The sequence below is a fragment of the Phacochoerus africanus genome, chromosome 3, assembly GCF_016906955.1.
Source record: "Phacochoerus africanus isolate WHEZ1 chromosome 3, ROS_Pafr_v1, whole genome shotgun sequence".
In the NCBI taxonomy this organism is placed as follows: Eukaryota; Metazoa; Chordata; class Mammalia; order Artiodactyla; family Suidae; genus Phacochoerus; species Phacochoerus africanus.
Window position 1 is genome coordinate 36857052 of NC_062546.1, and position 70701 is coordinate 36927752.

The following is a 70701-nucleotide window of genomic DNA, read 5'->3' on the forward strand; positions in this document are numbered from 1 at the left end:
AGGTTCAGGGTTACATAAGTGTAGTTAACAGATCACATTTCTGCCTCCTCCGCCTTCTGCAATGTTGGATGGCTGGGATTCCTGACTAGGGATCTGCTTCCCAGGCATTCAGCAGGAAAGCTACATGAGAAAGGGGCTGGGGCCTTACTCATCTCCACATCCTGGGATGACACCATCAGGACTGGTTGGGAGGGACAGCAGGCCCTGGTGACCAATCAGAAGATCCTGGCATTGGAAATGGTTGGAGAGGTCCCTGGCCCTGCCTTCTCATCTGTGTCTTATCTGGCTGGCGCCTGGCTTTTACAACCATCTGGGGTGTTCCCTTCTGGAGCTGCAGATTAAGGATCTTGTTACTGCAGCAGCCCAGGTTGCTGCTGTGGTGCTGGTTCAATCCCTGGCCCCGGAACTTCCACAATGCCTTGGACGTGAACATTAAAAAAAAAAAAAAAAAAAAAAAGAGCTCAGCACTTGGATGCCAACACTTTGTCATTTGTCCCAGTGGCTAAGGAGTAAACTCTCCTTTCCTTCCTCCTGCCTCTTTGTGCCCCCTGCTTCATGCCTCGCCTCAGGGAGTAGGTTTATGACCTGCGCTATTTATAGTCCTTTACAGATTGAGAAGCATAGGGACAGACAGGCTCACAGTTGCTGCTTACAGCCACTCTGTAAGGCAGGTAAGAAGTTATTAGTTGCATTTTTCAGTTGAAGAAACCAAGGTTTCCCAAATGTCAAGGTTCCGTGTCTAGGAAGTGGCAGGTCCAGGAGGCCCACCCAGGTCCACGTCCCATGAGACTCCCTCCTATTACTACCCTCCCCCCCACCTTCCTGAAGGTAGGGGGTGGTTAAACCGGCCACTCCTTCCCTCTTGTCTCTGGTCAGGCTTCCTCGTTGCCTAGATGACTTGAGACCGTTTTGTGTGCCGCTCATGTGCTGCTCTAAATAAAACCTCTGTCGGCTGTAGCTTTGGGCCCTTCTTTTGCTCAAATACTTTCTTTAACCAAGAGAAAGCAAGGCCTCCAGTTTGGCCTCTGGAGAGCAAGGGAATGGAGTTAGAATGAGTAGCATGGTTTTGGTTTTGTTGTATTTATTTTATGGTTGCCTTCTGTTTATGGCAAGATGTTGCCCCTCTGAGCACCCAGTCTAAACTCATGCTCCTCCTCCGTAGCTCAGGCATTCTTTGTTTCTTCATGGTACTCTCAAGCTGTAATTTTCTTTCTCTCTTTTTTTTAAATTGAAATATAGTTGATTTACAATGTTGTGCTAGTTTCATGTGTACAGCAAAGTGATTTATATATTTTATTTATATATTATATATATATTCTTTTTCAGATTCTTTTTCAAAACTTTATAGATTATTACAAAATATTGAACATAGCTCCCTGTGCTATATAGTAGACCCTTGTTGGTTACCTGTGTTTATCTTAACCCCAAACTTCTAATTACCCCCTCTTTCCCCTTTGGTAACCGTAAGTTTGTTTTCTGTGTCTTTGAATCTGTTCCCGTTTTATAAGTTCCTGTGTATCATTTTTGGGGGATCCCACATATAAACGACATCATATAATGTAACTTTGCGTAACTTCACTTAGCATGATAATCTCCAGGTCCATCCATGGTGCTGCAAATGGCATTATTTCATTTTTTATTTTTTTAATTATTTTTTTATATATAAATTTTTTATTTTCCCACTGTACAGCAAGGGGGTCAGGTTGTCCTTACATGTATACAATTACATTTTTACAATTACATTTTTTTCCCCCACCCTTTCTTCTGTTTATTTTTTGTTTTTATTTATTTTTTATTTTTTGTCTTTTTGCCTTTTCTAGGGCCACACCCACGGCATATGGAGGTTCCCAGACTAGGGCTCGAATCGGAGCTGTAGCTGCTGGCCTACACCACAGCCACAGGAATACCAGATTCGAGCCACGTCTGCGACCTACACCACAGCTCATGGCAATGCCAGATCCTTAACCCACTGATGGAGGCCAGGGATCGAACCTGCATCCTCATGGATGCTACTCAGTTTCCACTGAGCCGCAATGGAAACTTCTTATTTCTTTCTTTTTTATGGCTGTGTAATAGCCCATTGTGTATATACCACATCTTTATCCATTCATCTGTCAGTGGACATTTATGTTGCTTCCATGTCTTGGCTATTGTAAATAGTGCTGCTGTGAACATTGGGGTGCCTGTGTCTTTTTGAATTAGGCCTGGATATATGCCTAGGAGTGGGATTGCTAGATCATATGGTGGTTCTATTTTTAGTAGTTTTTTTTTTTTTGGCCACCCCTGTGGCATGTGGAAGTTCCTGGGCTAGGTTTTGAAACTGCACCACAGCAGCCACCCAAGCCGCTGTGGTGACAACACGGGATCCTTAACCCAATGTGCCACAAGAGAACTCCCTTTTAAAAAATTATTATTTATTTAGTTTTATAGTCTTGGTTTTTAAAGGAACTTCCTTACTGATCTCTACAGTGCTGCACCAATTTACATTCTGCCAGCAGTGTAGGAGGGTTCCCTTTTCTCCACACCCTCTTTGGCATTTGTTATTTGTTGATTTTTTGATGCTGGCTACTCCGACCAGTGTGAGGTGATATCTCATTGTAGTTTTCTTTCTTGTTTTTTTTTTTTTTTTTTTTTCTTCCAGCCTCGCCCATGGCTTGTGGAAATTCCTGGGCCAGGGATCGAACCTGTGCTGCAGTGGCATTCTATGCCACAGGTGCCACACTCTTAGCTCCTTAACCCACTCACTATATGGGAACTTCTGTCATTGTAGTTTTCTTACTATTTTTTTTTTCAGTACTTTTTTTTGCCCTTCCTGTAAATTCCATGTCTGTCTTGTCCCGTCAATGTCTTACATAAATTGGCACAAAACAGACATTCAATAACCCTAACCCTAACCCTCAATAAACACCTGCTGGGTGAAGGGATAAATTAGCCTCTAATTCCCAACCCTGTGCTTTTCTCACCACCCTGTCCTTCTCTGTCCTGCCTCTCAAGTCCCATTTTACAAGTCTTGACTCACTGACCATTCTAGTTCTCCATGTACCTTTCAGATTGCTGAGCTCACGGGTGAATCCACAGCCTCTTGGCAAAGGGCTGACCAGAACTAACCATAATGTCTCAGGGGGCCATTCTGAGCCCTAGCTTGTTTTCTGCTGTTCTCAGGCAGGGCAGTTTCCCCTTCAGTCTGTCCCTTCCTTTATCTCTCTTAAAACTGCTCTGTGTGACTTTCACTTTCTTGATCTTGCATTTAAGATGCACGCAGTTTCACAGCTTGTGATCACCTGTACCTTGTGTCATGTTCTGTGATTATCACCACGTCTGGGATTTGAAAAAAAAAAAACCTCCACACCTTGTGTGTACATGCTGATGATGGTAATGGAGACGGGAGCGGTCACAGGCGGAGCAGTTTAATAAGCGGTATGTATGTGCTGAATGCTCCCCCTTTGTCCAACGTGTCGATGTGTCCCCTGAACTGGGGAGGTGATAAACCCATCTGGAATAGTTAATTGATGGAAAGTGGTGGAATACAACTAAGAATGAAAATGGATGGTAAACACCATGGCTCCAGAGGAGTTCAGTGGAGGGTGGACTGAACCCTCCACGTGCTGATCGGAGCTGGCTCCGAGGAGGAAGGAAGTACTATTTACTTTCCAGCATTGGCACACGGTTTCCCCCTTGTTAATTTTTCTGACAACACTGGTATCGGGATGATCCCCAAGGTACTGATGAGGAAAGAAGCAGAGGGAAAGGACGTGACTACCTAATATTGCAGGGCTGGGATCTGAACCCACATCCGCCTGACTCTGAACTCCTGCTTTTTGTACTGCACCGCCCTGTTTCCCGAAGGGTAGGTCAGACTGAAGCTGGAGATTGGGTAGGGTTGGGCCTCAGGTCCAAGCACTTAGAAAATTAAAACTTGGCTGAACAAAGGGATGAAGGGAAGTTTTCTCAGGCAAAAGCATCAGGGCAAACAACAGCTCAGAGGTGGCGTGAGGCTAGTGCTGAATGGATGGCCTGAATGGATGTTTCTAATCACAACTGATCTTTTTTGTTGTTTAGACTTTGCTTGTCTTTTATTAAACTTCTATCAGCCCTGTTAATTTAGGGACAGTACTGACATAAAGACATATTATATAACATTTCATCATGATTGCATTTTTATTTTAAAAATTTTATTTATTTGTCTATTTTTGGCTGCACCCATGGCATGTGGAAGCTCCCTGGGCCAGGGATGGAACCTGTACCACAGCAGTGACAATGCCAGATCCTTAACCCTCTGAACCACCAGGGAACTCCAGTAACACTGCCTTTTTTTTTTAAACACTTAATATCTCATGGAACATTTTTATACAGATCTTTTAAAATATATCTCTATCTTTGGTAATGAATATCTAACATTTTCATGCACTCATCTTTCCCAGCTATCATTTTAGAAGTCCTCACAGCAGACAGCCCAAGGCCCTGATGTAGAAGGATTTTAACTGAGACTCAGCTCAGCCCCATTTAGCAACAGGCTGAGGGAATGGCCCTCATGCCTGCCTGCTCTTGACCAGCGTCTACCTGGAGCATCAGGGTTGCTCAAGGAAGGCCTGCCCTGCTGGAGCCACAGCCTCCTGCCTGTGTGCAAATAGCCTCATTCCTAATCTATCCTCTTCTCTGAGCTGGTGACCCAGATTCATCTGGTTGGCAGAGGTTGCCCAGGGCTGTGCAGACAGGTCTCCATGTTGCTGTACCAGAAAAAGTGAGGACAAAATCACAAGTTGCCTAAAAATGGGGGGAAAAGAAAAGAAGTCTCACGTAGTTGCTTCAATTCAAAGCAGATGTGTGTGTGAGACTAAAATGCCCAGTTTACTCTGAGATCTAGATAGCCCACCTGCACTTGGCTTCTGGCCCCTAACTGCAGTCTACTTCTCCAACACTAGATGGCAATCCTGTTTTTTTTTTTTTTTTCTTTTCTTTTCAGGGCCACACCTGCAGCATATGGAAGTTCCCAGGCTAGGGGCCGCATTGGAACTAAAGCTGCTGGCCTACACCACAGCCACAGCAATGCCGGATCCAAGCCGTGTCTTCGACCTACACCACAGCTCACGGCAACGCCGGATCCTTAACCCAATGAGCAAGGCCAGGGATTGAACCTGAAACCTCATGGTTCCTAGTCGGATTCGTTCCCGCTGCACCGCAACGGGAATGGCAATCCTGTTTTAAAGCAGATTTTATTCAAGCAATAACGTTGTTGAAGGTAAGTAAAGATTAACTTTTCACACCGTCATGTTGGCACAGAATCTTAAAACTCTTTGTTAATGAATATGTGGGAAAGTAGGACATTTCGGCAGCCACTGGTGGGAGTGGGAGTTGACATCACGTTGTGGAGGGGAGCTGGGCAGTGATACTGAAGCCGTGCACATCCTGTGACCCAGCAGACACAGCCAGGTCTGATCCTTTGATGAGGACGATGAATGATAAACATGTATTTTATTCCTGCTGTGTGCTAGGCACTCAGCCTCATTTAATCTTCACAGCTCCAGGAAGTACTGTTATTTCCCCTCAATTTACAAATGAGGAAATCAGCCACAAAAAGGCCAGGTCACTTGCCCATGGTCACAGAGCTAGTAAATGGCAGCGCCACGATCCACACCTGCTGTGTTCCGGGAAACGGGCACATATGTGTGGGTGCTCACGGCAGCAGTCTGTAGTAGAGAAACAGTCTCACAATCCACTGGCGAGATGTGAAAGTGTGAGGGAACACTGCAGAGCCATGAGCTAGGTCAACGGTGGTCAGCTTGGATGACCTCAGATTCACACTGAGACACAGCAGTGAAAACCAAACCCAGAAAGCACAACTGGGTGTTATTCATGGTGACCAACCCCGGTCTAAGAAGTAAGGTTTTAAGAGGATCTGCTGGATAGATAACACACCAAATTGATGATGGTGTTTGTCTTGGGAGAGGGACATGGGATTAGGCTTTTAAGTTTATTGGTAATGCCTACTATCATTTTTCTGTCCCTCCCTACCTTTTGAGCAACAGGGAAAAAACCCACACCATCCTTTAACTCAGAATAGCATTTTATGATTGATCTTTGCAAATGCATTTCTAAAACCTGACAGCTGTTATTGTCAAGGCAGCAGGTGAGCCTGTGCTCAGAGAGATCCTTCTGGGCTCCTGACTCTAGTATAAGTGGTTTAAGAGTTCAGGAGGTTAGACCTCCAGCCGTAGCACAGCTCCTGTTAACCTGGAAGGGAGGGAGGAGGGAGGCAGGGAGAGTCTGTTCTGCCTTTTACTGAGTAATGGTTTGGTTTGGTTTAAGAACGCTTCTCTTTAGGGCACCAGCTCCAAAACACCTAACGTGTTTCTTTAAAGATGAAAGTTCCAGCTACTCCCAGGTTTTACTTTGTGTGGGAGGAGGGTAGGGTAGGTTATAATCAAATGTTTAACTGTTCAGGTGGAAAGACAGTGATTAAAACAAATTACCCCCTTCCAACTCTTTCTAAAGCCAGTAGGCAAATTGGTTACCTAGAAACACGACTTATGAGTAACCCGCTTCCTGTACTGACCAGGGTCAACATGTATGAAATCATAGTTCATCTGTTGACAAGTTTTGCTAGAACTCTTAAGGGGTTTACAAAAGTTCATTTTCCCAGATTAACAAGAGCTAATGGCTCTGAGCAAGAGGCCTGGTCTGAGGGGGAAAAAGGCATATTTAGAGCAGAAAAACATTGAAAATTGCTTTTTAGCGCCAGCATGGATCTTTTGCCAGCTGCTAAATGCATTCTTAAGAAAGTGTAGAACTGCAGGGGAGAAGGGGAATAGCTTTGAGTGCAGATGGCTTTGAATCTATTGGACTGTCTCAGAGCTCAGGACGGTAGGCTGTGCTCTGCACTTCTGTGAGGAAGTCTCAGAAGAGCAATTTATCCTCCTTTTAAAAATATTTTAATTATCCTCAATTAGAGACTCTCGCCTTGTTGCAAATCCTGTTTCATTTCGCTGGAGTTTAATATGCTACCTCACTTAGGGGAACAGGTGGTATCTGAAAATCGGGAACATCCATGGTAATTCTTGAAAAGCTGTGACTCACTTAGAAGCTGAGATTTGGCTCTCTTCCTGTGGAGAGGCTGTACTTCCTTAGTAGAGAAAATAACTTCTTTTCAATCCACATCTCCCGCTGGGATGGCTGAGCCTTCTTTATTGTTGAGACTGGAAGTATGGGGGCTGCAGGGAGAAACTGGTGCTGGTCAAGGAGGTCTGCCTGAAATTGAGGTTGACTGTTCCTGTTCTAACCACACCTCCCTGGTCAGACCGACCCTCTTTTGTGGAGCAGTTTATGCCACGTTACCTTGGGGACTCTTGGTAAGATTGATGGGTCTGGGAGTTCCCATTGTGGCTCAGTGGTACCGAACCTGACTAGTATCCATGAGGACGAGTGTTCAATCCCTGGCCTCATCAGTGGGTTAAGGAACTGGTGTTGCCATGAGCTGCAGTGTAGGCTGAAGGCGAGGCATCTGGAGTTGCTGTGGCTGTGGTACAGGCCGGCAGCTGTAGCTCTGATTTGACCCCCTAGCCTGTGAACTTCCATATGCTTCGGTTGTGGCCTGAAAAGAAAAAGAGAAAAAAAAAGAGCGACAGGTCCCAGCCATGCTTAGATTAACCCAAGAGAATTATGCTAACATGAGGCCTTACTGCATCCAGGCTCCTGAACTCAAGGGTGAGGCTTGGTGGAGCGGTGTGGCCACGTCTGCCGGGACAACTCCGAATTCTCTCACCTGCTTTTTGACTTTGGAAATTAGAGGCTACAGGAATATATGCTGCTTGGAAAATAGGAAAGTGCATGGGGTCCGGTCTCCCCTCTCCCACCTGATACTTACCTTCCCTGTGAGGTGACTGTGGTTGAGGGCACCCCCTTTGTGCATGCATTTCCATACAATACACCCCTGAGCTGCTGGGTCAGTGGTAAAATTTTGAATTTAAAAACAAAATCTAGGAGTTTCCGTTGTGGCTCAGTGGTTAACGAATCTGACTAGGAACCATGAGGTTGTGGGTTCGATCCCTGGCCTTGCTTAGTGGGTTAAGGATCTGGCGTTGCTTGTGAGCTGTGGTGTAGGTTGCAGACACGGCTTGGATCCCGAGTTGCTGTGGTTCTGGCCTAGTGGTGGCTACAGCTCGGATTCAACCCCTAGCCTGGGAACCTCCAGATGCCACAGGAAGTGGCCCTAGAAAAGGCAAAAAGACAAAAAACAAAAAGCAAAAACAACAACAAACAAAACAAAAAAACCAAAATCTAAACAATTTCCAGGTTTTTAAAATTTCTCATAAATACACAAATTTACCTAAAAAAAGCAAAACCAAAGGCCTTATTACTTACATCTTATATTTTATTTCTTATAATGGCTAATGAAGGGAAAAAAATGATTGTAGCACTCTACTATTTTACTACAGCAACTGTAACTTAAATGCTAACCTACTCCATACAACAGGGAGCCTTCTCTAGGACTGTAGTGGGCATTTATTTAACTTTCCCAAACTCAGTGACAACTAGTCAATTTTAGTACTTATCAAACACAGAAAAAAACGGATGTTATTATTGTTCCCCATAGCCGAAAAACTCCACAAACAATACATTTTCTCCATGTACGCAATTCCTTGACTCAAGCCAGAACATAGCTACCAAAATACCTATAATTACAATTCTCAGGTGGGAGCCTGACTACTTCTGAGGGTTATTTGGGGGAGGCCAAACGGTACTGCCATTGAGATGGTGCACGTGCTCCATCTCTCCTGAGAACAATGTTTACTTGAGGGGAAGGAATCCTTTTCAAAAATGTTAAATGGAACCTTCTTTCCCCAAATGCAGTATCAAGAACCCCAATATATAAAACAAGTTTTAGGAAACTACACTGGCTGTGGTGGTTGGCTGATGTGACCTCTCATCCCCTGCCCTGGGGTGTATGTCCCTCCCTCCTGCTGTGCCCTGGGGAAATGCCCAGCACACTGAGCCTCACTGCCCTCTGCCTCTCAGTTCAAAGACTGGGCATCCTGCCCGGGACACAGAAAGGCCATGCAGGGGGTCGGGGGTGAGAGGGGGTGATTTCCAAGAACCACCAACACTGAGCCAATCCTGCTGGTTTTTCTTTCAGCTAAATGCCAGTCAGAGGTAGCTCCCTTGGTCTTTTATGTGTGGAATTCCGGCTCCTTAAATTTAACTTTTCTGCTTTTGTTTGGTTGCAATACATTTCAAATTACTAGTTCTGCTCTTGTTAATGCAGCTCTCAGATCCTGTGGTACCTCCTTTGAGATCACAGTAGATAGTGGTATGTCTTCCCAAACTCTGAGCAAGTGCTGACTGTTCCCAAACAGCAGCCTGCCCCCTAATGTGGTTTCTGAATATCCTGGTTCTTTTCCTTCTTCATATATTCTTCTAGTCGAAGAAGCCACTTTGCCCAGTACCGGGAACAGAGCTTCGCGTCCATGAAATGTGGGTGGGCAGGGGACCCATCTTTGTAGGCCACCACGATCAAGCCACACTGAACCTAGGAAAGATCACAGGGCAATTCCGGTATCTCTGTAACAGCCTCAGAGCTGAGGTTCATTTCCTTCTCACTCTGGGGCAAACCCAGAACAAAACAATCTACGGTAATAGCTCCGAACTCGGTGTCTATGACGGGCTGATGAAAGACTGGACCAGGATACACAAGAACACAAAGATGACAGTTAGGACACTAAAGAATGGACTGTGATCATTAAAGAACTATTAACAGCAACAAGCCCAGAAAGAGGGGGAAGGTGCCTTTTGAAGTGGTAGGGTAGGAACAGAGTAGGCAGTGGGACACAAGCAGAAAAAAAAACCTAAGGAGATTAGCTAGAGACCAGCATCAAGCAAAGCTGTGAGCGAGGGGAGGCTCAAGTGTCCTGACCTGAAAGCTGTAGTTGGAGTCATGGTTTATGGCACCAACATATGCCACGACTTGCAGTGGGTTGTCAAATGTATTTCGGATGTAAGGTTTTGGTTTCTCCGATGTCTTCCAGTCAATCACACACAGTTTGCCCCTAAAGAGAAACCAAAGGAAGCCCTTGTAGATAATAGCTCAAAATAGAAAACTCTAATAGGTTAAACCTCTTCTTATATATAGTTACTACTTGTCGCCTGGTGACTGGTGCTTCTATTCCCCACTTTCCAAAAAGACAGCCCGCCTGAGCTTTGCTCAGGATTAAAGAGGCGTGATGTTCCTTTTCCTGGAGCCCGTCATTCAGGTCAGCAACAAGGTATGATGGAAGAGGCTTCCTAAAGTGCACTGACGAGAGCTATTAGGTACAGGCCCAGGTGCATGTGTTAGGAAACAAGATCCCCAGGGCAAGTTTCTAAACCTTCTAGAAACTTCTCTGGACCTCCATGGTTTAACAATTGACAAGAGACTTGAAACTACATCTATTACTATCTTAGTTGATTTTGCTTCAAAAGTCTATCAGAATGAACCATGAAAGGTCAGTACAGCGAAGTCCCCATCATAAATGGCACCTCAGAAACCAAAGCTGGAATTCAAATCCATCAATTAACAGGCATCATTTAAATGCAGAAATACAAGTAAGGAGACCAAGTCCCTGTCCTAAAAGTTTACACAGGGTGGGGCATCTTACTATTAGGGATATTGGGAAAATTAAAAAAAAATTCCTGCCACTTCTTTTAGTCAGATACCCAGTACATTCCTCCCCACTCCCCCCATCCTGATGGGATTTTATACTTGTTGCTCAGATAGCAAAAGAATTGAAAGGCCAGTGGACTGATAACTGTGACTCTCAATCCATTTGCTCTGCCTTTCTTGCCTTCAGTTTAGAGGGCAATCTTAAACAAAGTATTTTACCTACCTGTTACTGTAACTCTAGAGTTACAACTTATGCAAGGTATTTATAAAATCAGTCTAGAGTAGCACTGTCTAAAAAAAAAAAATGCAAGCTATATATATCATTTAAAATTTTGTAGCAGAGGAGTTCCCATTGTGGCTCAGCGGAAACAATCCTGACTAGTATCCGTGAGGATGTGGATTCAATCCCCTGGCCTCGCTCAGTAGGTTAAGGATCTGGAGTTGCCATGAGCTATGCTGTAGGTTGCAGACGTGGCTCAGATCCTGCACTGCTGTGGTGTATTTGGCAGCTACCGCTCCGATTTGACCCCCAGTCTGGGAACTTCCATGTGCCACAGGTGTGGTCCTTAAAAAAAAAAAAAGAACAAGGTGAAATTTAATACTTTATTTAATCAAACATGTCCAAAATATTATCATTTCAATACATAATACTAAAAAAAAACTATTACTGAGATATTTAACAATCTTTTTTGTATGAAGTTGTTGAAATCTAGTTTGTGTATTCACAACATACCTCAGTTTGGACTGGCTACATTCAAGTGCTTAATGACCACATGTGGCTAATGGCTACTCTAATGGACAGTGCAAGAATAGAGGTAATATATCATCTTTACAACTGTTTTCTAATATTGTAAAGTTTGACAATCTATGCAAATGAAGAGAGGGCTCCCACATCCCCAGGGAATCCCCATTCCCCTCCTTTGAAAAAATAAAAATACCCTAATATAAAGATTTCTGCCGTGCACGACTGTTTCTAGCAATTAATTATAACTTGCAGAGCTTAATGTGAAAAAAAGTCTTAATAGTATAAACCCAAATTAGAACTGCAGTAAGATAGTTCACAAATAGCTCTTTAACAAATAAAAAGATGCTCAGCTTAATTTATTTTGAAATGCAGACTGAAATGATGAGGTGCAATGTTAAAATGTAGGTAAACCTGCAACCTCACAATTTCCCTTTTAGGCCTGTATCTTAGGGCAATGGTTTGATATTCTGGGTGCAAGTGGCAAGTGCCTGGAAAATTCAGTAAGTATTCAAGCCCAGGCCTACTTCAGATCAGCTGAAATGTATCTAACCCTAATACATCACTCACCAAACAAACAAATGAACCTGTGCACCAGCCAAGAGAAACTCTCACGGCATAATAGGAGACCTGGTCTCTGCCGCAACCTGTAATTGTGAAAAACTAGAAATATCCTAGAGTTCCTGCTGTGGCACAGTGGGGTAAGATTCTGACTGCAGTGGTTCAGGTCAATATGGAGGTGCAGTTTGAGTCCCTGGCCATTGCAGTGGGTTAAAGGATCTGGCGTTGCCACAGCTGCAGCTGCAGCCTGGATTCAATCCTTGGTCCAGGAACTTCCACATGCCATAGGTGTGGCCTAAAAGAAAACACTGGAGTTCCCGTCCTGGCGCAGTGGAAACGAATCTGACTAGGAACCATGAGGTTGCGGGTTCGATCCCTGGCCTTATTCAGTGGGTTAAGGACCCCGCGTTGCCGTGAGCTGTGGTGTAGGTTGCAAATGTGGCTCATATCCCAAGTTGCTGTGGCTGTGGTGTAGGCTGGTGGATACAACTCCGATTAGACCCCTAGCCTGGGAACTTCCATATGCTGCAGATGTGGGGGGGGGGGGGGAAGAGAGACTATAATCAAAATAATAATCCCAACATTTATTGAGTAGGTGGTACGTATTTTACATACTGTACAGGGAATGTCTCATTTAACCTCTATATAAAGCTATGATGTAGGTACTACTACTTGTCCTATTTATATATAGATGAACAAACTGAGGTACAGAGAGGCTAAGTAAATATGCAGCCTAAGGTTAAGAAAAGCCAGAAGCCAAACTCAGGCAGCCTGTCTCCAGAGCCCAATATCTTTTAACTACAGTTCCAAGGGGTACACTCAAAGAGATTTCCCTCCATCCTGCTGTATTGTTCACATGCTTCTTTTTGTTGTTGTTGGAATAGGGGTATTTGCAGGTTATATCCACCCTTGAAATCTGGAATAAGTGGGGGAAACAGTAACATAGAAGCAATTTAAAAATCACAGGAAGCTTTAGTAAGCTCAGAGTTCCTATCCTTGTCAAACACTGCCTGGAAGCCAGGAAAAGAGTTCACTGTCGGTGTCAGCAGATCAAGGGGGATACAGGAAAGAAAATGCGGGAATCAAACTGGATCTCATGGGGGAAAAAAGCAAGGACATGCTGGAAAACAAGCCATCCCAAGGATACTGGAAAGTTATACCTTTCCTCCACCAAATGCTTTGATTTCGGAACACTGATTTTCAAGGATTTGTGGCTTTTATCTACCACATAGGTTTTGACCTTGAAGCAGGAGTTGAAGTGTTGGAAGGGAACCATCTGGCCCACCAAGAATTAGTTCACCTCCACACTTGATGTAAAATGTCTAATACTTACTGATAATCAGCCACACAGTCCAGCAGACCTATATAATTGAGGGTCTCGTGTTGAACAGCACTTTCAACAGCCCGCACTCCACCGACATCTTTCAAAACATGCTGGACACTTTGGACATAGCCAGAGTCGAGATTTTTATCTCTCTCTTTTAAGTTCCCCTGGGGTGAAAGTATGCTCTCCAAGGCTTCATGAAACTGTTTCCCTTGTAAAAACATGTCTGAAAAGAAAATGAGGGGAAAAGGAAAACAACAACAAACCCCCAAAACAAAGCTAGTACTAAAGAACAAATACTCTATTAAACTTTGAAGAATAAAATTAAAAATGACATGAATCACCTTTAAGATACCACATTTCAGCCTCTTATGAGATCTAAGAATGCACTTTGAAAAAAAAAAGGGGGACTAGAGTAGCTTAGACAATAAAATGGTTACAATGAAGTATTTCTAGTAGAATTAGGCCAAAGCTAGAATCAAAGATCTGGGGGCTATAGAACTACATCTAATGAATTCACACTGTGAATTTAAGTGTCTATTTAACTTAAGTAACTCATTAACTGGTTGTGATAAATAGTTTTAAACACTTAGAGCACTATGCTTGTTTATATTTATAGTTCCTGTCACAACCAAATCTTAATTATGAACATAGGTGGAAGCATTCTTTTACTAACAGATTTAGTGACTGACAAGGAATGAAAATCAAGGCACACATGAATTAATGTTGTGGGGCTTGGCTTGGGAGGAGAGGAAAATGTATGACATTCTTCTCCTGCACTTTCTTTTAGAGCAAGAACAGCCCAAGGCAGTGGTTCTGGCCTAAATTCTTTTTCCTCATACTTTTTTTTTCCCCCCAGTCCACAGGTTCAGCATATGGAAGTTCCCTGGCTAGTGGTCGAATTGGAGCTATAGCTGACAGCCACAGCCACAGCCACAGACACAGCTGTGCGGGGTCTGAGCCTCATCTGCGACCTATACCACCCACAGCTCAAAGCACAAGAACGGATCCTTAACCCACTGAGTGAGGCCAGGGATTGAAGCCACAACCTCATGGTTCCTAGTCAGATTAATTTCTGCTGTGCCACGACGGGAACTCTTTTTTTTGGAATACTATTTGGATTCTTTTTTTTTGTCTTTTTTTTGCTATTTCTTTGGGCCGCCCCACGGCATATGGAGGTTCCCAGGCTAGGGGTTGAATCAGAGCTGTAGCCACCGGCCTACGCCAGGGCCACAGCAACGCGGGATCCGAGCCGTTTCTTCAACCTACACCACAGCTCACGGCAACGCCGGATTGTTAACCCACTGAGCAAGGGCAGGGACTGAACCCGCAACCTCATGGTTCCTAGTCGGATTCGTTAACCACTGTGCCACGATGGGAACTCCACTATTTGGATTCTTAACCTGCTGAGCCACAATAGGAACTCCTCCCTTATACACTATTAAGAGGACATAAACATATTCAATAAATGCAAGAAACACTACATATTCACTTGATTCTTGATAAGAAGAAGGTATTTTAATGAGGCAATGGCATTGCTGTTAAATTTGCCCCAAAGCAAAATGTTGGACCAGCTGCCTGCCACTGGAGTATATATTCGTTCTACTCTATCACATGGCACAGCCAGAAAGCAAAACTCATGGAGCATAAATTGGAGACACACAGAAACAGAGTAGGAAACATATACGCTTGAAGACAGACCCACAGAAAATGAGGAAAAATTCATCTAGTGAGGTAATGTTTGTCAAGTATTTTTTACAAAGACTTTGAAAGGTTGGTCCTATGTTGGCAAAAAATGGAGGAGTTCCTGCCGTGGCTCAACAGAAACAAATCTGGCTAGCATCCCTGAGGATGCTGGTTCCATCCCTGGCCTTGCTCAGTGGGTTAAGGATCCGGCATTGCCGTGGGCTGTGGTGTAGGTCCCAGAAGCGGCTTGGATCCCAAGTTACTGTGGCTGCGGTACAGGCCAGCAGCTACAGCTCTGATTCAACCCCTAGCCTGAGAACCTCCATATGGCGTGGGTGAGGCCCTAAAAAGACAGACACAAAAAATGGAATTGCTTCCTGGAAATTACTTGGAAAGTGAAATGAAATTCAACAGAGGAACTATGTTATTCTACTCCACATTTACTTGGCTCAATTGGACTTGTTAGCCCATAAAAGATCTACAAAATAAGATTTAGGGAATTAAAACCTAGGGGAAAGAAGTGTAATATTTGTCTACCTACAGACTAGCTTTTATAAAGTAGAACACAAACATGTTAAAAACAGGAAGAAAAAAAATTGCTTTTATCAACAGCCAAGCAAAAAGACAACTCGTTTCCCACTGTAAGACTTAGGCCTGGGCTGGGTTCTCCACAAGGAAGAGGTGACAAACACGGGAATCTGGGTGTCAGGATCCCTTAGGATTGTAAAGCTAAGATCATCAAACGTGATTTGATTTGTGAAAATTTTAAAAGATAAAAGATTTATTGCTGATAACATCAAGGCAGAGTATTTCACTCAATAAAAGGAATGAAATTATTTCAAGTTCCAGTAAATAAATGTGCATTAAAAAAGTGTAAATCAACTATAATGGAAAAAATAAAAATCTTAAAAAAACCCACCTCAACAATAAAAAAAAAAAAAGTCTTCTATACTCTGACTGGTAGCATGGATATTTTAGGATTAAAAAAAAAATCAGTATAGCAAAAACACTGAAAAAATAAACCCCAGCTCCTTTCAATTACAATCAACATTTAACTGTGAATCAAAGGCAGAGAGATTCTGGGGTTCCTGTTGTGGCACGGGGGAAATGAATTGGACTAGTATCCATGGGGATGCAGGCTGGATCTCTAGCCTCGCTCAGTGGGTTAAGGATTCAGCATTGCCATGAGCTGTGGTATACGTTGGCAGCTGTAGCTCCAATGTAGCCTGGGAACTTCCATATGCTGCCAGTGCGACCCTGAAAAGCAAAAAAAACAAAAACAAAAACAAAAAAATCCCCCAGACTCTCTCATCCTCTGCAATCTTCAAAAGGTAAACTGATGCTTGGAAAATAGAATGACCCCATCCTTCAGAATGCCAGCTCTGGGCACATCTCTAAGCTCTGACCTTGGACAAGACTTGGCAAAAAGGAATTTATCAATCCAGTTATTTTTAAAACTGCCTTTTCTAATCCATTAAGCAATTTAGTGGGTTATTTCATGCTCTTTTTTTTCTTCTTTTTTGGCCACGACACTATAATCTGTATGTGATTGCCATTATTTAAAAAAAAAAAAAAAAAACCAACTAATTCTGCCCATTAAGGTTGATCTTAAATTGGTGAAGAAACATATCGGAGTAGAAATCTAGACCAACAAAGCTGACGCAATGGAGTCAAACTCTAGCTTTCTCTCTACCTGGATAGTGGGGCTCAAACACATTCCAAATAGGAATTCCACTCCTTCATCAAGGGGGCTAGCAAAGCACTTCCTTACTTTGTGCCAAGAACTAGATACCTAGGCTCCCAGGTTTCAGGAGGTTCCTCCCTTTACACTTCTTAGATTTCTACAAGCTGTGACATTTCTGGCTTAAAGAGAATCAAAAAAATTTCCCACTGGAAACAATATTATTTTAAAATTCTAGTGGTACAAATAAAAAACTCAAGATGCCACTAAAAGATCTTTTATAGGAGTTTCTTAGCTCTGTGGTTAATGAACCCAACTAGCATCCATGAGGACTCAGGTTCCATCCCTGGCTAAAGGATCTGGCATTGCCATGAGCTGTGGTGTAGGTCAGAGATCTGGCTCGGATTTGGCATTGCTGTGGCTGTGGCGTAGGCCAGCGGCTACAGATCTGATTGGACCCCTAGCCTGGGAACCTCCATGTGCCTCGGGTACAGCCGTAAAAAGCAAAAAAAAAAAACACTTTAAAAATGTTGCTTAACAAGTAGAAAATAGTTTGGTGGCAGTTACTAATTAACTATCTTATGAAGGCAGTTAGCCTCTGTATATATATTCCTTGCCCCAGGCAGCTGAGGAATTTAGAGGGGGCAGGGCCTTGACCATTTTTGCCAGATCCAAGTGCCAACTAAATGCTTAATACTTTTGCTTTAAAACACATGTGACCACAGGCTTCATGTGTTTTGCACACAATTTGTTTCTAAGATGCCTTAAAATAAGTACATTACTTTTTTTTCCATTGTTTTGGTCTTTAAAAGGATTTTTTAAAAATGTATTTTTTTCTAGGTGCATTAGTCTTTTTGGGGTGGAGTGGAGCATGCCCACAGCATGCAGAAGTCCCAGGCCAGGGATTGAACCTGCACCACAGCTTTACTGAGCCATAGAAGTGACAATGCCCGATCCTCAACCAGCTGTTAAATTAAAAGTGCTTGTGCACCAGCAGGGGTACATGTACTGCTCTCTGGGAAGCATGGGCTAAGGAATGCTCAATGTAAAACTTAGCTTTAACAAATATAATACTGATGGGGACCAGCTAATTCACCTGTACCAAGAGTTTTTTCCTTTTTTTTTAAGGGCAGCATATGCAAGTTCCCAGGCTAGGGGTTGAACTGGAGCTGTAGCTGCTGGCCACAGCCACAGGCACACAGGATCCAAGATGCATCTGTGACCTACACTGAGCTCACTGCAATGTCAGATCCTTAACCCACTGAGCAAGGCCAGGGATGGAACCCATATCGTCAGGATACTAATTGGATTCTTAACCTGCTGAGCCACAATGGGAACTCCATGTTTCATCTTATTTTTGAATGGAATCTGCCTTAAGAAAGCTATTCTCAAAAAAAAAAAAAAAAAAGCTCTTCTCTTTACTTGCCTAAGTTAGTAAGTTAGTAGGAGTTGAAGGCTAAAGTTTATTATTCTTGGTTCCTAATGAAGAACATCTGATTATCTCAATTTACCAAGACCTAAACACAGATCATATGTTCTGGCTTATTGCCAGAGTCTTTATTTTTCTTTTTGTCTTTTTGTCTTTTAGGGCCACACCCACTGCATATGGAGGTTCCCAGAGTATGGGTTGAATCGGAGGTGTAGCTGCTGGCCTATGCCAGAGCCGCAGCAACCCAGGATCTGAGCCTTGTCCTCGACCTACACCACAGCCCATGGCAATGCTGGATCCTTAACGGACTGAGCAAGGCTGGGGATGGAACCTGCATTCTCATGGATACTAGTCAGATAGGTTTCCGCTGAGCCATGAGGGGAGATCCTGCCAGTCTTTAAATTTACGAGACAGTTGTTGCTAAGTAGAGCAGGAGGCTGTTTACTAGATTCTGAACAGGATGCCTAGCAAACAACTAGAATTTCATTATAGGGTGATAGACTTTTCTATAATCAAAGAAAACAGGCAATTCTAATACTTCAGTTTGTAGCTTATAAAATAAATGAATTTACACATCATTTAGTCAGAGTACTTGATCTCTGTGCTTCAGTATTATCTGTGAAATAGGGATAACAGTATCTGTGCTTCATAGTGTTGAAAGGAGGAACAAGTGAGTTAATATATATAAAATGCTGTTAATAATAATTATCATTTGAAAGTAGTTCCTCACTAATTAAGACTAGAAAAAGAACAACTCATTCTTTTGACACTGGTCCTCTATATTCTAGAAAACATAATAACCATACAGAATCAGGATTGAGAAAATTACTTGAAGTATATTCTGCAAAGCCATCTTCTCCCAGTTGCAAAATCATGCGCTGTTTCCACCTCTCCAAACAGGAAATCTGTTCCGATGTCATGGTCTGCTGAAGGATTCGGGTCACACTTGGTATCATATTCCTTTGCAAAGGGATTTTCAAAGGAATTGTAGGATCACTTGTTGCAGTTAGTTTTACACTTTTCTCTGGATTGAAGAGAGGAAACCAGTTTTGTGGAACTCCTGCTTCCTCTTCTTGCTTTGAGGCCTTACACTTACTCACAGGTCCATAGAGTAAAGCATCTTCCTTGAACAATGATTCTGGAGTCTGAGCATGGCCTCTGAATGACAAGACAGATTTTACTAAATCAGAGTACTTTTCTTGGTCCACTTCTTCATAGGGGTTCACTTTTTTCTTCCGTCCACACAAATAAGAGGAAGTGGAGAAAACCACATGGGAGGCTGGTTCTACAGAAAACCCCTTTGAACTTTTAAGCTGCCTGCAGATGGTCTGAAATGCCTTCATCTTTAGATTTTTTTTTTCCCACTTCCCTCTAGTCTACATGTAATGTTGAGGGCCTTTAAAATGTTTCCATTCCTATCAAAGAGAAAAGTGGGGTTAGATAACAAATGTGTTAAATATTTGAACCATCAAAAGTTAAGAGCAGCAACAGTATGATATTGCACATTAAAACTGTATTCAATAAGCTTTTTTGACATGTTTAACAGGGAAGAACAAACCTGGCTCCATATTCAATCTATTCCTTTAGCTCAACTTTGAGCTCTATTGCCTGTGCTTAGTCATGTGGGCTCTGCACATATGTAAAAGAATGTTGCCTATAGCCTGAAAAATATAGGATAACCCATTCCCAAGGTTCTGACCTTTAAAGGTATAACACTTTTCCCTCATATAGACAAAAAATTGTAGAACAGAAAATAAGAATTATCTTATTGAGGAACCTGACTGGTATCCATGAGGACGCAGTTTCAATCCCTGGCCTCAATCAGTGGGTTAAAGATCTTGTGTTGCAGGTCGCAGACAAAGCTCAGATCTGGCTGGCACTGCTGTGGCTGTGGAGTAGGCCCGCAGCTGCAGCTCTGATTTGACCCCTAGCCTGGAAACTTCCATATGCTGCAGATGCGGCCTCAAAGAGACAAACAAAAATAAAACAAAAGCCCCACAATTATCTTACTGAGGTTTACAGGAACATTGTGACTGGGTCTACAAGGACAGTAGCAAGAGGAAAGGATTCCTGCACCAAGAAGTTGGCAACAACCAGCCACATTCCCCTCCTTTTATTTATTTACTTATTTTGGTCTTTTTGCCATTTCTTGGGCAGCTCCTGCGGCATATGAAGGTTCCCAGGCTTGGGGTTGAATTGGAGCTGTAGTTGCCAGCCTAACCAGAGCCATAGCAACGCAGGATCTGACCTGTGTCTGTGATCTACACCACAGCTCACGCCAACGCAGGAACCTCAACCCACTGAGCAAGGCCAGGGATTGAACCTGCAACCTCATGGTTCCTAGTCAGATTCGTTAACCACTGAGCCATGATGGGAACTCCCCCCTCCTTTTAGTATAAAGGAAGCCTGAATACTAACTGGTAAGATGATTCTTTGGGACACTCCTCCACCATCTTCTGAGTGCCTGCTCTCCAATAAAGTCGCTATTCCTTGCCCCAACAACCCTTCTGTCGATTTATTAGCCTATGCTGCAGCCAAGGTTGGTAATATTCAGACAAAACTACTTTTAAAGGACCAGCAGTTATTGAGAACTAGAAGACAGTTTGGGGCAAGATGTCTCCAATATTCAATACGGAGAAGTACTACGCCTAGGAAGGGAGGCGTGTGTAAAGAAAAAACCAGGACCGGAGTTCCCGTCGTGGCGCGGTGGTTAATGAATCCGACTAGAGAACCATGAGGTTGTGGGTTCGATCCCTGGCCTCGCTCAGTGTGTTAAGGATCCGGTGTTGTCGTGAGCTGTGGTGTAGGTCGCAGACACGGCTCGGATCCTGCGTTGCTGTGGCTGCAGCTTAGGCCAGCGGCTACAGCTCTGACTCCTAGCCTGGGAACCTTCATGTGCCGTTGGTGCGGCCCTAGAAAGGACAAAAAAAAAAGAAAAAGAAATACCAGGATCTAGAGGAGGCATGCCAGTCATAGTTAAGTTTACCACTAATTCCCAAATGTTAGATTCTTGGCTAATTAATTCTGTGTGGTTTCTCATTCAGCCCCCAACATCCTCTAAGGTGGGCACTACTGAGATCAGTCTTAAGGAACTCCTGAGCTGGTGGGCGGCGGTCCCCAGGGCCCACTAACCCATACCCCCCTAAGGCGGCCTCCCGCTCTGATAGCGGCGGAACCATAGTGGGGTAGATGTCGCCTGCGGCCCCTCGAATGGGAGTCAGGATGAGGGAAGAGGCAGCTTAAGTAGAAGCCCAGCCCATGGCAGGGGTAGGTACCTCAAGGCCACCACGCTTTGGTAACTCCCAGGGTGCGCGAACAACCCTCAGGCGGGTACTTTTCATCCGTCCCGCGCCTCCGTCCCCAACTAGGCCCCGCCCCACAAACCGCAGTCCCAGCATGCAGTGCGGAGCTCACGTCCCGCCCCTAGCCCCTGGTTCTTCTCCATTGACAATTAAGGAACCATGGGGAGAACCGCCCCGCTGGCCGAAGCGCGGGCGCCTCCGAAACGCGCCTTTTCTCTCTCACGAGATTTTGCTTACGTCAGAGGTCGTCGCCATCTTGGACTCTGGCTGAGTAATAAATTTCCCCCGCACGAGCGCACGGTCTTTCGCGAGAGGCGCCTCGCTTGGGAGGTGTTAGGGGCTCCGCGTTTCCGTCGCGGCCCTGCGGTCGGTGGTTTCCGCGTGGCCCGGAGCGAGGGTAGGCCCCGAGTAACTTCTTTGCCCGGCTCCAAGATGGACGGCAGAGGGGACGGGGGAGGCCTCTCAGGGGGAGCACGTGGGGCGCCGCTCGCCTTTCCTGGGGCTGCTGGGATGGTGGCGGAGTCCCGACGCCTCCCGCCGCCGTCGGGCAGGGAGGCTGGCGGAGGCGGGGCCGCGGCCGCCCCTGAGAGGCTCCCCGGCGGCGGCGGCGGCCCAGCCTCTTCTTTCCTCGCACAGCCAGGCGGCCCCGCTCGAGGTCCGCGTCGCCATGGCCGCGGTTCCCGAGTTGCTGCAGCAGCAGGAGGAGGATCGCAGCAAGGTGAGGCCCTGCCCACCCTCAGGCTCCAGCTTGGGAGGCCCCGGTGATCTCCCGGACCCCACACTCCTTCCCCCGGCCGCGGATTACTCCTTGGGGTCCCAGGGCTGTCCTCCCTGTGGGCTCCCTGGGGCGCTCCTTGGAGACCCGGGAGCGCGTGCTTGACGTGGAAAAGTTCCTGGAACTTCCCTTGGCTCGTTGGAGACCGGCTTGTGAACGTGAAATCCGCTGTTGCGACAAATGACAGCTTGATTTTTTTGTTGTTGTTGCCTCCGATCCGCGTCCCATTCCCTCGAGAAAACTTTTTGGCTCAGATACTGGGGAAATTTTATCGAGTCAAATATGCAGCGTATTCGTTACAGTTAACCGCTAAATGCGTCACTGTGGGGGTTCTGTCATTTTTAGTAGGTGCTCGAATAGTTGAAGACTTATTATGTAAATTACCCCCAGGCTCTTAGATCTTTAGGTCTGAAAGGTAACTGATGCAATAAATTCATGTTACTTTAGCTAGTAAAAGATTTACGGGCAAGCTTCCGCCTTTATTGGTCCTTTACCCGTTTTGAAATTCATAGAGATTGGTATGAGCAACAACGTTTTGTGCAAAATCGTCAACAGAAGTTAATCTGACAGAAAATGAAATTTATTCTAAAAATTGGAGGCACTCTCGAATTTAAGAAACCTGGAAGGATCTCTTTAGCAATCTAAGGCACATTTGATCCACAGCTCTTGGAGAAACTTCAGTTTGTGCCAAAGCTCAGATACAGCTGCTGGGTTATTCCAGTAAGAGTGTCATTGCTGTATTAGTTACCGAAATGAAATTGGGATCTTGGGGTATTTTTCTTTTAAAGTTGAAAGAAGTAACCCCCCCCCCCCCAAAGCCGGAAGTGGGGACTTGAGAACGATTCTTTTTCTAGAACATTCCAAAAGCAGATGGCTGAATAGGAATTTTGGTAGATTGATTTCTCCCCAGCTGGCACCTTCTTGATCCAGAATCGAGTTTAGAGGGCTCTTTAAAAGCTCGACCGACCTCATTATTTGTTAGTATAGTAGAACGATGGTTGGTTTTTAATAATTTCCCCACCACAGAATCTCAATTCTCTAGGAGAATAGGATTCTGAAGGCATTTCCTGACTCTTGGTTTTAGAGACTACATGAAAGGATTATGTAGAATTATTTTCCTGGTATTTTTTCCTAATTGTGGAAAAAAAATTAATAAAAAAATCGGAGTTCCCGTCGTGGCGCAGTGGTTAACAAATCCGACTAGGAACCATGAGGTTGAGGGTTCGATCCCTGGCCTTGCTCAGTGGGTTGATAATCCGGCGTTGCGGCGAGCTGTGGTATAGGTCGAAGACTCGGCTCGGATCCCAAGTTGCTGTGGCTGTGGTGTAGGCCGGTGGCTACAGCTCCGATTAGACCCCTAGCCTGGGAACCTCCAGATGCCGAGAGAGCGGCCCAAGAAATGGCAAAAAGACAAAAATAAATAAATAAAAATAAAAAATTATATCAGCACATGGCTTCCCTTTTTTTCTCTGATCCTAGTCCTAGGATGTGGATCAAGTCTAGGTGATTTTTCCTGTTCACCAAAAGGGCATTTGGGGAAAGTGTGAAATAACAAGAGGGCAAATCTTGGGCATGCTATTCTTTTTGCTGTCATACAGCTTTGTTAGTTGACTGAAATTTTTTTTTTTTTTTTTTTTTACTGAAAATGTTTTAAGTTTAAACTTTCTGATTACCTGCTTTGGGATTTACATGAGGATGGCGATTCCTGAGGTTTAGACCCATCAATAGGGCAGGAACATAATAACTGTTGAGGATTTCGAATACTTGTGTAGAACTTTTGGCTAGTTCAGCAAAAAGAAAAGGAGCCCTGGGCCTGAATCTGGTAGCCTGGCACTTCTGTTTAGTCATCCTTTCTAGTTGAAGGTGTTGATTTGTGTCCTTTCCCAGGACAGTTTAGGGGAAGAGTTACATGGTTAATTTTGTTTTGTTTTTTTGTTTTGTATTTTTGCCTTTTTCTAGGGCCTCACCCCAGGCACATAGGGGTTTCCAGGCTAGGGGTCTAATCAGAGCTGTAGCCGGCCCGCCTGCTCCACAGCAACGCAGGATCCAAGCCGAATCTGCAACCTACACCACTGCTCACGGCAACGCTGGATCTTTAACCCACTGAGTGAGGCCAGGGATCAAACCCACAATCTTGTGGTTCCTAGTCGGATTCGTTAACCACTGAGCCACGACGGGAACTCCTAATTTTGTTTTTAAACTAGTTCTCTACTGATAGGAGAGATTGTATTATAGTCTTTAGAAAAGTAAGGTTTGCCAAGTCTAGATCCTAAAAAGTTGACTAAAACACCATTAGGCCCATCTTCTATGCTTTTCCCTACCTCCTGCACCGGCTGGATCAACTTTCTCTGGTGTCTGATGCTAGTGGAGGGGGAAAAATTGGAGATTATACAGAACCTTGTTCCCATAAAATACCAAGGCCTTCAGTCATTTGCACCTTCCACTTTCTCTAGGCTTCCTGTTTGCCAAAAAGTCCTTTATTCTGCAAACATCACTTTTAGGTTTCCACTCAGGTTCAGTGTGTATTTTTCTTTTGCTTTTTAGGGCAGCATCCTTGGCATATGGAGGTTTCCAGGCTATGGGTCTAGTCGGAACTACAACTGCTGGCCTACGCCACAGCTGCACCAGATCCGAGCCGAGTCTGCAACCTACACCACAGCTCAGGGCAATCAATGCCTGATCCTTAACCCACCAAGTGAGGCCAGGGATGGAACCCACAGCCTCATGTTTCCTAGTCGGATTTGTTTCTGCTGCACCACGATGAGAACTTTTTTTGCTGTTTTTTTTTTCCCCCCTCCCAGTGTGTATTTTTCTATTGTGACGAGTCTCTGTCTTGTTAGTTTTGCAAACGATGGCAAATGGAGTGTGGGTTCTCATTGTCTTGGGATTTTTAAAAAACAATGCTTTGGCTCAGCTCGTCGTGGCTCAGCAGAAACAAATAATGACTGGTGTCCAGGAGGACCCACATTCGATCCCTGGCCTTATTCAGTGGGTTAAGGATCTGGCATTGCCATGAGCTGTGGTGTAGGTCGCAGACACGGTTTGGTTCTAGTGTTGCTGTGGCTGTGGCATAGGCTGGCGGCTACAGCTACAACTCGACCCTAGCCTGGGTACCTCCATATGCCTTAGGTATGGCCCTAAAAAGACAAAAAAAAAAAAAGGTGCTTAAATTTCTGGTGGACTAAAGTAAATGATCACACAGGGAAAGCTTTGTAAGGGCTAGGTGCATTGGTTACATGAGTTTTGGGTGGATGGTGTTCCCTTCTCAAAGCCTGTCACTGATATCTTGTGTTTATGTTACTGCTCTCGTTTGCTGGTAGTTTTTTGTTAAATGGTACGGTAGTTGTCTTTGGTGACTACCCCACGAGCTTCTATGAAGAGTGTCCTACAATTTGTGTTAGTATAGTAAGGATCCTGAATTTTCACTAATACTACACAAGTTCAAAGTAACTGATTCTCGTGGACTGAAGTTTTCTGCTACGTTTAGTTGCTTGACTTCACTTTTTCCTCTTCAAATTAGGGAAGTATGACTTAAAAGAGCTGCCCAACCCTTAGTTCTGGCTCAGTAACTTGCACACAGTGTCTTAAGATTCCTATTTGTGAATACTACTATTGTAGGTCCATTAATCTCACATTTTTTTGGCTGTAGGAAGAAATGGCAGAGGAAGGCTGTTACAGAACTTTCTGGATTCTGAGATCCAAGTTCTAATTTGGCATGAGACCTAGTAAGTGACCGACATGTAATGTAGAGCTTTAGTTTAAATCAGGGCTTTTTTTTTTTTTTTTTAAAGGGCTTAACCCTCAGCATACGGAGGTTCCCAGTCTAGGAGTCGAATTGGATCTGTAGCTGCCAGCCTACACTACAGCCACAGCAGCTCTGGCTCCCCAATCCACTGAGCGAGGCCAGGGATCAAACCCATATCTCCTTGGATACTAATTGGATTTTTTCCACTGAGCCATGATAGGAACTCCTCAGGGCTTTTTACTTTTATTTTTGTGGTGAGTTTTTTGAAAAAATTTTGTATGGTAATTGATTTATTATGTTCTGTCAATTTCTGCTGTACAGCAAAGTCACCCAGTTATATACATTTATATACATTCTTTTTTTCACAGTATCCTCCATGTTCCATCACAGGTGATTAGTTAACCAGGCTATATAGCAGGGTCTCTTTGCCTATCCACTCCACATGCAATAGTTTGCATCTACTAAGCCCAAACTTCCAGTCCAGCTCACTCCCTCTCCCTCCTACTTGACAACCACAAGTCTGTTCTCTGTGTCCATGAGTTTGATTCTTTTCTGTAGGTAGGATCATTTGTGCCATATATTAGACTCCAGATATAAGTGATATCATATGGTATGTCTTTCTCTTTCTGACTTATTTAGTATGAGAGTCTCTAGTTTCATCCATTGTTTTATTTTAATTAATTTGGCCATACCCACGGCACACAGAAATTCCTGGGCCAGGGATCACATGCAGGCCACAGCATCAACCTGTGCCGGATCTTTAAATCAAGTGCCAGATCTTTAGACCCGCTGTGCCATAAGGGAACTCCTAGACCAGGGTTTCTTAATCTGAGCGCTATTGATTGCCGTTTTGGGCTTGGTGATTTTTTGTTGTGGGGAATTGTCCTTCTTGTGCATTGTAGCAGTATTCCCGAACTCTTGAGTGACAGTAGCTCCCTTCCCTTCATTAGTTACAGTCAAAAATAAGTGCAGACATCGTAAAATATCCCTTGGTTGAGAATCACAAATTTAAACTTTCTAAAATGGTGTGATATGGGTGGGTCAGGTTGTCTTAAAGAGCTAATCTTGAGTTTGCTAGTTTCAAGTTTTTTTTCCCCCAAATCTTTGATGAAGTCTAAGAAAATAAGCTGTATAAAACGTAAGCATTATTGACTATTTTTGGTAGAATTGGCCTTCCCCTCAGTGTTGAGGGACCTTACCAAAAAATGGTAGAGTTCTGGGCAGCTGAATTTCAGAGGCCACTACCCTTTTGGAGTTTATTGCCCACTTTGAATAGCGGAAACCGGAGGCTTTAATGCCACAACACGGTTGTGAGGCAGAATTGAAGTTCACTGAGAAGTGTGTTGCAAGGTAGAACTTGGTTTGAAATCCTTTAAAAAAATTTTTGCTTTCTATTGTAATTGCTTGAGGAAATTAGGTAGGAATAGTTCTGTAGGTCAGTAGTACCCTGAAAGCTTCAATTAGCTAGTGCTAAAAGGGAGAATGCAGTGAAGTTGGGTGGTATTTAGAGAAACAACCAATTTCTGCCTTTTACTTTTATAAATTTGGTGTAACTTTTTCAGACATTGCTGTATTGTCTGGAGAGGAAAGTAATTTTCTCAAAATGGTTTCTTCTGTTAATCTGTGGTATATGTTTTCTGCCAGTAGAGTTTATGGTTTACTGTTTTTTGAGGGGGCAGATCCCTAAGCCTTTCGGTCTGGTCAGTATAAATGGTGGAGTACAAAGGCACATGTCTTCAACCTTATGGCTTGTATCTGATGGAAGAGCAATACAAAGCTTGCACATTGGGCTAATGGGTATAGAGAGCTGGTGAATAATGGGATATTGGTACAGTTATATCTGAATGACCTGGGAAATGTGTAGCACCTCTGACTCAGCACAAGAAGTTCCACCAGGAGGCAGGCAACCTTTTCTTTCCATGATGCCATTTGTGTCTCAGCTCTATCCATGTTGCTGAATTATCTTTGTTGGTGGTGAAGGTAAATTTTATTCTGAAATCTTTTTCTATTTCATTGTGCGTTGATCATAAAGTAAGACTGGTTTGCAGTAATGAGCTTCTGACCTGATAGACCAGGGACTTTGGAGAGGGAGACTTGATGAGATCAAGTAGTAGCTGAAGGGCTTTAGCTTTGAATGGGAAGAATTAGTTTTTCATTTGTGGTAGCTGCTTACTCTAGCAGTAATCTGTTGATTCCCAATAGAATTTCAGTGCTAGGAGTTCCTTATAGATCATAGAGTTTCACCCCTTTGACTTTGTGAACTCTTAGATAATACAGGTAATCTTGTAATTGGATGTATTTCTCAAAACCAGTGTTATTTTAGCCAATATTTCAACTTACTTTTTCTGGTTCCATGTCGGGCTTTGACTAGTTCATGGGCTTGCAGCCTTGTGAAGTGATGATTCAGTTTATCCATTCGCTGAGTGCGCTGCACTGACCTTCTTCCAAGCCTTGGTTCCTGTTCTAGGAATTCTGGGCTCTGTAGCCTCCAAATGCCATGCAGTCTGCGGTGTTCTGCTGTTGACAGCTTGTGTGTTGGCGGACTACCGGTAAGAATGGTTGGCGTCAGCAGGGATGAGTCCCTGTGGGCCTCATCTCTCTAAGATGAGTGGTGGAAATCTGATCACTTGCTGCAGCTCTTTATCTGGTTTTTTAAGCTTGTGACTAATTTCTGTAGCTGTTATCTACTTAGTAGACTGGGATCTTCTAGAAGTCAGGACTGCATTACAGGAAGGGAGAGCCAACAACGGCAGTGGGGAGGAGATGAGAACAGATCCCTGTAAAAGTAGAGCACATATTGCTTACACAGTCCACTGTTCTCATGCACCAGTGCCACAACAAAAAACTGGGATAGAATGGGCAGGGGAGAAGAAAATAGTAACATAGTTCCCGTACCAGTATTTGAACCATAAAGAGGCCTTCCAGGATAAGGTATTAGAATTTCTTACAGAGCACTTCTTTCCTGTGAGTTAAAACAGTAACAGTAATATCATGTGAATCTCTTTTTAGAAATTACTGCAGATCCAGTGTGTCTGCTGCAGAGCTTTTTTGGATTTATTTCCTCACTAATGAGTATTGGGCCAGGCAAGGTACCTGTATCTTTCTAGCTGAAAGATGCCCAATTTCTTGCCTGTTTTGGCTCCATGCTGCTTACAGATCATTCATGGATGATTTGTCATATTGATCCTTTCACTGGTAGGGGTCTTTAGGCAGTAGGAGGAACGGATAAAGCAAAATCCTTAGGAGAGAAGTAATTTGAAGGGAAGACATTGATTGATGTAGCATGTACTGGCTGAGTACATTTCTTCTGCTTTGGGACTGGAAAATAGCAAGTAGTTTCCTTGCAACATTCAAATTAAGTTGGGAATATAGGGGCTGGCATAGTCAATTTCTTACCTGTATACAAAACTGGTTAGACTTAAGTGGCTGTTCAGCTAGACCCTGTTCTGGATCAGAGCTACTGTGGCAGTGATTTATCGTGTCCTCTCACTGGGCAATAATATGACAGTAGTGGAGTTTTGCAATTGGTTGTAAAAGTCTTGTACCAGAGTGAATCATAAGTGAGATCTGGACCAAAAGAAGTACTAAGCTCAGAGCTCTGCAGATTTGTCCTTCGGCCATTGTCAGATGCCCCAGCTGGGAGGCTGATAAGCAGGAGGGAATGCGCAGGGGTTCTGTGCTTTTCTCCTTTTCAGGTTCTCTTCAAGCATTCAGATTTCTTTCTTTCTTTTTTTGGCCATGGCATGGGGAAGTTCCTAGGACCAGGATGGAACCTGTGCCACAGCAGTGACAAATCCTTTAACTCAGATTTCTTTCTTTCTTTTTTTGTCTCTTTAGGGCCACACCTTTGGCATGTGGAGGTTCCCAGGCTAGCGGTCCAATCGAAGCTGTAGCTGCTGGCCTATGCCACAGCCACAGCAATGTGGGAGCCACAACGGAAACTCCTCAGATTTCTTAAAACAGTTAAAATTTTGTTTTCTAAGTGAAGCAATGCTTGTAATCCATATAGTAAGGGTTAATCTGATATGTATACTGGTGACTGAAACTCCATCTAGGATACAGTGGTTTCCATGGAAATATCTACAAAAAGTCTTTTAAAACTTTTATTCCACATTGAAGAGTAAAATATAAGTTTGATTCTCACCAGTGACCTAAGGGAACTGGGAAATGTAAAAATTAACATGCTTTAAGTTCAGACGCGGTTTTGAAGCCTGCCTTTTGCCTTTCCTCATTGATTTAAACAACCATTCTAGTTATTTTCACATCTGTGGCCCAAGTCAAACAGTCTGGGCCAGGGCCAGTAGGGCTAAGGCAGCACTCTGGATGCTTATTTAGGATAGGCTGGTGAATGGGGGGAAAGTAGATAGAAGGGTGCCCCCTACTCCCTATACCTTCCATCCTGATGATTTATTTATTTAGTAGCAAGCCCACTGGCAAAGAGCTATGGGGTGTTGGTTTTGTTGACCAAGCAGAAAAGGGAATGCTGAGCTTTTAGTCACAACTTGATGTTTCCGGAGTGAGGATACAGTGCTGACTTAGAAGCTTTAAACATTTCACAACTTTTTACTCCTTGATGTTTTATCTGCTTCATTATCTGGAGGGTTGTGTGCTACAATACAAGAAGGTTCATTTGATTTGTGAATGGGGAGTTGGTGTGATGGCCTGCATACTCAGTGGCATGCTCAAAACTTAGCCACTGTCTTTTTTCAGATAATTCTTTTAAGGACCGAGTGCATACTTTTTCATGTTATCTGTGGTGGTCTTTTGTTGTTGGTATTTTGGGGGTAGGGTGGGGAAGGGGAGTGTTTATCATGTCAGGTGGTCAGATTTTTTTTTTTTTTTAAATCCCTTCCTAGAGTGATATGTCCAGGGAAAAATGATTACTACAAGAGGGGTTCCCATCATGGGTCAGTGGTTAAGGATGAGACTGTTTCCATGAGAGTGCAGGTTCAAATTCCTGGCCTTGCCCCCTGGGTTAAGGGTCCGGCATTGCTGCAGGCTATGGCCTAGGCCTCAGCTGCAGCTCTGATTTAGCCCCTTGCCTGGGAACTTGAATGTGCTGCGTGTGCAGCCCTAAAAAGAAAAACAACTTCTGAAGAAGCTTGGGTGCTTTTTCTTTTTATAGTGCAAAGCCTTTCAAAACCTCTAGTGATTTTTGTTATTTTATGTCCTTATCATACTCTTAACACTAAAAAATATGCCGATAATAATATCTGGGCTATTCTGTATGGTTGGAAGTGTGGGAAAAGAGGTGATACCAGTGTTCAGGAGAACAAAAGGCACCTCATGAAGTCCATTGGAATTCTGACTGGTGCTTCAGTGAGCCCCATTAACAGATGACCTTCCCCTTTGGTCCTCCAGCTCTAATTCCAGAGGTAGTCTGGAGAGCTCACAGGCTCACTGGGCTTGTAGAGAGCTAAAATAGAGTTGTCAGCGTGTTCAGAGATTGAGAGATGGCTAGAAACCAGGATTTGTGACCTTTTTAGGAAATAGGATCTCCGAAAACACAGCAGTTGTTGCTGAGCTCAGGGAAATGCACCTTAGACCTGGCCCATGGATTGCCCCAACTTCACCAGAAACCTGGCCCACTTTATTCATGTACTGACTCTGACACATGTAAATATAAAATGAGTGGGGTGACCAGTATTCTCTGTAGTCAAATTTTAGTGTATATTTTGAGGTCATTTTGAATGCTGTGTTTGTCCAGTGGTAAATTATCAGAGGAGGAAGGAAGCTTTTATCAGAACTGTGTCATAGCTAGAGTCACAGCTGTGATAAAATGAAGTATCCCTGACCTTGAAACTTTATCTTTGTTTGCAGAGATCTCATAAATGGACATGTGAAAATTAAGCCAAACAAGCAACTATTCATGGGACTCATCAAGAATTTATTTGGAAGATGTGTTTAGGTTGAAATGTCAGAAATTAAGTATATTGTGATCTTAAACTGATGTTAAGATCAAGTTCTGATGGTACGACTTGAGGCTTAGTTCTTAGAATAGGGCTATCTCTGGTTTTTGTGATTAAAAATTTTTTTCTTAGCCACAAAGCTGAAGGAAAAGGGAATTACTGACTACTTCTGAGATACAAAGGAGAGAAGTAATCCAGGGGTTTAATCTTTTTATACCAGGTAGAACTAGCTTTTCCATTTTTAGAGGTTAAGTTTTCATTAGTCTTTGGTTTTTTTATATTTGAGAAAAGAATTCTCTCTTTTTTCTTTTTCTTTTTCTTTTTTTTGTCTTTTTTGTTGTTGTTGTTGCTATTTCTTGGGCCGCTTCTGCGGCATATGGAGGTTCCCAGGCTAGGGGTTGAATCGGAGCTGTAGCCACCGGCCTACGCCAGAGCCACAGCAACGAGGGATCCGAGCCGCGTCTACAACCTACACCACAGCTCACGGCAACGCCGGATCGTTAACCCACTGAGCAAGGGCAGGGACCGAACCCGCAACCTCATGGTTCCTAGTTGGACTCGTTAACCACTGCGCCACAACGGGAACTCCTATTTTTCTTTTTAGGATGCACTCACAGCACATGGAAGTTCCCAGGCTAGAGGTCAAATGGTGTAGCTACAGCTGCTGGCCTCCACCATAGCTCATGGCAATGCCTGATCCCCAACCCTCTGAGCAAGGCCAGGGATCAAACCTGAATCCTCATGGATACTAGTTGGATTGCTTTCTGTTGAGCGACAACAGAACTCTCAAGAATTCTCTTGTCTTGACTGGGCATTTTCTCTAAGTTCGGTAATCTAGAGTATTCTTGCCACTGGCTTTCGGGTGGGGGTGGAGAAATGAGGTGCTCAGTCCATGCTTATTCTCATTTGTGTCAGGCCTACTGTCAGCTTGTCTGCTTTAAAGAATGAAATAATTTACCATAATTTAAATTCATTAGGAAAACTTTTTAAAAACAAAAAACCATTTAAACTACTTTTTCCTGATGTTTTTAAACTGGCAAAAATGGAAATAGGTATTTGCCTCTGGATTTCCAACTCACAGAATCGGTTACTTTTGTTTCTAGGGCAGTGGAATTCTGCTAATTAAGGCCTTTGTTAGTTTTTACAGTTCACTTCTTATGTCTAGATTTCTCATTTCCTTCAACAGTCCCTGAATATAAATAGGTCCATGGGAGTTCCCGTCGTGGCTCAGTGGTTAACAAATCCGACTAGGAATCATGAGGTGGGTTCCATCCCTGGCCTTGCTCAGGGGGTTAAGGATCTGGCATTGCCGTGAACCCTGGTGTAGGTCACAGACGTGGCTCGGATCCCTCGTTGCTGCGGCTGTGGTGTAGGCCGGCAGCTGCAGCTCTGATTTGACCCTTAGCCTGGGAACCTCCATATGCCGCAGGAGCGGCCCAAGAAATGTTAAAAAGACAAAGAATAAATAAATAAATAGGTCCACTCTTGAGTGGATTTTTGTCTCTCCACCCAAGATCCCATACTACTTAACTATTCTTTGTACCTTCTCCAAATTTTCCTAATTTCACCTTAGTCTTTTAATACTTCTTGAATGTTCTTGTAATTTGGACATTTATGTATTCAGGATTTCATTCTGTATAGTTGAAGCCTTCTTATTCTTAGTTTGGTTCAAGTATTTGGGTAAATGTATTTTTCATTTAACAAAATATGTAATGTACATGATATTAGAATGATATAGTTCCTTCGTTCAGATTATAGGAATTGACTGTACCACCCAGACAAGTTTCTCCAGTTTCAAATGGTCTTGTATATACTGCTTTTTATTTTTTATTTATTTAATTTTTTAATTTATTTTTTTCCCACTGTACAGCAAGGTAGACTGCTTTTTAATTACTAGCTCTCTGTTTTTGAAAGAATACTTTTTAGGACTAAAATGACTTTGAGACTAATAGCCAAAAAATGTATTTCAGCTAAGATCTGTATCAGTGGACCTGAATGTTGATCCTTCGCTTCAGATCGACATACCTGATGCACTCAGTGAGAGAGATAAGGTCAAATTTACAGTACACACCAAGGTAAGTGACAGAGTGACTTCAGTAATAAAAGCAATGCTAGGTTACAGCCTCGTTATTCAGTGGGGGTAAGAGACTTCCTGCCAGGGCAGGACCTCTCAGTGAGGACCTCTCTCTTCTTGTTCCTAAAGTGTCAGATAAGTGTTCTTCTGCACTTTCCACTGTGGTGGAGCCCTAGGGCTGTGGGAATTGCTGGTGTTAAGTGTGACTTGTCCTCTGCTTCACGGGGAACCGAAGCAGGCAGAGTCGCATAGGTGGAACGACCTACCCACACAACCCCACTTTGCATGGGAGGTGCTTGCTTTCCCATATTTACTAAGTTTTTGGCCTTCACCCCACCTGTTAGCAATTCAAAAGACTTTCCTCCTCCCTCTGGATTTTTAATTTGACAGAAGCAGTATGTCCATCTGAAAAAAGTTTAGTTTCTCAGAATCATTTCTTTCAAGAACATTTTCAGCTTCCTCTCCATTCCATACTAGTTAAGATACCTTATGCCAGGCACTGCTGTAAAGAGTTGCTGTGAACTTAATTTTCTCTTTCTAATAACCTTTGATGGTATTCTGTAGGTGAGGAACTGAAGTACAGGTTTAGAATAAAGTAAATGGCTGAGGCTATTTGAATCAGGAAATGAGAAGCTGGAGCTCTTGGTTTGTGCCGTCTGCAGCATATGTGTTATCTGTGAGGGCCTGTCCCTGTTCTCTTCATACTTTGGTGGCTTGATTAACACACTGCCACTCAGGAGGCAGTGTGATGCCAACCTGATTAGATCTGCCTGAGTTAGCTGAACAGTGGAATTGTGTGAAGAGAATTCCCCTAGAGAACATGTTGAATTTCAGCTTAATGGTGGGATGATCAAAAGTTGCCTTGTTCTTGACTGCATCTCATAATAAAGCTGGATGTTTTATTACTTAGAGTTTTCCCATGGTGCACTGCTGAAATCCAAACCATTTTATCTGAACATGGTGGTTACAGTTACTTCTTTTTTCATTGCAGACCACGCTGCCCACGTTTCAGAGTCCAGAGTTTTCTGTTACAAGGCAACATGAAGACTTTGTGTGGCTACATGACACTCTTATTGAAACTACAGACTATGCTGGGCTTATTGTAAGTGCAGTTTGGATCGTCAGATAATTACTGAAGCCAGTTTCTTCTACCTTGCTTTCATTTTGTTTCAGGAGACTTTTATCTAGTTTTTATAGTAGATTGTGAAAATAGGAGACAAATCTGACTAGCATCCATGAGCATGCAGGTTCCATCCTGGCCTCACTCAGTGGGTTAAGGGATCTGGCGTTGCCATGAGCTATGGTGTAGGCCAGCAGCTACAGCTCCGATTCCGTTCCTGGCCTGGGAACTTCCATATGCCATGGATGCAGCCCTAAAAAAAAAAGATGGTGAAAGTAGTCTGTCAACTAGATAGAGTATGTGTTAACTATTACTAGTGAGGTCTAAAGTATGTGAAAATAGTGTTAGAGCTATAAGATGAAGCAGACCTTAAATTATGTGCAATATAAGGGGGTCAATAGTTATGTAGTTTAAACTCTTATCTGCCTTAGGGTTTGGCATGTCTTTGGCATTTCATTTCAGGCATCAGGTGGATTTGATTTCTATTGATTGTGACATGCAGAGACTTCTCAAGTGTAGTCAAGGAAGCAGTTGTCTGTGCTCCACCCTTGAGATGGATGCAGAAAGAGACTTAGCTGATTTTAAAGGAGAGATGGGAGTTCCCTTACAGTGCAATGGGTTAAGGATGTAGTGTTGCTACCGCAGGCAAAGCCAGAAAATAAAAGGGAAAGATAAATGTGGCTTTTTTCTGCCAGGCCGACTGAGGAATCTTGTCAAATAATTAAAACAAAATCAGTACTGAAGCTTGTATTTCAGAATGTTCACTCAAAATTAGAATCTTAATTATTCTCTAGAATAAAAAATTCCTTTATAAGCCTAGAGATGGTAATCTTGATGGTACATCAGTGGTTTTATTTAAGTATCAATTGTAATATAAATTGAACTGAAGCAGAGTAAAATGTTGTACTCTACCAAGTGTCCGTAGTGATGAGCTGAACAAATGATGGCAAAGTGAGTGCCCAGTTGTAGGGCGGACACTTTTTTTTCCTTGTCTTTTTAGGGCTGCACCCTGCATCCTCATGGATACTACTTGGATTCTTAACCTGCTAAGCCATACGATCTATCCCTGGTCTAGGAACTGAGGTTCCCACATCAAGTCTCGGCAAGCAGCGGCTTGATGTGGGAACCTCAGTTCGAAAATCATGAATTGAACCTGGGCTGCATGGTGAAAGCACTGAGTCTTAACCACTAAACCACCAGGGAATTCCCTGGAGGACACTTATTTTTATCTTTACAGTTGCGCCTGCAACATATGAAAGTTTCTGGACTAGCTGTTAATTTGGAGCTACAGCTGAGGCCTATGCCATAGCCATGGCAGCACCAGATTGATTGCCTACTGAGTGAGGCCAGGGATTGAACCTGCATCCTCACAGAGATAACGTTGGGTTCTTAACTCACTGAACCACAAGAGGAACTCCAGGATACTTCTTTTAAATGGCCAAAGCAGAAGCAGTAAGGTTAAAAGCACAAGTTGAGTTTTAGATGACCCCACTGGGCTACCTGCCTCCTGTGCACAGGTACCAAGTTAGGACATCAGTGTGGGGGTGAGAGCACTCAAGAATTACTTGTCTTTGCTGCAGATTCCACCTGCACCTACGAAGCCTGACTTTGATGGACCTCGAGAAAAGATGCAAAAACTGGGAGAGGGTGAAGGGTCAATGACCAAAGAAGAATTTGCCAAGATGAAGCAAGAGCTGGAAGCGTAAGTGGATTTTCTTTCTTTTTTGGGGGGCCACACCCATGGCATATGAAAGTTCCCAGGCTAGGTGTCATCGGAGCTACAGCTACTAGCCTTACACCATAGCCACAGCAACGCCGGATCCTTAACCCACTGAGGGAGGGCAGGGAGTGAACCCTCATACTAGGCGGGTTCCTTACCACTGAGCAGCAATGGGAACACTTAGGAACTGTACTTTTTTGTTTTTATATATGAATCTTCAGGCCACTGATAACATACATTCCTACATTCGTCCCTGAAGTTTCCTGGAATCACAATTGAAACTAGATTGCATTGAATGCTGCTAAAAGAAGCATTCTAATAGTAACTCCAAGAAGTGTATTTTAATCTGGTTGTAATTATTTCAAAGAAAAGTGGATTCATCTGTGTCATAGTTGGAAGTTTGTATTAAAGTATCTTATGACCCATCCTTGGACCTCTTAGCTCCCTCCCCTCTCTAGTGTATTGGAGGTCAGGTATCCATCTCAGCAGTTCCCTTCAATGTGGTGCCACAGGCCCATGTTATTTAGGGTGGGGCTCACTGAGCTCTGAGAATAGAGTGCCAAACACAGCTGACTCAAGTTCCTATCATTGGGAAGTGTAGTCATCTTAGTGTGTAGATTGAGGTGAAGCCACCTTGTAATTTCTGATAGTTTCAAGCCTCGTTAGACTCAGTGCTGTATACATGGCTGCAGAATTAATGGGTTTTCATTGTTTTAAAGGGTTTTCAGTGTTTATGGCTGTTTTTGTACGTGGGGTGGGCGTCCATCAACCCCAGTTATATCACTTCCCCCTTTGATGGCTATTAGATTCCAAAATGAGAACTGCTTATTACCTAATTAAATACTAAATTATACCAAGATACTTTGGGTCCTGTTCAGGTGTTCTGGGTAAGCAGGAGTAGCACAGTGCCTGTCAGCTGAGCTAAGCCTTCTGTGTTTCTCTTCCAGTGAGTATCTTGCGGTCTTTAAGAAGACTGTGTCCTCTCATGAGGTCTTCCTTCAGCGGCTCTCCTCTCATCCTGTTCTCAGTAAAGATCGAAACTTTCATGTTTTCCTGGAATATGACCAAGATGTAAGGCATTTTTATTCCATTTCCATGATCCAGTTAAAATGTGCAAAAATAAACTTGATATATTTTATGAGAAATTGACTTTCAAAGTTCAGTTCAACACAGTGGGAATCTCTAGCAATAAACCAATGTGTAAGACATTTTTCTAAAACGTTCCTTGAAGATTTTGACCTCTTCTGCTCAGTCAAATTTGGGATTATTCAAAAGAAATTAAGTAGATTCACATTTTTTTCAAAGAAAGAAGACATTCCCTTGCTTTCTTAAATATTTATCCGTATTTAATAGATATAAGGTAAGTCCTGACTTAGAAATTTCCTCAGTGAAGATGAATATCAGCACAACAGAACAGTAATTCTAAAAAGAATTTAAAAGCCAGTAAAACTTGGTGTCTGGATAGTTTGTCACAATATCTAAGTCATGCTTTTAGAATGTAATTTTGAGCTTAGATTTAGTTGTTTATTCAGTATTTTATTTTTAAAGTATTTATTTTGCTTTTTAGGGCGGCACCCACGGCATATGGAGGTTCCCAAGCTAGGGGTTGAATCAGAGCTACAGCTGCCAGCCACAGCAACACTAGATCTGAGCCGCATCTGCGACCTACACCCACTGAGTGAGGCCAGGAATAGAACCCATTCCTCTTCCTCATGGATACTAGTTGGGTTTGTTATTGCTGAGCCAGAACAGGAACTCCCTATTTGATATTTTAGATCTGGTAATCTTAAGTGTGTGCTTATCCTAGGAAACAGTTACTTGGAATGTGTTAAGGACTTGATGAGAAATATACATACCATTAACTGTTTTGGATTTCTCTTCAGCTAAGTGTTAGGAGGAAAAATACCAAAGAGATGTTTGGTGGCTTTTTCAAAAGTGTGGTGAAAAGTGCTGATGAAGTCCTTTTTTCAGGAGTTAAGGTAAGTGGTCTTTAGCTGTTTGAAAAAATTCTCTTCATGTGAATAGGTGACTTTTTATTTCTACAGAATAGGTATTTGGAAGCAAATGGTACTACTCAAATGATAATTTTTCAAGTCTTGGTTATTTTTAATCTGTTCACTGAATTTTTACTTATTTTCCCCAAATGTCCTGTTTCCAGGTAAGGGAACAAGAGCTTTTCCGTACTTTCGTCTTACTTTCTCCTTTTCTGTTAAGGAGAGAGCTTTCTCAATTAGCATCATCATCATTACTGTTCTTTTTAATGCTGCACCCGTGGCATGTGGAAGCTCCTGGGGGCCATAGATTGAATCAGCTGCAGTTGTGGCAATGCTGAATCCTTTAACCCTCGATGCCAGGCTGGGGATTGATGAACCCATGCCTCTACAGTGACCTGAGCCTCTGCATTCGGATTTCTAACTCTGTGTCATAGCGGGAACTCTTCTCAATTATGTTAAAAAAGAAAATAAGCTGTAAGTGCAGGATTTGTTGCTACTCTTCAGAACTGCACTTGGTAGGTAGCCTGTGTAATTAAGAAACTGAATTTCCTGACTCGATGGGAAGAAAAGACATAAAATAACAGAAGTAATTGTACCTGTTTAAATATCACACGTGGGTCACATTTCTGTTGGACAGTGTTATTCTAGAACATAAAATATACACATTTCTTGCTACTCATGGGTATGATACATTTCTTCACTCTTCAATACCACACTCCCAGCTCTTCAGGAGTTACCTTAATAGTTGTTGTGTGGCACCTAACTTTGTCTCTTGAGAGTTTGTGTAAGGAGCCTAGGATGTAGGTGGTGAGAAGAGGGCATTGTCACGAATTTGAAAACCCTGGTGCAGCTGAAGGTGTTCTGTCCCCAGACATTATGGGTGTTTGGTTCCCTGGTCACTGACCACTGGATGCCAGTATTGCCTCCCAGTCTGGAACTACCAAATTTTGCACATAAGGGTATCTAAGGGCAAGGTAGCCATTTTCCAGGCAGAACCTCCACTCTAGCAGAATTGCTGAATTTTACTGGGCTTTGCTAAATGGCCCTTCAGAATGTTCTATGTTGACATTTCCTGCCAGCATTTCACCTTTGCTAATCTCAGATATGAAATGCCAGTTTCATAAAAGTTTGTTATTTGTATTTTGCTGGTCCTTAGAGGTTAAACTTATTATGCATGAGCTTATTTCATGTTTTTTCTAATATAAAATACATATTCATATTCTTAAAGCTTTGCTTTTTTCCCCCTAACCTTTTAGGAGGTAGATGATTTCTTTGAACAAGAGAAGAATTTCCTCATTAACTATTATAATAGGATCAAGGATTCATGTGCAAAGGCTGACAGAATGACCAGATCTCATAAAAGTAAGTGCATTTACCCATTAGCCACTTTGCTTTGCTAACGTTCCAGCTCTTTTTTTTGTGTGTGTCTTTTTTTTTTTTTTTTTTTTGCTATTTCTTGGGCCGCTCCTACGGCACATGGAGATTCCCAGGCTAGGGGTCCAATCGGAGCTGTAGCCACTGGCCTACACCAGAGCCACAGCAACACGGGGTCCGAGCCGCGTCTGCAACCTACACCACAGCTCACGGCAATGCCAGATGGTTAACCCACTGAGCAAGGGCAGGGACCAAACCCGCAACCTCATGGTTCCTAGTCGGATTTGTTAACCACTGCGCCACGACAGGAACTCCCCAGCTCTTGATATAAAGAAGGTTCTCCTTGTTCCTGCAGATGTTGCTGATGACTATATCCACACTGCAGCTTGCCTGCATAGTCTCGCTTCAGAGGAGCCCACGGTCATCAAAAAGTAAGTTTTTGTTGGAAGACATTTTGTCTGATCCTGTAATTGAAAACTGTTAGGAAATATGAGTAATGACTATGTAGTTTCATTTCTGCATGAGTACAAGCCCACTGAGGGTAGACTGGTCTCCACCACTCAAATCGTTCATACCCTCTGAACAGAAATACTTGTAAGATATTTGTAGTGGACTTCTATCTAGACCAACCATGGTAGCTGTTGTCAAAGCCTTCAGTTGTGTTAAGTTTATTGTCTGTTTCTTGAGGATTATTTTGATTTTGGAATTTTTTTTTTTGTCTTTTTGCTTTTTCTAGGGCCAATTCCAAGGTATATGGAGGTTCCCAGGCTAGGGGAATCGGAGCTGTAGCCTCCAGCCTACACCAGAGCCACAGCAATGTAGGATCCGAGCCGTGTCTGCTACCTACATCACAGCTCACTGGCAACGTTGGATCCTTAACCCACTGAGCAAGGCCAGGGATCGAACCCGCAACCCTATGGTTTCTAGTCAGGTTCATTAACCACTGAGCCACGACGGGAACTCCTCTGTGTGTGGGTGGGGGTGGATGTGGGTGTGGAACTATCTTTGAGTGAAGATTGCTTTGTGTGTTGAGGCAAATGGTGCTTACACTTTACTTGAAGAGATTTGGTTAAGGTGGTCATAAGGATAAAGCAATGACCCCAGTCTGATCCTGAGCATTTTTCATATGAATTTTTTTTTACAGTTTCTCCATCCTGGTTACTTATTTTCTGAGGTGGCATAATCAGCTCCCTGCGTATTTATGGGTTCTGTGTCGGCAAATTCAAAAAACTGCAGATGGGAAATATTTCTTTAATTCCAGAAAGGTCCAAAAAAGAAAACTGGAATTTGCTACACATCGGAAACTATTTTCGTAGCATTTACATTTTAAGTATGTTAAGTAATCTAGAGGTGATTTTATGTATACAGGAGAGTGTCTGTGCCTTATGTGCAAATATGCCATCTATAAGGGACTTGAGCATCTGTGAATTTTGATATCTCTGTGGGGTTGGGAGGGCTTTCTTGGAATCAGTCCCTTGCTGTTACTGTGGGATGACTGTGTTCTGCTTACACCGAGGCTTGGTATAATGAGTGGTAGTAGTATTTCTTACTTGAAAATGGAAGTCAGGCTAATGGCAGAACCAAGACAAAATAGTAGTATATTTGTATTATAGCAGAAAACCTGACTTTAACACAGGTTCTGCACACAGGGGGCTGAGGGGGCACCCAGAGAGAGTTATCAGCCTCTCTTGGGTGTGGAACTGTAAATGTATGCAATTTATAACCATCTTCTCTGCTAGACTGTGCCAGTAGTGTTGAAAGCATTACTTTATCTAAAGCACCACAGACTGGGACTCCTGAATTTAGCCATTCATTCGTAGAGGATTGATAAGATGATATTGCATACCTGATTGAAGACCTTAAGCCAAAATTGTGTATATTTGCAGATACCTATTGAAGGTTGCTGAGCTATTTGAAAAACTTAGGGTAAGGATTTTTATGTTGGTCTTTACAAGCTTCAAAATACATAATATATATGGATTTCTGCTTAGGTGATGGTGGTGACTTTTGATTTTTTAACAGAAAGTGGAGAGTCGGGTCTCCTCAGATGAAGACTTGAAGCTGACAGAGCTCCTCCGGTACTACATGCTCAACATTGAGGCTGCTAAGGTAGGACAAGAGTTCTTTAACTCCTGCCATAACCCAGGAGAGGTCTGGTGATAGAAACTACTTTTGTTGAAAGAAGATGGGAATTTGTCAGTAAGTGGTATCAGTCAAAATAAAGAAGTAGGCAGACTCAAATTACCAAAAATTGAGTTGATTCCAGGGGAGAGTATTTTGAAGAAGAATTCAAGCAGTAAGTTCATTGGCTTAAGGTTGCTGGTCTCAAGCAGTAAGTTCACTCACTGGTGGATGGTAAGTGTCTATCTTCTGTATATCAGGCATTTAGGGGAAGTCACTCTCTCAGTTCTTATTGTGAAGGGTGTATATGTAACCTCTAGTTCTGTTTTAGATTGAATGCTTTTCACAGTGATATGTCTTTTTGTGGCATTGTGTCCTGAGTTTGTATTGCTTAGGAGCAGTAGGGCCGATGCTGAGTAGCTAGAGAGTAGTTTGGGGGATTAAATTGTTTTGTTTTTGGCTGCACCCATAGTGTGCAGAGGTTCCTGGGCCAGGGGATAGAACCTGCACCACAGCGTGACCCAAGAAGCTACTGCAGTGACAACACCAGATCCTTAATCTGTTGTACCACAGGGGAACTTCCCCAAGTGGCTGCTTCTGAGGCAGAAAGGATTTTGGGGTTTGTGATCTTTTATTCAATTGCAGTTTCACTACAGCCTTTGAGTTATAAAGCATTACTTAACCAAAAGCAAGACGAAGTGGTAAGCAAAATGACCTTTGGGAATGAAGCTTGTATTCTTCACTACACTAACACTGTCATGAAGGAAAATGTTTAAAATATTTTTATATGAAATGTACTAAATCAGGCAGCATAAAGTTAGGAAAAAATGCTTAGCTGGAAAATATCAGGAAGTAGAAATTCATTCTTTTCCCTAAGGTTGGTTTTATTTTAGTGTAAAATATTTGGATATGTATTTTATTTTGTTTTCTTGGGCTGCACTGGCAGCATATGCAAGTTCCCAGGCTAGGGGGTCACATTGGACTTATAGCTGCCTTCTTATAGCATAGCACAAAACAATGCTGGAGGATCTTTTAACCCACTGAGCAAGGCCAGGGATTGAACGTGCATCCTCATGGATGGATACTAGTTGTATTTTTTGGGGGGGGTCTTCTTGGCCTTTTTCTAGGGCCGCTCCTGTGGCATATGGAGATTCCCAAGCTAGGGGTCTAACTGGAGCTGTAGCCACCACCCTACGCCAGAGCCACAGCAGTACAGGATCCAAGCCGTGTCTGCGACTTACACCACAGCTCTGGCAATGCTGGATCCTTAACCCACTGAGCAAGGCCAGGGATAAAACCTGCAACCTCATGGTTCCAAGTCAGATCCGTTAACCACTGCGCCACGACGGGAACTCTACTAGTTGTATTCTTAACCTGCTCAGCCGTGACGGGTACTCCTGGATGTGATTTTATACACTTTAGTCTCTATTATAGTTTATCTTCTACTTTAATAAACAGCTGATGATAAAATTGCAGTTTTGAATGTACATGTCTGTTGTACACACATGCACTGTAACCTCCTTTGGCGAGGGGGGGGCCGTCTTTTTGTCTTTTCTATGGCCACACCCACGGCATATGGAGATTCCCAGGCTAGGGGTCTAATCGGAGCTGTTGCTGCTGGCCTACACCAGAGCCGCAGCAACTTGGAATCTGAGCTGAGTCTGTGACCTACACCACAGCTCACGGCAACGCCAGATCCTTAACCCACTGAGCAAGGCCAGGGATCAAACCCTCAACTCACTCCATGGTTCCCAGTCGGATTCGTTAACCACTGAGCCACGACAGGAACTCCATAACCTTGATTTTAGATAGTGAGTTTACCTCTGCTTTACTGTAGTTACAAAGACTCTGTTTCAGTTTAGATGCTCAGGTGGATTCCCTAGGGGGTTGGGTTGGCAAGGTAGGGTTATAAGACTGTTGCTACCTGGTTGCCCAGTTGCTTTCTCATAGCATTATCGCTTGACTCTGCACTATATGTTTTGATAGACACTATTGTCTGAAATTACTTTTTATTATTGAGTCAACTAGGGTAAAAATATCCTATAGTCTTCACTGTTGGGTTTCTTCTTTTACTCCATATAAAGAATTCTGGAAAGGCTCTCAATGCTGTTCCCAGCCTAATGTTGAGATTGAGGGGAAAAAATGGGGAGGTACATCAGGCGGTGTATTGGCACCATGGTTCAGGGTCTGTTTTTTAGAGTACTTTAGCTAGTCTTCCTGTTCTGTTCTAGAGATCTTTTAGGATAGGTTTAACTACATATCTGTTAATTTTCTTCTCAGGATCTCTTATACAGACGCACCAAAGCCCTCATTGACTATGAGAATTCAAACAAAGCATTGGATAAGGCCCGGTTAAAAAGCAGAGACATCAAGTTGGCTGAGGCACACCAGCAAGAATGCTGCCAGAAATTTGAACAGCTTTCTGAATCTGCAAAAGAAGGTTGAGCTCTTTACTTTTTGCTTTTTATTTGAAAATGATTTGAAACTTACAGAGAGGGAGTTCCATTGTGGCGCAGTTTAAATGAATCCGATTAGGATCCATGAGGATGAGGGGTTTGATCTCTGGCCTTGCTCAGTGGGTTAAGGATCTGGCATTGCCTTGAGCTGTGGTGTAGGTCGCAGATGTGGCCCGGATCTGTTGCTGTGGCTGTGGTATAGGCCAGCAGCTGCAGCTCTGATTCGATCCTAGCCTGGGAACTTCCATGTGCTGAGGGTGTGGCCCTAAAAAGCAAAAATAAATAAATATAAAATAAAGCTTACAGAGAGAAGTTGCACAGATGGTGCAAAGAAGCCCCATACCATACATCCTTGACTTGGAGTCACCTCACTGTCCTGATTGCCTTTCACTGTCACTTGTACATCTACATGTGTTCCCACTTGTGATTTGTATCAACACATCTGGGGTGGGTTTTTTTGTTTGTTTTTTAAATCATTTGAGATTAAGTTGTATCTTTCTTGGTCTTTTTATCCCTAAAAACTTGGTTGTGTTTTTCTCTCACATCCTTACTGTATAGTTACCACCTTTAGTAAACTTAGCTTTTGCTTAGATTGCAGTCTCCTGTCTGTATTCTCACTTTATTACAATCATTTCCTCCAGTCTTAGATAGCATTTAGTAATCATAACTTTGAACTCTGCCTTAATTTAGAGGAAGCCTAGCTCAGCCTCCCCCTTTTCTTTTAATTGACATTTGCCTTTCTGAAGACCTTAATCTCTTTTTGCAAATGAACTATTCCTTGTTTTTGATTGGTCTGTTCTCTCACGATTGGATTCTGATTATGCATTGCCAGTAGAGTACTCTATTAGTAGTGAGTATGTCTTAGGGTGTTTATCTGAAGGTATGTTGTGTCCACTTTCCCCTCATTTCTGGTGTTTTTCCAGCTCTGAAAATCATCATTTCTTCTAGGAGCCCAGTTGTTTTTACTTAGGGAACAGTAACAGGATTGAGTACCAAGTGTGCTCATTGCTTCTGGGGTGCCTCTGCTCCTAGACCCTTCAGGTGATAGTGGGCAAGTGTAGTGATGTGCACACATACTCATCACGAATCATAGTCCATCTCCATGGGGTTCTCTACCATTCCAGAGTAAGGGGCTTTTAAAATATAGTTTAACTTTACTAGGAGATGGTGTAATGTTCCCATTTAACATGCATATTCCTTGGGGAATCTGACTGCCCTGTAGTTCTTAGGGGGCCCAGAGCAAAGAGTAAAAGACATGTCTTCCAGAATGTGAATGTAAATTATAGTGGGACACTGTACTTGATTCACTCAGAATTCCACCCCAAGTCCCCATGGTAAGTTTTCTCTGGGACTTTTTCCATCTCCATGGTTCTAAAACCTAGGTGTATCTGGAGTAGATTCTGCTCCTTTGTCTTGGCTCCTGTCTGCTCAGGACTGCAGTCCCTTCTTTGTACAAAATCTTTGCAAATGGCCTGCAGACACATTCACAGGGATTCTTTCACTTTTTTTTTAATGGCTGCACCTGCAGCATATGGAAGTTCCCAGGTGAGGGGTTGAATATAGCCACAGTCACAACCTACACTGCAGCTGTAGCAAGGCTGGATCCTTTAACCCACTGTGCTGGACAGAGATTGAGCCCACACCTCCACAGTGACCCAAGTTGCTGCAGCCAAACTCTTAACCCACTGAGCCACAGCAGGAACTCCTCAGAGGAACTTCTTGCCAGCCCATACCTGAATTAAATTCTAGCCTTAAAACAAAACAAAACAAAACAACCAGCTAATTTAAATTTATAAGGAAGAAGAACAATTCAAAACTAATGAGTTAAAAATCTTAGGCTATTATGTATAGGCCAGAGTGTAGTGACTTTGGTAATCATTTTTTAAAGAAAAACCAAAGTGCTTCAAAATGGTGCCAGTTTAAGTCTGTCTTTATTGCCTAAGGTTTATCCCTATGTTATTTGATTGTGTCATCTATTCAAAATGTAAGCCTGGGTGTATGATATTTAAAACTATCATCTGTAGAATGTAGAGATTAATGGGTCTTGACCTATTTGCTGTTGGTTGAAGTTCTAAGGTTGTGGCTGGATTGAACAAATGTAGTACAGTGGGCAGAAATCATGGGAGACAGATGGGTTCTTCTGAGTCCTGGTCCTCAGGGAAGGAGGAGAGCTTATCTTGACATCTAGCAAGATCAGCCTGATATATCCAAGTTACTATGATTTACATCACTATACATTTTTTAATTTTTCACTTTTTAGTGTGGCTGCTTGTATTAGATTTCTGTTGGACAGTGTCATATAGATGAGATGCAGGGATTAAGTTTGCTCCTGGGTACCCTGGGGTACCACCTTAAGCTAAGGGAGGAGTTTGATTAAAGGACTGTCTAAGTTTATGGAAAGAGTTAGTATCCTTTTTTGGTTTAGCCTAATTACTAATAGGACCTTAATCCTGAACAACAGGAACTGGTGACAATAGGAAAGGGAAGGATAGTCATAAAGGTGGCATGTCCTATAGGTCTCAGCATTGAAAAGCTGTCTGGATGTGAAAGTAGCAGTTTTCAAAGTTTAAAAGTAATCCATAAAAAAGGTCCTTAGTGCAAATATGTGTGACCCACCACCTCCATAGGGCACTCCACAGCATTGGATCCTAGCGGGAAAGGGCAAGGCTGCTCAGTTCAGAATTCTCCAGGAAGTCTGTCAGTGATTTGGTGGTGGTTATGTATGTATGTATGTATTTGGGTACTAGTCAAGTTTGTTACCACTGAGCCACAACGAGAACTCTGGGTTGTGGTCATTTAAATGCAGTGGTAAGCACTTTGGTAACACTGTGCTGATGTGATCTGATTGCAGAGATAATAAAAATATGAGAAAATACGGTAGTGTCCCAAGGCTTTGGAGATCATTTAATTTTTAAGAATGATACTTGGGAAGTTCCTGTGGCACAGTGGGTTAAGGATCTAGCATCGCCACAGCTGTGGTGCAGGTTGTAACTACAGTTCGGGTTTGATCTGTGCTGGGAACTTCCACATGCTGTGGGTGTGGCCAGAAAAAATATTTAGAAGTTAAGGATGAGGAGTTCCTGTCGTGGCTCAGTGGTTAACTAGGAACCATGAGGTTGCATGTTCGGTCCCTGGCCTTGCTCAGTGGCTTAAGGATCTGGCATTTCCGTGAGCTATGGTGTAGGTTGCAGATGCGGCTTGGATCCTGCGTTGCTGTGGCTCTGGCGTAGGCCAGCAGCTACAGCTCCGATTAGACCCTAGTCTGGGAACCTCCATATGCTATGGGAGTGGCCCTAGAAAAGGCAAGGAAAAAAAGACCAAAAAAAAAAAAGTTAAAGATGGAAATTGTTCAATTTTTCTTGGTAAACTTTTTTTTTTTTTTTTTTGTAGAGCTGATCAATTTCAAACGAAAGAGAGTGGCGGCATTTAGAAAGAATCTAATTGAAATGTCAGAACTGGAAATAAAGCATGCCAGGGTAAGTGTTGCCAAATTAAGCCAACTTTTAGGGATTTTTTTTTTCCCCCAATTCCCAGTTCACTATTCCAGTGTCATCAAGCAGATGGAGTTAGTTTGCTTTGTAGTTTTTGTTGTGGGTGAGAGCCATTTGTTGGAGTGTTTTTTTTTTTACCTTCTGCAAACCAAAAATCCATAATGTCTTGATGAAATAGTGCCCTCTTTGTGTTTGATTTTTTTTTTTTTTTTTGCCATACCTGCAGCATATGTAAGTTCTCAGGTCAGGGATTAAGCCTGAGCTGCAGCTGCAACCTGTTGTCACAGCTGTGGTAATGCCAGGTCCTTAACCATCTGTGCCGTAGTGAGAACTCTGATGAAATACTGCTTTTTGAGATGATCTTTCTTGGTGGTGGTTACTGGGCTTCCCTCTTGAGGTCCTTGTGGACCACACTCTGAAGGACTTGTCCCAGTAATTTGTGAACATCCGTCATAGCATTATACGGTCCTTTTATCTGGAATTTTCATGGAAAATATATATATGTATATATATATGTCTTTTTAGGGCCGTACCCACAGCATATGGGCCGTTCCCAGGCTAGGGTCCAATCAGAGTTGTAGCTGTCAGCCTACACCACTGCTCATGGCAACGCCGGATCCTTAACCCACTGAGTGAGGCCAGGGATCGAACCCAAAACCTCATGCTTCCTAGCTGGATTCATTTCTGCTACGCCATGACGGGAACTCTGGAAAAAAAATTTTTTTAAATAAATTGTTCTCTAATTTGCTAAGTGCCTTCTCCTACTCTTTTTTGTGTTAAAAAGGAATAGAAATTTCCTTAAATATTTAATTTCTGTACCATAATTTAGCCCAGAAAAAAATGGAGAACAGTGTTCTCAGTGCTAGAGCACATTACAATCCTAGTTAGAGAGCTTGTAAGGATTTGGGGTGGTTTCTGGGTCCAGTAGATATTGCCCAGGGTGCTGTCTGGTCCAGGGCATTTGGATCACTGTCACTGGCCATCAGCACTGGTTAAAGCAGGGCTACTTCAAACATTTGCTTCTATTTTAAATTTTATTTAGACAACAGAGATGTTTATTCACCTTATTCTGTATTGTATATGATCCTTTACATTGGAGTTCTAAAGTATCATTTATGTTATTTATGCATAGTATTCTGAGTATTCTAAGTTTTCAGAATTTCTTCCAGATGAGGACTTGGTAAAAACAAGTCCTAAGTGAGTATTTATCATTTCAAATCTCATTTATAATCTCACCCAACTAGTTTTTTTGCTGCTTTTTATCCAGTCTTTCAGGCCTTCATCTATATCGCGTTTAGGTTAAGTCACATAAGCAGAATTGGCACAATTGCTCTGGGAGGAAACCTGGGGTGGCGGGGGTGGAGAGGCTGAAGTGGCAACTCACCAACATGAAATTGGGATCAGGGGAATTATGGTTCAGTTGTCATTTAATGAAAATACCAGCCCAGATTTCTTGTGAAAAGCTGTCAGTGGTTTGAGGTTAGTTCTTAAGTAATTAGGAAGTCTCGGGTCAAGAATGTTCACTGGCCCACCTTGACTTCTGTCTTCCAGAACAATGTCTCCCTCCTGCAGAGCTGCATTGACTTGTTCAAGAACAACTGAACAAAGGGCTTGAATGTAAAGAGAGCCAGCATCACTTGCACTCGAATCATTACCACGGAAGATTTATTACCTTTGACTTCAGTTTAAAAATACGTGAATAAATAATTTTTGATTTCTAAAAATCTTAACATTTAACCATGTTGGTTTAAAAGTATTTCTATTGCATGTACTTGGACATAACTAATGTTTTCCTTATGCACTTAATACCTCACAGTGGGTAGAATCTAAATACTGGGTTCTCCTCTAATTTGTCTTTAGTAATTAAGAAAGATCATGGAAATCACGTGCCTTTTGGAGACAAGTCTGAGTAGTTTCTTGGCACATGTAGGCTCACTGTTTCATGTGCTTGTGTCCCTACAAACCAGTTGGTTTTTTAGGGCAGATGCCGATTACAACATGATTCAGCTGTTGTTAGAGGTAACAGACATTCCATCCCTTCATTAGGTAATTTTCCCCCTTCTTATTCTCATGGTTCTTTAGTCACCTTAATTTTTTTATACTATAGCAAATCCAAGAAAAATCTCATATCTTTATATACACCCTTTGCAACTCCATTTTTATAGTTGGGATATAAATATTTAAGGGGAGAGAAGCATTTTAAGGGTTTAAGAAAAGTAATACAGCCTCTTTGAGAAGATGGCCCGATCTACATTAAGATGTGAACCCCCCCTTTAATGGTGATAAGGGGGAATGTGTGTGTTTAGGCTTTTTATTATAAGGTATACAATAAAATAATAATCCATGCTGTACCATACATTGTTTTTGTGGAAAACAAGGCCAGGTGCACCTAAGCCCTGAGGATGGTGAGGGCTTTGGTGTCTCTCAATTGTCCTAGCCTCAGTTCTAATCTTAGCATTTTTGAAGACTACAGACCAGTTTTTAGGGTATATCTGTTCCGTCATTGGTGTGACTAATCCTTAAGGGTGGTGCCTGCCAGGTTTTCTGCCCTGTGAAGTTTTATAACATCTTAACCTTTGTAATTATTAGTAAGATAATTAGAGACTATGTAAAAGTTTCCTCACTCTTGTTTTGACCAACATATGGAAGTTCCTGGGCTGGGGACTGAACCTGAGCTGGACTAGGTCTGTTGCTGGATGTGAAATTGTTGGCTGGAATGCTGTGGTCCTGACCCTGCTTAGTGCCCAAGAAGGCACCCTCTCTGAGCCAGACAAATGTGTAAATTGCAGCAGTGCTTTCAACTAAGTTCCCCTCAAGTAAATTTTACAGTGGTGATCTCAAGTGTGTTTGTCTGCCTTCAATGTGAAAGTCTTAATGTAGTCTGCTGGTCAGTAATGAAACTGCATGGGGTTCTGGGTGGGTGAGGGGTGTTTCTAGTTCTTAGCTACCCATACCAGTCAGTGGAGCCATTGCTGCCTTTCAGTGCAAACCTGTGTTCCTTCTGAGGAGTTTGGGAACTGGCTGAAGAGGGAGCCCATGTCCTGACGTGGGAAAGCAGGCAATGTCAGGGTGCTCACATCTTTGTGCCACAGACTTTTGTTTAATTTGAAGCTTGCTTTGAGACACCTGATACCTAGTAGCACACAGCTGCCCTTTCTCTAGAGAAAGATGAGGGCGAGGGAATGTCGATGAGCAAGGGAAGACTGCCTCTGCTCTGTGAAGCTTGGGTGGGAAGTCTGTGCCTGCCTTCATTCTCATTAGTGACAAGGCACAAGCAGTGGGCCGGCTCTCACCACATGTTCGCTTGTCCCACCCTCATTTTCCTGGATCACTTTGCCTTGTCCATCTTGGGGGTTTTGAGGTTCATTTGACCCAGCTCTGTTAAGAGGTGGTTTCTATCTGAAAGCTGTTTCTGCAGGCGAGGGAGTAATAGCCTTGCACCATCAGCCTTCCACCTGTAGGGGGCAGAGACACCTAGGACAGCTGCCTGCCCTCAGCTTATGGAACCTCTTTGGGTGTGACTGAGGGGGAAGCCTGGTGTTCCTGCAGAGGTGCTCAGAGGATCATCTTGTAGCAGGAAGAAGAATGTCATGGGATCCAAGATTTCAAGTTCCAGACGGTATCTTAGCCCAGAAGTCCTCTCCTGGATTCATGTGGGCCTCATTCCTGGTGGCCCTAGATAAAACCATTATTGCTGAGGCTGCTCCTCCTGTTGTCAAACAGCTGTGAGGTAATGGATACAGAGCTCAACCATGTGACATGTGCCAGGAGGAAGGCAGGGAACTCTGCTTCTGGACAGGGGCTCCTGAACTTAAGGCACAGCTGGGTGCTGAGAGGTCCTGGGGCCCCCCCATACCTGTTTCCCACCCCCCTCAACACATACTCAGCGCCCCTTGCCTGGGTATGTGATTCCTTATTGGAGGCTTAATTTGTCACTATTCAAAAAGTATTTGTTTTCTATTTCTGATCTTTGTTTCTGACTATTGGAAAGGAATACAAGCAGTATAAACTAGGAAGTAAAAACCCTTTAACCATACCCCTTAAAAATCACTGTTTCTAGACCCCCCCCCCCCCATTTTTGTGTACTGTATTTTACAGAAAATGATGCCAGGAGTTCCCGTTGTGGCTCAGTGGTTAACGAATCCGACTAGGAACCTTGAGGTTGCGGGTTCGATCCCTGCCCTTGCTCAGTGGGTTAAGGATCCAGCGTTGCCGTGAGCTGTGGTGTAGGTTGCAGATATGGCTCGGATCCCATGTTGCTGTGGCTCTGGTGTAGGCTGGCGGCTACAGCTCCAACTTGACCCCTAGCCTGGGAACCTCCATGTGCCGCAGGAGAGGCCCAAGAAATGGCAAAAAGACAAATAAAAAAAAAAATGATGCCATAGTGAGGATTTCTTTAGGAGGTTCTGAACTGTTGATTATCTTCTCTATTTGGAATGGTCTCCATGGTCCAGAGGCTAGAACACCTTTTGCAGGACCCCCTGGAGAGAAACAGGGAGGAAGTGAGGGTGTTGTGACCCTTCCTCCAGCAGTCTTCCTGTCCTGCAAAAGTGCCATTTGTTAGACTGTAAATGACTTAACAGAGCCATTTTAGAAGGATTTTGATTTTAATTGGGTCTTAAACTTTCATGCTTTACTTACATGCTTAATGAAACTTTTAAAGCTTGTTAAATTGTGAGATGTGTAATCTTGAAAGACTCCAGGAAGAGGAGTACCCATAATCCTAGCCCACAGCCAATTTTATTTCTGATGGTAGCCTTTGCAGCTCTTGGATTAACTCATCTGGTGCACCCTTTCTTGTCTAAAGGAGGATTTTTAGCATCAGTCAAAAGGGGAGGGACCTGGGCGGTTAGGATAGTGGTTCTGCTGAAGGTGAAGCTTGTTGCAAAGATTATGTAGTAGAATACTGGCCTGGCTGCTTCTGTTTTGGCAACTGTTTATGACTGTCCTTGTTTTAGATTGTTACTGTGCAGACCCTTTTCCTGACATTTTAGTGGAGTTTAAGATGGAATGGAGGTGATGTTGCTGTTCCTCGCCATGTCCCCTCCACCCAGGAGAGGGGAGTTCCCTGTGGTGCAGTGGGTTAAGGATCCAGTGTCATCAGCAGCTTAAGTTACTGCTGTGGCACAGATTTGATCCCAGGCCTGGGAACTTCCACATGCCATGTGTGTGGCCAAGAAATTATCACAGGAGGGGACTGTTTCTGCTTTAGATAATATAAGACAAGGCAAGGTTCTGGAACAGCAAATAAAAACTACTGCTGGGTATTAAGGCCAGTTCCAATGACTCCAGAATCAGGCCTGATATTTGGTAATTCTCAAGCTAGGGGTTGAATCACAGCTGGAGCTGCTGGCCTGCACCACAGCCACAGCAACGCCAGATCCTTAACCCACTGAGTGAGGCCAGGGATTGAACCTGTGTCCTCATGGATATTCGTCAGGTTTGTTAACCACTGGCCCACGACGGGAAGTCCATTTTGGTAATTTGACCTGGGGATGAAACTTCCAACTTCCCTGCTGGCCTGTCCACCAGGAGAAGGGAGGTTTCTGCAAAGCAGCTGAGTGGATCACTTGAGGGCAAGGCAGCCTTGGATTCCAGCTGGTTCCACCCACAGTGGCCAGGGCCTCCCTGATCCTTAGGGGTTGATTGTGTCCCCAAACCCTTTTGTCATGTTGGGAAGCAGGCGGCATAGATTGGGGGGGGGGGGGGCGGCGGCAGAAAAAGTGGCAGGAGGAAGAACACAGGAAGAGGATGTCCAGGGGCCAGGGGAGAGGCAGTCAGTGGAGTGCCTGTAGTCAAGCCATGGGTAGAGCCTGTTCTTCCAGGAATCTGCTCAGGAAGCTGCTAGCTGCCCTAGGACGACCTAGAAGACAGGAAATCTCCAGTCTGGGCATTTGAGAGGAAAACGCCTGCTGTGAAGCCTATGGGGTTCCCATGAATGTTTTTCTATACAAAAGTCTTTGTGTCTGCAGGGCTCCTGCCCCCCTGCTGATTACACTGGCTGCAAATCGCTTGTCTCACTGGAGACAGGCCAGTGTGAGGTGCTGTCATGAGGGTCTTGCTGCGAGGAGGTGGGCAGAGGCCAGGCTGGACAGGGATCCCTTGCATCACCAGCACTGGCGGCCTGAGTGCACCCTGGCCCTGCCTTGGACAAGCTTTCACTCCTTCCCTTGGCTCATTTTAAAACTTAAGTCTCATATGCTGATTTTTTTTTTTTAATCTACAAAAAAATTCTTCCATGGTGCCATTTTTTTAAAAGATTTATTACTTTTTTACAGTTGATTGACAATGTTCTGTCAATTTCTGCTGAGCAGCAAAGTGAGCCAGTCATATAGTCTGTACACACACACATTCTTTTTCTGTGATCCATCTTATGCAACATAAAGGCCCAAGTCTCCAGCAACTGCAAGCCCCCACCCACTTCGAGGTTTTATTTTCCCAATGTGCCCATATCCCATGCGTGCTTCTGTAACGTGACTGCTCAGCCTGGGACTCTCCTCCCCCTTGAACCTGGGCTGACTTGAGTGACACATTTCTAATCTGTAGAATGGGGCAGAGTGACAAGGGGTGGGGGGCTGGTTTCCAGTATAGATCAGAGAAACCCTTTCTTTCTGTTCCCTCCCATCCCGAGTCTCTCTCTCTCCAGCTGCCATGCTGGGAGAAGACAAGCCAGGTATAGCAGAGGCCCAGGGTCCCAGCTAAGCCCCACCTTCAAGTCACCCCAGCCCAGGAACCAGACAAGTGAATGAAGGAATCTCCAGACCAGCGGTAACCAGTAGAACTTTGTGATGGAAATTTTCTGTCCAGTACAGTGGCCAATAGTCATGTGTCTGCTAGGGTTTAAAAGAAACAGCAGAACCCCCTGTCAAATATGAATCTGAAATTAACTAGTATATGTCTTGTGCAATCTTTGGGATATGCTTATAACAAAACAATTGTTTTTCTGATAACCCAAATTTACTGCATTTTTATTTGCAAAGTCTGCAATGTGGCTAGTGCAACTGAAGAAATAGAATTTTCATTTTTCAAAAGTTTTAATTAAATAGCCACCCACCCCTGGTGACTACTGTATTGGACAGCACAATCTAGAGAGAGTGCCAGGTCCAGTCATTGTCACCCCAAGACAGTCATAGTCCCCCAGCTGAAGCCCCAAGTGTTAAGTAACAGGAGCCATTCCCTGTAGACCTGAAGTCCTTGACCCACAGAATCCCAGAGCACATAAGATGGTGGTTTGTAACTCAGTAGGAGCTGGAGCCCCTCAGGACCCCAAGCTCACTTCTGCCTCAGCCCCTTTGCTCCCTGTCTTGGAATGTCCTTCATGCCATTGGCTCTTCCCCTCACCTGTTTCCAATCTTTGCTCAAATCTTGCCTTTCGGTGAGGTGAGATTTCACTCCCTCCCTTGCCACCCAATTTAATTCCTGATCTACTCCCCCCCCCCCTTTTTTTTTTTTGTCTTTTTGCCTTTTCTAGGGCTGCTCCCATGGCATATGGAGGTTCCCAGGCTAGGGGTCTAATTGGAGTTGTAGCCACCACTCTATACCAGAGCCACAGCAACTTGGGATCTGAGCTGAGTCTGCGACCTACACCACAGGTCATGGCAACACCGGATCGTTAACCCACTGAGCAAGGTCAGGGATCAAACCCGCAACCTCATGGTTCCTAGATGGATTCATTAACCACTGAGCCACGACAGGAACCCCCTAATTTTCTTCTTTAACTCTCTCTAACAAATCTTCACAAGCCTCTTTCTGTCTTTAGTCAACACTCTGTCAGTCATTGTCATCAAATAGCTTCATGTTCTAGGAGAGTGACCCCCAAAACAGCCATCTCAGTGTGGGTGCCATGAACCAAATTAGCCGTTTTCCAGGCATGACCTAGCTTCAACTTGCTGTTACTGGGCTATAGCCCAAATGTTGGTATTTCACAGTATCACCCAGGGTTAGAGGTACTGTTTGGATGAATCCTGGTCATTGCCTGTGAGCCAGGGGTCTCATCAGCCCCATTTTACAGATGAGGAAAATTAGGCTCAGCCAGGAGGGGACAGGGTCTTCCCAGAAGGTTGAGGCTGGAGCTGGAGCCCCCTGAGCTTTGGAGGGGCCCTCTGTCCCCCAGGAGGTAGGTAACCCCTCCCCCAGGGCCTGTGCTGTGACCACAGAGAACCAGGCTAATGAGAGGCTTCTGGCCCCGCCCATTCCCGCTCTGTAATTTGCTCACTGCCCTTCCCTCTAATTTTATTGTCTTCTCAGCAGTTTCCCAAGACCTGGGGGTCCCGTTTCCAGTAGGAGGCCCCTCCCAGCCTTGATGAAAGGGGCTGCTTTCCTGTTTGGGGGCGGGGAGGGGCACAATTGTTTGCAGAGCCCTGCAAGGGGTGGAAAACCTGTTGGCAAATAGAGTAGGAAGCAATAGCCCCTTCCATCCACCAGGTCCCATTCTAAGTACTTTTTCAGACACTTTTTAGAAACTTCACAGAACTGGTAATAGAGCAGGAGCAGGACATCTGGGGGTCCAGCTAGATGCTCTGGTGGCAGCCTCTCTCGAGTCACTGCCTGGTGTTGGGGTTTAATTTTTCTTGCTTGTTTTCCTCCAGGTCTTGTTTCTCCTCCTGGACTGTGTCTCCTATGGGTGGGAACTTAGTCATGTTTTCCAGACATTCAGTCCTTGCGGGTGTTGGTTTCTGCCTCCCTCCTGCAGCTCACACATTTGCACTGGGGGAGGAGGTTTGCTCTGAACACAACAGGAGGGTCCAGACAGGTAACTTTTTGGCCCCCTCTGTGCATCCAAGAGGCATTTGGAATATCAATCTCCTTTAGGATGAGGATAACCTCTCAGACTAGTTCAAGGGGCTGTGAGGACCAAGGGAGGTGGTCCACCAAAGCCTTTAGAAAGAAGCCCGTATATAGTCAGTGCGAATAAAAGAGATGTCCTATTATTGGTTCCTGACTGAGGGCCATGCACTCGTCAGACTCCCAGTCAGGGCTGTTTGCTCCTCTGCTTTGGAGCCATTTACTTGCGGGGCTTATTCTAGGAATTCCATCTCTGCCAGAGTCCATGTCTCAAGTGTTCACAGGGCAGCTGGAGGTCACAGGCCGTGGATTTCTATGGCTGGGCAGGGTGCTCCCGCAGAGGGCTTGACCCTGCTCCCTGGATTGTGGAATTGCCCTCTGTGGACACTGCTCTCATACAGCTGCCTTTGCAGGCATAGCCCCTTAGCCAGGTGGACCCAGAAAGTCCAGTGCCCAGCCTGAACGTGGAGGGTCAACCATAGGAGTCCTCCACCTGCCCATCTCCTCTGCTGACACAGCCCTGGGGAGCTACTCTGTGGCCTCTTTCCCCCAGGGCACTGCAGGTATCCTGGGTTAAACCTGGCCACCAAGGCCACCTGACACTCTTCCTGCACACACAGGCTGGCCCTATGTCCTGGGGCATGGGAGAGGGGCAGGAGCTGGAGGGTCCTCTCCCCTCTGTAGGAAGGGTTGGAGGTGGGTCCACAGTCTCAGACCCGGCTCCATACCCCCTCCTGGGCTGCCCGGGCCACCTGCCAGATACAACATTGTGCCCAAGTCTGCTCTGGAAGATCCTGGACCACGGCAAATGTGAGCACTCACCTATGAACTCCAAGTCAAGTTTTCCTCCTAAATTACCCTGATCCCCTGAGGTGCCTGGGGTTGGGGGACGTGGAGAGAGGTTGAGGTGCAGGTGGCAGTTGCCCTAAGGGGCCCCCCGCCTTTGCCCCTCTCCCTTAGTCTCTGAAGCTTTCCCTGTAGAGGGTGTACCCCTGCCCCACCAAGGTTTAAGGCCCCTGCTGTTAGCTTTGCATTAAATGATGCTGAAGTCAGTGTCCTGAGGGCTGGGGCTGTGGGAGGCATCTACTGGACAAGGAAGGTATCTGGAATTTTAGGCAGAGGAAGTGGGAGTGCTGGGCCAGGGGGAGATGGTGTGAGGGGAGCGGATCCTGGGATGGTTGATGGGGGAAGGTGGTGCTTGTGGCCCCAGAAGGCAGAACCAACCGAGTGTGATGACAGGAGACAGGGATATGGGCTTGGGCTGGATTATGAAGATATCTTGTCAGCACAGCCCTCAAGGGGAGGTGGGCATGTTCTGGGCTCTGCCTACCCAGCTGCCTCCTCCGGGAAGACCCCTATGGTGCCTCTCCTTTGTTCCCAGCCCTGCCCTTCTGCTGGAGCTGCCTGCAGTCTCTGCTCGCAGGCGAGGCTGGAGCACTGAGGTCTGGCCTGGAGGGCCTTCTCCCCTGACTCTGGTTGGCCGATGAGGGGCAGTGCTGGGACTTTGAGGACAAGCTGCTGGCCTGTAGGAGCCACCGGGTGGGGGTGGGGTCCATGTGGCGATGCAGAGAGAGAGATCCCTGATGGTGTCGCTCCAGCACTGTCCTTGCTGCTATGGGACCTCCAGGGGTCAGTGGTTAGTCACACTGCGGGGGTCGGGGTGGGGGGCCGGCAGGGGCTGGAGTCTTAGGAGGGCAGGGGTTCCTTCCTGGGACTGGAGCAGGGGTTCAAGGAAGGCTTCCTGTAGGAAGGGATGGAGACCCCATAGCCCAGAGGGGTTGTCTGGACAATCTGGTTGGAGGGAAGAAAGGCCTTCCCAAAGCGGAGAGCAGCTGACTTACGGCTCCCCCTGGGAGGCTGGGAGAGGTGAGTGGATGCCAAGGACTCTCCCTCTCTACCTCTCAATTCTCTTGTAGCCAAAGCTGTGTCCTACCTCTTCCTGCTCTGCGACTCAGCTTACTCTTCTGTTAAATGGGTCTAACCAGCTTCACACTTGAACAGGCATCAGAATCAACAGGGACGGTGCTAAAAACGCACAGTCCCGGGCTTTGTCCCTGAGTGAATGGAGGGGTGCATGTTGGCTGGGTGGGGCACAGGGCTGTGCATTTCTGATGAAGGCCCTGTGCCTATACTTTGAGAAGTTCCCCCACACCCCCTGGGAGTCCAGCAGGCCCTTTGGACACTAGAATCCATGAAGCAGACTGCCGAAGCAGTACCCATGTTTACCCGGGACCTTCCAGGCCCGAGCTCATCAGAGATCACAGGCAGTGTCTTTGGGCTACGCCCTTGCCAAACACAGCCCACTGAGCCCCTGACGCAGCTCACTGCCCTGGCCACCATCCTGAAGTTCCCCAGGAGGATCAGCTGAAAGGCATCAAGGGCATGTGCCAGGGGCCCTCTCCAAGGCTCTGAGGAGGGGAGCTCAGTGGCCTGGGGGTCCTGGGAGTGCTCTCCAGGGACCCTTTCTAGACCAGGCTCCCTCTGTGGCTCAGCCTCCTGGCCTTGTGCCTTTCCTCACCTTTGTCAATATTTATTTCTCCCCTGGCCTCAAACAGCCTGGTATTTGCTTAAAGGGCCAGAGCAAACTGACGTGGCAGCTGTTACTTCCATGCCTTGCCCTCTGCTGCTCCCTGGCCCATCCCTGGGAATGCCCCATCTCTGCAAGCATGTCCCCAGGCAGCCCCAGCACAGCTTTCCCAGGTCACCTGAACCTGTCCTGTATCCAGTCCACAGGCCTAGAACTCAGCTCCTGAGAAAGTCCTTAAGGTGGCAAAACTGCTCCTGGCTGCAGCACGAACTCCTGATCCCAGTTGGAATAAGCCATAAAGAGGTGGTGAAAGAACATGCTGTTTGAGACGGATTTGTACATTATTTTCTACGGAATCAGATCCTGGCCTTGGCTGATGCCTCGCATGGGCTTGGGAGACCCTGTCGTGGAGCATGGAGCCCCAAGTGCCATTGATGAATGTGTGACCAGCCCTTGGACAGGGCACTGAACATTTTTTGTGCCAAATCTGTTCAACTGGGATCTTGTAACTTTTGCCTCCTTTGAACTGGGGTGGAGGAGGAGCACACTGCAGAGAAAAGGCCTAGGCTCTGACCACACTACAGAATATTTTGAGGGGTATCACCCCAGTTTTGAGCATCACTTGGATCAGTACTAGTATGGTGATTGTTTCTTTTCTAAAAATAAGGTCATGGAGTTCCCGTTGTGGCGGAGTGGAAATGAATCCAACTAGGAACCATGAGTTGCAGTTCGATCCCTGGCCTCTCTCAGTGGGTTGGGGTTCTGGCGTTGCCATTAGCTGTGGTGTAGTTCACAGATTTCTCTTGGATCCCGCATTGCTGTGGCTGTGGTGTAGGTTGGTAGCTACAGCTCCTATTCAACCCCTATCCTGGGAACTTCCATATGACGTGGGTGGGTGCAGCCCTAAAAGAAAAAAGAAAACAAACAAACAAACAAACAAACAAAAAACGCTGCTGGTAAGCCGGACATTTGCTACTGTTTTTAAAAATTCTTATTTTGAACTACACTTTCAAAAGCAGGAATAAAAAGAAGTAGTAAATTAAAATTGCAAGAATGGTATAGAAATTCTCCTGTCCTCTTCTTCCAACTTCCCTCCAAATCGTGGCCCATCAATCAAACCTGGGAGGATAACTCTGCACTAACCACCTTAATCCAACTCAGGATGCTGCATGAACCTCGCCAGCTTTTCCACCCACTTCCTTCTTGTGCTCCAGGAACACAACCAGGATCCCACATTTGGTCATTCTATGTCTCCAGGTGTCTTGCCCTCAGCAACGGTTCCTAAGTTGTGCCCTGTCTGTTAGGACCTGGACATCCAGGAAGAGTGCCGCTCAGTCACTTGGCTGCTCATCTCTCAGCCCAGGCTTTGTGGGTCTCCTCACACGCATCCAGACATGGCGTTTGTACCAGGAGATCACAGCGCTGATTTCTGCAACGATGTCTGCTCTTGGGTCCAGTGGCTCTGTAAGGTTATTTTACCTCCCACCCCATGCCTTGTCCACAGAGGACTCAGGAGAGAGACCCTGAGGCTCATGCAGATGTCTTTTCTCCTCAAACCTCCCACAGATTCTAGCATCCCTCAGTTGACCTTGCCTGCTGTCCCTTCAGCGGTGTTTGCCTGATTCTGGCTGCCTCTACCTCCCTCCCTCCCTCCCTCCCTCCCTCCTTCCACAGGTGTGAATTGGATTTCCATTGCAAGAAAGAGCTCTCCTTCTGCTCGACTGATGTATTAATCAAGTAGTTATTCATATCAGTGTGGACTTGTGCATATTTGATTCTGTGGGTGATAATCTGATACTATCCTTTTTTTATTTCATCATTCAGAGGCCATGTCTCCAGCCCTGGCTGTTGGGAGCTCCTTCAGGGCTCCTGAGTCCTTTGGACGAGGCCTCCCCCGACCCCATCTTTTCTGGTTCCCCACGGTATTCCAGGATTTGCTGCTGGCCTTGCTCAGCGAAGCATTGGATATTTTCCTTGGGTTCTGTGGGCTATTGAGGCCACAGGTCACATCTTCTGTTTGATAGCAGTTATGGGCTAGATTATACTGAAAACATATTCCTTAGTTGACTGGTGTGTCACTGGGAGATTGGAAGTCGTGGTTGTTTTTTGTTTTTTTTCTTTTACTTTTATATTTTTATATTTTTTTACTTTTTATATTTTTAAGGTTTTTATTTTTTCTATTATAGTCAATTCACAATGATCTGTCAATTTCTGCTGTACAGCAGTGACCCAGTCATTCATATATATAATACATATACATATTCTTTTTCTCACATTATTCTCCATCATGTTCCATCACAAGTGACTAGATACACTTCCCTGTGCTATAGAAGGATCTCACTGCTTATCTACTACAAATGCAATAGTTTGCATCTACTAACCCCAAACTCCCAATCCATCCCATTCCTTCCCCATCCCCTTTGGCAACCACGAATCTGTTCTCCAAGTCCATGAGTTTGTTTCTTTTCTGTAGGTAGTTTCATTTGTACCATGTATTAGATTCCAGATATAAGTGATATCATATGGTATTTGTCTTTCTCTTTCTGAGTTACTTCACTTAGTGTGAGAGTCTCTTGTTCCATCCATGTTACTGCAAATGGCATTATTTTGTTCTTTTTGATGGCTGAGTAGTATTCCATTATGTATATATGCCATATCTTCTTAATCCATTCATCTGTTGATGGACATTTAGGTTGTTTCCATGTCTTGGCTATTGTGAATAGTGCTTCAGTGAACATAGGGGTGCATGTATCTTTTCCAATGAAAGTTTAGTCTGGATATATGCCCAAGAGTGGGATTGCTAGGTCATATGGTAATTCTATATTTAGTTTCCTGAGGTACCTCCACACTGTTTTCCATAGTTGTTGTACCAATTTACATTCCCACCAACAGTGTGGGAGGGTACCCTTATCTCCACATCCTCTCCAGCATTTGTTATTTGTTGATCTTTTTTAGGGCCACACCCATGGCATATGGCACTTCCCAGGCTAGGGGTCAAATCGGAGCTGCAGCTGCTGGCCTATACCACAGCCACAGCAATGCAGGATCCAAGCTGCATCTTCGACCTACACCACAGCTCATGGCAACGCCACATCCTTAACTTACTACTGATCGAGGCCAGGGATCAAACTTACAACTCATGGTTCCTAGTCAGTTTCGTTTCCACTGCACCACAACGGGAACTCCTTTGTTGACTTGTTAATGATGGCCGTTCTGACCAGTGTGAGGTGGTACCTCATTGAAGTTTTGATTTGCATTTCTCTAATAATTAGTGATGTTCAGCATTTGTTCATGTGCCTTTTGGCCATCTGTATATCTTCTTTGGAGAAATGTCTATTCAGGTCTTCTGTCCATTTTTCGACTGGAAGGCTAGTCCTAGTTAGTTAGTGGTGAGTATCCCCGCGTGTCATTTTTTTGATTGGGTTGTTGGTTTTTTTGCTGTTGAGTTGTGTAAGTTGCTTGTATATTTTAGAGATTAAGCCTTTGTCAGCTGCATCATTTAAAACTATCTTCTCCCATTCCATAGGTTGTCTCTTTGTTTTCCTTTTTTTGATGGTTTCCTTTGCTGTGCAAAAGCTTTTAAGTTTGATTAAGTCCCATTGATTTATTTTTGTTTTTATTTCTGTTGCCTGGGGAGACTGACCTAAGAAAACATTTATAAGGTTGATGTCAGAGAATGTTTTGCCTATGTTTTCTTCTAGGAGTTTTATGGTGTCTTGTCTTATGTTTAAGTCTATAAGCCACTTTGAGTTTATTTTTGTGCATGGTGTGAGGGTGTGTTCTAGTTTCATTGATTTACGTGCAGATGTCCAGCTTTCCCATCACCACTTGCTGAAAAGACTGTCTTCTTCCCATTTTATATTCTTGCCTCCTTTGTCAAAGATCAATTGACCGTAGGTGCCTGGATTTATTTCTGGGTTCTCTATTATGCTCCATTGGTCTGTATGTCTGTTTTTGTACCAATACCGTACTGTCTTGATTACTGTAGCTTTGTAATATTGTCTGAAGTCTGGGAGAGTTATGCCTCCTGCTTGGTTTTTGTTCCTCAGAATTGCTTTGGCAATTCTGGGTCTTTTATATTTCCATATAGAAGGTAGAGAAAAGTTTTATTTGTTTTTGTTTGTTTGTTTTGCATTTTAGGGCCACACCCATGGCATATAGAGGTTCCCAGGCTGGGAGTCTAATCGGAGCTACAGCTACAGTTGCTGGCCACAGCCACAGCAACACAGGATCCAAGCTGCATCTGTGACCTACACAACAGCTCACGGCAACGCCACATCCTTAACCCTCTGAGTGAGGCCAGGGATTGAACCCACAACCTCATAGTTCCTCTTCGGATTCATTTCTACTGTGCCATGAAGGGAACTCCCTTTCTTTTTCTTTTTCTTTTTTTTTTCATATAAATTTTTAGATTGTTTGTTCTAGTTCTGTGAAAAATGTCATGGGTAATTTGATCGGGATCACATTGAATCTGTAGATTGCTTTGGGTAGCATGACCATTTTAACAATATTAATTCTTCCAATCCAGGAGCACGGAATATCTTTCCATTTATTTGAATCCTCTTTAATTTTCTTGATTATTGTTTTATAGTTCTCAGCATATAAGTCTTTCACATCTTTAGTCAGGTTTATTCCTAGGTATTTAATTTTTGGGGGTGTATTTTTGTTTTCCTTTTCTACTATTTCATTGTTAGTATACAGAAATGCAACTGATTTCTGAATGTTAACCTTGTATTCTGCTACTTTGCTGAATTCATTGATCAGTTGGAATAGTTTTTGTGTGGAGTCCTTAGGGTTTTCTATATATAGTATCATGTTATCTGCATAGAGTTACAATTTTACCTCTTTGCTTCCAATTTGGATACCTTTTTTTTCTTTTGTCTGTTTGCTGTGGCTAGGACTTCCAATATATTAAATAAAAGTGGTGAGAGTGGGCATCTGTTGAGTATTATATTAGCTGTGGGTTTGTCATAAATGGCTTTTATTATATTAAGGTATATTTCCTCTATACCCACTTTGGGAAGATTTTTTTTATCATGAATGGATATTGGATTTTGTCAAATGCTTTTTCTGCATCCATTGAAATGATCATGTGGTTTTTGACTTTTCTTTTGTTAATGTGATGTATGACATTGATTGATTGCATATGTTGAACCATCCTTGTGAACTTGGGATGAATCACACTTGATTGTGGTGTATGATCTTTTTTTATATGTTGCTGAATTCAGTTGGCTAAAATTTGGTTGAGAATTTTTGCATCTGTATTCATCAAAGATATTGGCATATAATTTTCCTTTTTGGTATATCTTTGATTTTGGTATTTGGGTGATAGTGGCTTCATAGAATGTCTTTGGGAGTGTTCCTTCTTCAACATTTTGGAGAAGTTTAAGACAGATGGGTATAAGTTCTTTGTATGTTTGGTAGAATTCACCTGTGAAGCCATCTGTCCTGGACTTTTGTTTGTAGAGAGTGTTTTTATTACATATTCAATTTTATTTCTAGCGATCACTCTGTTCAGTTGATCTATTTCTTCTTGATAACAGTTATGGTGGGCTGTAAGTGTCTAGAAAGTTGTCCATTTCTTCTAGGTTGTCAAATTTGTTGGCATATAATTGTTCATAGTATTGTCTTATGGTTTTTTGTATTTCCGCAGTATCCATTTAGATTTCTCCTTTTTTCATTTCTTGTTTTGTTTATTTGAATTCTTTCTCTCCTCTTCTTGGCGAGTCTGGCCAGAGGTTTGTCAATTTCCTTTACCCTTTCGAAGAACCAGCTCTTTTGGTTTTATTGATTTTTTTTCTATTTTTTGAATCTCTAGTTTATTGATTTCCTCTCTGATCTTTATGATTTCCTTCCTTCTGCTGACTTTAGGTTTTGTTTGTTCTTTTTTCTGATTCTTTTAGGTGGTGGGTTACGTTGTCGATTTGAGACTTTTCTTCCTTTTTTGAGGAAGGCCTATATTGCTGTGAACTTCCCTCTAAGCATTGCTTTTGTGGCATCCCATAGATTTGTGTTTGTAGGTTGGAAGTTGTGATTGTCATGTAGGGAGCTGTTCAAACCAGGCAGGATCTCGTTAAGCTCCAAAACTACTGTCATTTATGAATTCTCTTCCTTCTACCTTAAAGTCTCCCCAGTGAGCCCCTAGGGTTGAAAAGCATGGGAACACCCAACTCAAATTGACCAGGAACTTCCTTTGCCTGGCAGACAGAAGAGTGCCAAGATTTTATGCTGATGACCTTGACCTTTGTTCATGAGCTTCACCTGATCTTAACTAACAACTGAGAAAGTTGGAAAGTTTCTTAGTTTGAGTTCCCTCAGAGGCTGACCTTGTTATATGGATTCAAAGGCAAGGACTTTCTATGGGAGGTGATCTCAGGGGGGCATGGAGAAGCGAGATGGGGATTGGAGGGCAGCCATGACTGAATTATTATTGTATCATCAAGTACATCATCAGCATCTGGGCAACTAGAGCTCAGTACTGCTGAAAAGCCTGGGAGACAGTGTGGGATGCAAACCTAGGAGCTGGGCCCCACAGGACCTGGGATATTTATATACCAACTCTTGTTAATTTGGGGGGTCAGCTGCTCCTTGGCATATTAATTCTCTAGTTCTTCTAAGCACGCAGGCAGAGCGGGGTATGGCAGCTGGAGAAAGTCCACCAACAAAGTTGTGCACAGAAATGGTAAGGTCTGCAGGCTATGGCGGGGACTCCATGCCGATCCCCATTTTACAGGTAAAGAAACTGAGGGGCAGAGCAGCTAAGTGACTTATTTGGAGTCTAGAAGTGGTACCAAGTATCGGCACTTGAGGATATGAATTTGGGTAAGGATCGTGTCAGATGGTTCAAAGTCTCTACCCAGACTTTGGAATCTCCTCCCTTTGGCCCTGCTTCTCATGGCAGGTCCCTTTACCCCACCCCCGGCCCCCTGCCACTCACTGGCCTGGAAGTGGCCTCCAGGGCTGGGCTGGGTGTTTGTTTGCACAAGGCAAGCCCCAGCAACAGGAATGATGGTTCCACCTAGTGTCTTGGTAGCTGCAAGTTGGTTGTTGAGTGGGATGGGGAAAAGCCCTTGCATTATTTCAGGAGACTTGAGTCATGTCAACCCTGCCAATGAGTAGTGTTACACAATTCAGTGAATAGACGGAAGAAATCCTGGCCTCTTATTTGCTTAGACTGTTGGGCTGACAGTCTTTTCCTTCCTCTGGCCCCAGGCTGCTCTGACACCCCCCAAAAATAGAACTTCCCCATTCAGTGTCATACTGTGGTAGGACCCGGATCCTCACTGTTCTCCGGGCCCCTCCCAACCTCCTGCATCTAGTATTCCGACAACTCCTCACAGCCCCTTGTATATCCCCAGCCTGTCCTGGTGAACTCTTGGGCCTGGGCTGTCTTTATGAGTCTGGAGAGAGAATTCTGGGCAGGAGACCTGGGCTCTGCTGACAAATAGCCATGGATGACGTGAGGCTGGGGTGTAGCCTCCACTGCCCACTGGAGGAGTCCAAGCGTTTAAAGAGGAAATTACCCTCACCCAGTCCATCTCCTAGGACTTCAAAGCAGATGAGGTTACAAGACGGCCTGGCCGACTTCCCAGGCTCCTCTAAGAAACAGAAAGAGACAATAAGCATATAAAAAGATGCTCCACCTCACTGTTCTTTTTTTTCCCAAGAACATGTGCCTTAAAAATACTAGCGAATTAGGAGTTCCTGTCTTGGCTCAGCAGTTGACGAATCCAACTGGTATCCATGAGGATATGGGTTCGATCCCTGGCCTTGATCAGTGGTTGAAGGATCCAGCATTGCCCTGAGCTGTGGTGTAGGTTGCAGACGGAGCTCCGATCCTGAGTTACTGTGGCTGTGACTGTGGCTGTGGCTGGCAGCTTCAGATCGGATTCGACCCCTAGCCTGAGAACTTCCATGTGCTGTGGGTGCAGCCCTTAAAAAAAAAAAAAAAAAAAAAGGACCAGTAAATACATAAATAAAAGTACTAGTGAATTAGGAGTTCCCGTCGTGGCGCAGTGGTTAATGAATCCAACTAGGAACCATGAGGTTGCGGGTTTGGTCCCTGCCCTTGCTCAGTGGGTTAACGATCCGGCGTTGCCGTGAGCCGTGGTGTAGGTTGCAGACGCGGCTCGGATCCTGCGTTGCTGTGGCTCTGGCGTAGGCTGGTGGCTACAGCTCCAATTCGACCCCTAGCCTGGGAACCTCCATATGCCGCGGGAGCGGCCCAGGAAAGAGCAAAAAGACAAAAAAAAAAAAAAAGTACTAGTGAATTAAAGATGCTAGTGATGGCAGGGAGGGGGGCAGTCGAGCCCTTTTGTCCACATCCTATAACCCAGAGAATCATGTCTTTGAGTCTGTGGGAGAGAAACACTCGCATAGGCATGTGGGGTCTTAGGGGTGTGTAAGGCTGTTCACAAAAGCTGTGCTTCTCAGCTGTCCCTGGACAAGCACTAGCCTTTATTCCCAGTCTGTCACTAACTCATACATTTTTACGTTTACTGTAAAAATGAACTGCTGGAGAAATAAAATTTTAAAAACCGAAGACAACACAAGTCCCTGATATTGTTTTCTTTTTCTTTTCTTTTTTCAGGGCCGCACCCACAGCCCATGGCAGTTCCCAGGCTAGGGGTCAAACCGGCCCACACCACAGCCACAGCCACTCTGGATCCTTCACCCACTGAACAAGGCCAGGGATCAAATTCACGTCCTCGTGGATAGTCGGGTTCGTTACTACTGAGCCACAATGGGACCTCCACCCTTGATTCTTCATGGTGAGATCTGACATAACATCACTCTGCCAAGTTGCTATAAATTTTTTTTCAGTACTTATGCTCCCCACCCAACCCCCTCTCTTATCTCATCATAACTAATAAACAGCTCCTGGGCCAGCCTCGGGCACTGGACCACAGACTCTGAGTCCAGCTGCTCAGCTATGTTGCTTGCAAAACAAACTGGAGAGAACCTACATACTTATTTAATAGAAGAATGACTATATAAATATGCTATGTCCATAGCACAAAATCTGTGTAAATAAAGATGGGAGATTTCTAAGACCTGACATGGAAGGATGGCTGAGACGCATTATTGAGCGGAAAAAGGACACAGTTTTCTCATGTGTTAAATGTGAAAAAAAAAACCCACCACAATAAAACAACCCTCTTTGATTCCTATGGGCTCATGAATATGTATGAAAACATATAGCAGAGGGACTGGAAATGCATCCCTGTGATACAGGCACAGCTCATTGTTCTGCCCTTTACTGCACTTCGAAGATACTGCATTTTATTTTTTGCAAATTCAAGGTTTGTGGCAACCCTGTGTCCAGCTAGTCCATCGGTGCCACTTTTCCAACAGCATTTGCCCACCTCATGTCTCTGTGTCCCATTTTGGTAATTCTTGAAATATTTCAAACTTTGCCTATTTGTGATAGAGATCTGGGATCAGGAATTGTTGATGTTACTACTGCAAAAAGATTATGATCCCTGAAGTCTCAGAGGATGGCTATTATTTTTTTAGCAAGAAAGTACTTTCTTTGTTGTTGTGCCTGCAGCATGCAGAAGTTCCTGGGGCAGGGATGGATCCTGAGTCACAGTAGTGACTACACTGGATCCTTAACCCAAGGGTCTCCACTAATTGATTTTCAAATGTTGACTAGCTTTGCATACCTGGGATAAATCCCACTTAGTTGTGGTGCTAATTCTGTTCATTCATTGTTGCTTTGACTTGCTAATATTTCATTGAGGGTTTTTGTATCTATGCTCATGAGAAATATTGGTCTATTCTTCTCTTGACATGTCTTTGGTTTAAATAGTAGGGTGATTTAGACTTCATAGAGTGAATTAGGAAATATTCTTTCTGCTTTTGTTCTCCGAAAGAGACCGTAGAGACTAGGTATTATCTTTTCCTTAAATGTTTGGTAGAATTCACCAGTGCAACCAGTTAGGCCTGGTGCTTTCTGTTTTGGAAGGTTATTAATTATTGATTCATTTTATTCAGTAGATATAGGCCTATTAAGACAGTCTATTTCTTCTTGTGTGCGTTTTCGTATGTTATGTCTTTCAAAGAATCCATTTCGTCTAAGTTATCGATTTGTGGGTATGGAGTTGTTTTGTTTTTTTTGTTTTTTCGTTTTTTTTGCTTTGTTTTTTAGGGCTGCATTTGAGGCATATAGAAGTTCCCAGGCTAGGGATAGAATCAGAGCTAGCTGCAGCTGCCAGCCTGCACCACAGCCACAGCATCATCTCTGACCTTCACCACAGCTCAGGCCAACACCGGATCATTAATATGCTGAGTGAGGCCAGGGGTCAAACCATCCTCCTCATGGATACTAGTTGGGTTCATTAACTGCTGAGCCATGACGGGAACTCCTTCTTCCTTTTTAGACATAAAAAATCATATTTCATTTTGTGTCTGTATCACATTTTGTTTATCCATTCATCCATTGATGGACATTGGCTGGCTTATGCCTTTTGGCTATCGTGAATACTGCTGTTATGAATGTAGGTATGTAAATAGTTCTTCAAGATCCTGCTTACTTTTCTTTTTTTTTCCTTTTTTTCAAATATTACTCAATGAATTTATTACATTTATAGTTGTACAATGATCATCACCTGCTTACTTTTCTTTTGAGTAGATACCCAGAAATGGAACTGCTGGATCACATGGTAATTCTCTGTTTAAGTTTTTGAGGAACCACCACACTGCTTTCCACAGTGACTACACCATTTTACATTCCCACCTACAATGCTGCCAAACTTTTTCTTTCCTTTTTTTTTAAGGTTACACCTGCGGCATATGGAAGTTCCCAGGCTAGGGGTGGAATAGGAGCTGCATCTGCTGGGCTACACCATAGCCACAGCACAACTCAGGTCTGAGCCCCATCTGTGACCTACACCACAGCTCACGGCAACGCCAGATCCTTAACCCGCTGATTGAGGCCAGGGATCGGACCCACATCCTCATGGATCCTAGTCAGTTTTGTTAACCACTGAGCCACTAAGGGAACTCCCGACAATGCCTTTCTTTTCTTTTCTTTCTTTTCTTTCTTTTTTTTTTTTTTTGTTTTTTTAGGACCACAGTCATGGCACATGGAGGTTCCCAGGCTAGGGGTCTAATCGGAACTACCATTGCAGGCCTACACCACAGCCACAGCAACGCGGGATCTGAGCTGCCTCTTCGACCTACACCACTGCTCACAGCAACACTGGATCCTTTACCCACTGAGCAAGGCCAGGGAGCAGACCTGCATCCTCA

The 70701-nt window shown here is 44.0% G+C and overlaps 2 protein-coding genes and 1 non-coding gene across 7 annotated transcripts; 2 read left to right on the forward strand and 1 right to left on the reverse strand.

The window, feature by feature from the left end:
- Window positions 1-8359: 8359 nt before the first annotated feature.
- Window positions 8360-21732, reverse strand: MGME1 (mitochondrial genome maintenance exonuclease 1). Of its 2 annotated transcripts, none has more exons than XM_047771634.1 (5): window positions 21596-21732; window positions 18886-19471; window positions 13270-13486; window positions 9908-10040; window positions 8360-9523 (listed from the first exon to the last, which is right to left on the reverse strand). In XM_047771634.1, exons 2-5 carry the CDS (start codon window positions 19397-19399, stop codon window positions 9362-9364), a joined length of 1026 nt encoding a protein of 341 aa, XP_047627590.1. In that variant the 5' UTR covers window positions 19400-19471; window positions 21596-21732; the 3' UTR covers window positions 8360-9361. The 2 variants fall into 2 exon arrangements, with proteins under 2 accessions (XP_047627590.1, XP_047627589.1); XM_047771633.1 differs by lacking the exon at window positions 21596-21732 and adding an exon at window positions 21332-21447.
- Window positions 21638-50978, forward strand: SNX5 (sorting nexin 5). Of its 4 annotated transcripts, XM_047771628.1 has the most exons (14): window positions 21638-21755; window positions 21995-22076; window positions 33758-33862; window positions 34853-34963; window positions 36562-36683; window positions 37649-37772; window positions 38585-38680; window positions 39952-40057; window positions 40425-40500; window positions 41956-41995; window positions 42092-42178; window positions 44471-44630; window positions 48037-48122; window positions 49689-50978. In XM_047771628.1, the coding sequence occupies exons 2-14, from the start codon at window positions 22026-22028 to the stop codon at window positions 49737-49739; spliced, it is 1215 nt and encodes a 404-aa protein (XP_047627584.1). In that variant the 5' UTR covers window positions 21638-21755; window positions 21995-22025; the 3' UTR covers window positions 49740-50978. The 4 variants fall into 4 exon arrangements, with proteins under 4 accessions (XP_047627584.1, XP_047627585.1, XP_047627588.1 ...); XM_047771629.1 differs by lacking the exon at window positions 48037-48122; XM_047771632.1 differs by lacking the exon at window positions 21995-22076 and having other exon boundaries at window positions 21661-21755.
- LOC125123808 (small nucleolar RNA SNORD17) lies at window positions 28269-28505 on the forward strand. The gene has a single exon (XR_007134184.1). It is a non-coding gene; the product is annotated as a small nucleolar RNA SNORD17 (small nucleolar RNA).
- Window positions 50979-70701: the final 19723 nt, after the last annotated feature.

Coding starts and splice junctions, on each gene's coding strand:
- MGME1 (XM_047771634.1), bottom strand. CDS start 19,399: ATGAAGGCATTTCAGACCATCTGCAGGCAGCTTAAAAGTTCAAAGGGG. Junction 13,487..18,885: donor CTTTGCAGAATATACTTCAA/GTAATTTTCTCA, acceptor TTTTCTTTTCAG/ACATGTTTTTACAAGGGAAA. Junction 10,041..13,269: donor GACTGTGTGGCTGATTATCA/GTAAGTATTAGA, acceptor GTTTCTCTTTAG/GGGCAAACTGTGTGTGATTG.
- SNX5 (XM_047771628.1), top strand. CDS start 22,026: ATGGCCGCGGTTCCCGAGTTGCTGCAGCAGCAGGAGGAGGATCGCAGC. Junction 36,684..37,648: donor ATGAAGCAAGAGCTGGAAGC/GTAAGTGGATTT, acceptor TTTCTCTTCCAG/TGAGTATCTTGCGGTCTTTA. Junction 40,501..41,955: donor GAGCCCACGGTCATCAAAAA/GTAAGTTTTTGT, acceptor GTATATTTGCAG/ATACCTATTGAAGGTTGCTG.